The sequence below is a fragment of the Macrotis lagotis genome, chromosome 2 (genome assembly GCF_037893015.1).
Source record: "Macrotis lagotis isolate mMagLag1 chromosome 2, bilby.v1.9.chrom.fasta, whole genome shotgun sequence".
NCBI classification, from domain to species: Eukaryota; Metazoa; Chordata; class Mammalia; order Peramelemorphia; family Peramelidae; genus Macrotis; species Macrotis lagotis.
The window spans coordinates 191,567,216-191,636,079 of NC_133659.1; the positions used below are offsets into that span (position 1 = coordinate 191,567,216).

A 68,864-nucleotide genomic window follows, 5' to 3' on the forward strand; every position below is an offset into this window, starting at 1 on the left:
TGTTGGGTTTTGGGAATACAAAGAAAAAAAATGATACATTATGTGCCTCTCAAGAAACTTACATTCTAATAGGAAGAAGCAACAAAATACAGAGGTATATTGGTCAGAGAACTTATGCCCTCCATTTTTCTACCTGCCATGTTTTATGAACTCCAACAGTAAGTGGTCCACTGTTCTGTCATGATGCTTCACAGGAAACAATGGCAAAAGTCCATTTTCACTGAAGCCCAGGAAGAGGGAAGGCTTTGAGAGGAACTCTAGGCCTATATCCCATCTTGAGAAAACTAGGAAAATATATGGAGTCCTTTACAGAAAAGCATTTTTCAAAATTCATACTTGAAAGAAGGTCTCGATTTCAGTTAGTGAAAATGTTGTAATTTTGTACCTACCCTAATCTATAGACTCTGAAAGCTGATGAAAATGTATGAACATTAGGTATAAGTAGTCACAGAGAAAAGTTATGGAGGACAGTAGTGGTCAGGAATAAAGATAAGATGACTCGGACTGTTTAAAATAGGCTCCTTTGCTAAAGACTAAGGTCAGAGACCAAAGTTGTCTATGGCCTCTGGAGAGCCATAGATAATAAGTCTAAAAATTAACTCAATTTCTTTACTATGACCTTTAGAGAAAACTAACAGCATGAAGAAAGCTTGAAAAGGTCAATACTTATGGGAACTTGGCTCATATTTTGTGACTCCCTTTTTTTTGTTCAAATGGCTTCTGGCATTCAGCTTTACCTACTACTCTCTTCTACCTTCTCCAAGGACTCTATGTGTTGAAGCTATGAACCAGAAGGGAAAGTGGTTTATTAAAAAAGGCCCCTGTACCTCTGAAATTGGTGAGAGGGAACTATTATCCTGGAGGATCATATTACCTTTAATTATATCTCCCCTCCTCAAGGTAGTAGAATTTAGTGCCAACCAATCCACTGAATGAATTTCTGATGAAGCTAACTATCCTCTTGGATAAAAGAGTTTAGACCAAAGATAAGATGTCCCAGACTCCTTGGTATTTTATTCAAGTCCCCTAATACCCATGGAAAATACCTAGGACTCTACTCATAGCAGCAACACCATCTTGCCCTTTGACCTAGATGGCATCAATCCTAGACTTCTGCCCCTGCTTCTCTACCTGACATGTCTTATGACCCCAGATAGGATGCTGTGGTTTCGTTATAGAAGTGACCCACTGTTTTTTTCATGGAGTTTCAAGGGGAACAATGTGAACCCTATCACTGAAGCCCAGGAAGAGGAAAGGCTTTGAGAGGAACTCTAGACCTATATCTCCAAATCAGATTCTGATGTCTCAGAACTGTTGGAAGTAGACTCTGAATTGTTTGTCTCCCAAGGATTTCAGCAGGCATGACTCCTCACTTGCCCAGGGTCCTTCTGGGAATCCATCTAATATGAGGGAGCAGTCACTTGGAGATGTAATATATTTTTTATTGAGAAAAGGAGCAAAAACTTTGGCTGTCAGTGGAAGGAATGAGAGATAGGGAATAGTGCTGACTTAGAAAAATGGCCATGAGAGTAGATGGGGCTTTTCAAACTAACTCTCCCTTTCCTTAAGGCTGCCTCTCCAAAGCAGAGGAGTTGTCCTAGGAGAAGATGCAGGACAAGACAGAAGAATGTTTTTTTTTAATCCTCATGTCTGCTCTCCCAGACGTCAATAGAAGAAATGGTGTCTATGCCCTTCATACTCCACCCTGACCACAGTCAAGTTTCTCTGGTGCTGCCTCCTAGATTGAACTCTTTTTATTTTGAATATTTATATGTGGATGCTGAGGAAAGTTGGAAGGGGAGGGAGGAAACTCTCATTCATTTCTTAGGTAACTTTCTTCATTATTTAGTAGTTAAATTTTAGGACACATTCTAGGTGTCCTTTAATAGCTTCTGGGTACCTTCCTTCATAGAATGGGCAGCCCAGAGAAGTTAAAATAGGAGATAAAGATAAAAGAGAGGGTTGTCTCACTTCTACTTTTAATAAAAATATGTTCTTATGCAATGGTCAACTATGGTTTATTTAGTTCTTCTCTGCAATTCAATGATCCAAGACAATTCCAGAAGATTTATGATAGAAAATGCTATCCATATCCATAAAAGTCTGAATGGAATCTGAATACAGATTGAAGCATATTATTTTTAATTTGGGGAAGTTTTTTGAGTTTTTTTCCCTTATATTCTTTCCAATAAGACTAATGAGAAAATATGTTTTACACAATTGCACATATATAACCTATATTACAATGCTTTCTGTCTTGGAGAAGGGGAGGAAAGGAAGAGGAGAAAAGTTTGAAACTCAAAATCTTTCAAAAAATGACTGTCAAAAATTGTCTTTAAATGTGATTGGCCACTTAACCCCATTTGCCTTGCAAAATCCTAAAAAAAATTTGATTGGGAAAATATAAAATACTATTAAACTTTTTAAAATAAAAAATATAATTTTAAGAAGCCATTTATTGTTCAGCATATAAACTATCAATATCCTTGCATGAACTGATGTTGAGCAAGATAAGAAGAACCAGAAGAACATTGTACACCCTAACAGCAACATGGAGGTGAGGATCAACCTTTATGGACTTGCTCATTCCATCAATGCAATAACCAGGGACAATTTTAGAGTACCTTCGATGGAAAATACCATCTGTATCTGGAGAAAGAATTGTGGAGTTTAAACAAAGACCGAAGTCTATTACCTTCAATTTTTTTTTTTAGTGTCTTATGTGCTACATAATTTTGCTATCTCTAATATTTTCTTTTCTCCTCAAGGATATGATTTATCTCTCAACACATTCAGTTTCAATCAATGTATCAATGGAAACATTGCATGGAAACAATGCCAAGATTATCATGCTGCCTTCTTTGGGGGTTGGGGGGAGGGAAGGGAGGGAAGGGAGGGTGGGGAAAAATTGTAAAATTCAAAACTTTACAAAAAAACTACTATTGTATATAATTGGAAAACAAATAAAATATTAATAAAATGGAAAAATATCAATATCATTGGTTCATTATATCTTTTAATAAATTTGGGAAAGGCTGTCTGTCTCATTATGAAAGGAATTGAGGGTGAGTTAAATACAGGGAACAGACCATACTATCTGAGCTCTCCTAGGGTCTCATGGAGGGAGCAAAGCCCAAAAAGAAGTAATATGTGATACATAAGAACAGGGAAATCAGGGCTCTGGCTTCCCAGTCCCTGGCCCTCTTTCTCTATGGTTCTTGGTGCCACCTTCTAAGGTATCTCACCTCTGATAAGACACAGAGAACTAAACTAGGCCAACAATCTCCTCTCTACCCTGCCTCCCCTCTTTAGCACTATTGCTTGTATAACTTGGGAGCCAAGGTTAGTAGGAAGCAGAGCTATAGTTTCTGTCTGGGAAGCAGCATGAGTATTAGAAGGAAGGATTGTGCCAAAGCGTTATCCTTTTCTCCCATCCTGCTCTGGCCCTGAGATCCAGGAGGTAGACCTATGGTATAAATGTGTTTAGCTCATGGGTTCTAAAATAGGAAAGTGTCTTTAGAGATCCTATAGCCATGGTCAAATAATAACTGACATTCATATAAAATTCTGAGGTGGGAAAAGTTAGGAGGCATAGAGAATTGAGTTCTGTGCTTGGAGTTGGGAAGACCCAAGTTCAAGTCTGATATCAGAAACTTACAATTGTGTGACCCGACAGGTCACTTGTCTGCCTACAGTTGTTTTGTTATTGTTGGGTTTGTTGATTTGGTGAGGCAATCAGGGTTAAATGACTTGATCAGGGTTACATAGCTAATAAGCGTCAAGGTCTGCGGTCAGATTTGAATGCAAGTCCTCCTAACTCTAGGACTGGTGCTCTGCCTACAATTTCTCAACTGTAAGATGGGGGAAATGATGCACCTGTCTCCCAAGGTTGTGATTAGCATCAAATTAAATAATAATTGTAAAGTCCTTTGCATAGGACCTGGCAAATAGTAGGTGCAAAATAAATGCTCATTTCCTTCCTTTTGCTTTTGAAGGCAAACCCTGCAGTGGCTATTATTTTCCCTATTTTACATATCCAGAAACCAAGCTTTGAAATGGTGAAGTGATTTCCCTAGGGTTATACAATAAGTGAGGCAAGATTCTCACATGCAAATCTTACAGATTGAGATCCAGAAATAAACCTAGGGAGTTGAAATGATTTGCCCAAGGTCACAGGGGAGAGAAAACAGCAGACGAGATTTAAAACAACGTCCAAATGCAGTGAGGTTTTCTTTCTCCTTTGCTCATAGTTTTGGTGCAAAAAAATCAGCTGCAGAGATGGAGAGATTTGCCCAAGTTTCCAATGATAATGATTAGCAGAGCTGAGATTGAATCAAGGTATTCTGTGTACCCCATTATGTCTTAAGCAGGGAAAAGGGTCTCCTCTCTAATGAGACTTCCTATGTATAGTATCCAGAAACTAAGCACCAACATGGGATTGGACTTTAAATCCAAAATCTATGAACCTTAATTATGGAACTGGAGAAGGGTTGAAAAAAAAGACAACAGAAATCTGGGACTTCCTTTATTGGAGCTCAGAAAGTCATGGTAATTCACCTTAAAACAGAGAGGGCCTGAAAAGAAATAGTTACCATGGAGGAGGGACCCAGGATCCCAGAAGCCATTGATGAGGAAGCCGGCTTGCCTGCAAGCAGCTTCTCTATCCCCTTAAAACACACACACACACACACACACACACACACACACACACACCTGCCCTGGCCCCAGCTCTGACTCTCAGGTGCTGCAAAGCTGCTGTTATCTTTGTATGAACACTCACTTCCCATAGAATCCACAACTACCACCAAAGTATTGGTGGTGTGGCTTCCAGAGACAGCAGAAGCAAATTAGTGCAGCTGATATGAGAGAACCAGCAAGTGAGATGGTTGAGGACAAAAGAGTGGGAAGAGGAATTGGTGCAGGTATGTTGGCAACAAAGAGAGGGGCAGCAATGCAGAGGTTAAAACCAAGAATTGTCCCCATCTCAGCCAAATCTGAAAGGATTTTTTGGAAGGATGTGGAGAGGGTCATAAGGACAAGGTTGCAGTCACAGAGTCCTTCATGTCCAAGGCACTGGATGAAACAACAGCAGGTGGGAAGTTTGAAGTCTCCCTCCCATAAGCCAGTGTGGAAAAGCAAAATGGTATGTGAGAGGACAAAGACACATATTACATGCCTGTTGCTGGTGCAACAAGACTGGGGTAGGGGAGACACCACAGGCTTGTGACCCACCCCCCTCAAAAAAAACCCCCACAAGATAGGAACCAGCCTCTGACCTGCAGAGGAAATGAGCAACTGGTTAGCCCATTTGTCTCCAGGGAAAGGAGATGAATGTTCTACCCCATTCCATGCATCCATAGTGTTGCAAGGCAATCGGAGGGAGAAGTAGCCCTTGAGGAGTACTAAAGGTCTCTGTATCCCCCTCCAGGGGCCAAGGTTACCAAAGCACAGCCCCATCCAGGTTCCCATAACCAGGCTCAGCCCTCAGTCTCCAGTAGGTGTTATTGGTGACCCACCATTCCTTTCCATTGCCATCTGTCTGTCTCCTGCAGAGAAGAAAGAGGAGATAATCAATAAAGCAGCCTTGAGGTTTTTCCTTCCCACATCTTCCCTCCCCATTTTGATGTTTTGGAAAGCTCCAGGTGAGTCCAGCTGTCATTGCTGTCTGGTCTAGATGACCCAGAGGATGGAGGGGAAGAGCACCATGACATGAGGAGGGAGGAGGCCCAGGGAGATGTTATTTGGGCACCTGAAGAATCGAGCCTGGTGGATGATATTGTTCTCTTCCATCACTTTGCGGCGGTCTCGTTGAAGCTGTTCAATCCTCCGTTTTTGCGATTCAGCAGCCTGAATATTCCCCTCCTCTAGATACCTGAGCAACCAAAGTTCCATTAGTAACACCTCTCCAACTCAAGACTGAAGTGACCTTCCACCCCCCCACACTCAGGCTCCCTGCGAGAGATCCTGACAGTGCCACTACCCAAGGAAAAAGCAGACAGTCCAGAGATGTCTGACCTCTGATCTGGCCGTAGCCGAGTATCAGTGGAGGGCAGAGAGCGTTTCAGCTCAGTTGTCAACTCATTCAGCTCCAGGGCAAACTGTGTAAAGCCAAAGTTCCGCTCATGATCTTGAGGCATCAGGTCTGGGAATGAGAGGGAGGTTAAGCTGATTAGAGCTAGAGAAAGAATGGCAGATGAAGCAAATACCTCAGCCTACATCCTTATCCTGATCCAAGTGATTCTGACCCAGCAGGCATCAAAAAGTGGAGTGAAGAGAGCCCTGCCTCCCGCATCTCTCCTCTGCCCCACTCCCTGTGGCCACTTCTCTTACTCGGTTTCCAGATGCACTGGCCACCAGGTGGGGGCCCTCGGTATAGCCCCTCATGCCACTTGCCAAAAAGCCGGTGGATGACACGCCCACTTCTGCTGAACACAGCCCCCTGTACCTCATGGACACTGGAGCTCCAATACTTGGCCTGAGAGTGTTAGGAAATGGAAGAAGAAGGTGATCAGCCCAGTGGGTAGACCACTGTTCCAACATGACCTTGATGATGTTTGTCCTTTGTTCTCGAAGACCATGACATCAGGGATGCCATGACAAGCACATGACTTGGATTGGAATGAAGGGGTGCTGTGCTAAGTCATCAGCCTCACTCTCTCCTCCGGAGCCATCTGGGTCCAGTGACCAGATATGGATAAGGCGACTGGAGATGGCCCTGGATGCAAGGCAATAAGGATTAAGTGACTTGCCCAAGATTACACAGCTAGTAAGTGCCAAATGTCAAAGACCAGATTTGAACTCAGGTCCTCCTGACTCCAGGGTTCCAACATGACCTTACAGAAGCAGGAGCAGGACAGGCAAAGGCTTCCTACCTTACAGAAGGTGATCTTGCAGTGGCAGGAACTGTCCTGAGTGTTTCGGATGAGTACCTCCCCATAATGTTCAATCCAGCGCTGGCCACTTAGGATGTTGTGGATACAGGATGTTACCTTGTTCCACTCAAAATGGTCCCCAAACCTGGAGGAAACAGAATGCATAGATAGATGGATAAGGTCATAGTAAACAGTCAGCCTCCTAGCTCAGCTGAAAGGAATGGCCAAAGTTGCTGACACAGAAACTTCCATATGTTCAGGATTCATCAGTGTGGATTGTCCTGTCAATCTCCCACCCACTGACCTGGAATATAGCCCTTCTATGGTTTGGTGAATAACCCTTGACAGCTGCTATAGACGCAAAATTCATACTCCTGTGACCAATACACTGATGAGAACCTCTGAACTTCACTAGCTGGATAATAAACATACAGTTCATTTATAGACCTGGATTTGAAACTTTGCCAGACCCCGTGTTTTACTGGCTTATTGGAGAACCCACTCAGGATGAAACACCAGTGCAGGGGTTTCATATCTTTTTATATAATATTTAGGTGCTTTTCTTACAACATTTCTGGGAGGTGAATATTGCAAGCAAGATAAAGTCATTTTACAGATAAGAAATATGGAAGCTAGAGTCCTTAAAAAGCTGATCCAAAGGAAAGGAGCCAGTAAGCTGGGTACTTGAAACCCAGAACTTCTGACAACTGGTTCTAGAACTCTTGCCACAGCACTGTGTTCTCTGTTTCTCAGAGCAGGTTAGGCATTCTCATCTTGATTTCTACTCTTCCCTCATTTCCCAGCCTTCTCTGTCCCCCTACCCCTCTCCTCCATGTTCCCATGAAACTCAGCCTGCAAAAAATTCATAGTTGGTCTTATTCTGGTTGACAGAATTAGGTAGCAACCACTCACCGGGGAAGTCTGACATTCACAGTCCCCACAGGCACGATCTCTAGAGATTTTCCCCAGAATTTGTTCTTCCACTTCATATCTAGATTGAGTGATATGGAAGAAAGGTAGAAAGGAAGTTGGAGAGAAATTCCTTCTGAAAGAGTTCAAATTCTGTCATATAGCCTACATTCTCATTTCATTCCTAAGGGTTCTCATCCCACCCCTCTCTTCTGTCCCCTTCCTTTCTCACCCATTCACATGCCTCCTCCTACCTTGCCAGAAGATGAAGTTATCTGACTCTGCATGACAAGCAGATATGGGTGGATGGTGGGAAACCTGGAGCAGAAGACAGTGAGATTATTTCTGGGTTGCCCTTCAGGCTCTTCTAGCACCCCTTTTCCACACCCACTCACAACACCTGATGTCTACTTCTTTCCATATTTGACTTCCCTTATTTTATAATGAAACACAATAATATAGATTTATTTGAGAAGCACCTTAGTTTGATGGACAGAGGGTTAGTTTTGGAAACAGGATCACTTGGGGTCAAGACCTGTGTCTTGTGTCAACGACTAGCTGAACAATCACAGAGAGAGATGTTAAACCTCTTAGTGCCTGCATAAAACTTTCTAAGACAACAAATTAGAGATAAATTCTCAATCTTCATTCATAGAATAAGTTTCCTAATAGCAATGAAATCCCAGGTCTTTATATCCATCCTCAATTATGTTTATTTATACACACCCATACCCACACATACCAATGTATATTGAGGAAAGGGAATGCCCCTAATTACTAATGAAACAAAAGACCTGGTTCCTCCCCACAAAAAATTAAATTAAATTATGTCTATAAATCTATACAGGTACATTGGTAGAGAGAGTTCCTCACACCAATGAAATTATACATATATGCATACACAGTATACCAAAAATCTTAATACCAGTTTTAAAATGTTTGAGAAAAGGAATAACATACACACTCAATTGGATATAGAAATCTATCTTATCCTACAGGAAAATAGGAGAGGAAAGGGAAAGGAGAAAGGGGATGTGGGAAGGGGGTGTAGGTGATTGAAAGGAGGGAAGATCCTGGGAGGGGGGCAGTCAGATGCAATGCCCCCTTTTTTGCCAATAAAGTGATTTTCTTCAATATACTTTTGAGGAGGGACAGGGTGAAAGAAGATAGAGAAGGGGCGGCTAGGTGGTGCAGTGGAATAGAGAGCACTGGCGTTGGAGTCAGGAGTACCTGGGTTCAAATCCGGTCTCAGACACTTAATAATTATCTAGCTGTGTGGCCTCGGGCAAGCCACTTAACCTTACTACCTTGCAAAAAAAGAAAAAAGAAAAGGAAGGAAGAAAAAGAGAGAATAAAATAAATGGGGATGGGGGAATACAATGGAGGGAATACAGCTAGCAATAACGACTGTTTGAGAAAGTCTGTACATAACTGTGGATGAATGGATGCATGTGTGTATATGGGTATATCTGTGTGTTTATACCCGTACACAGGTATGTAATTGCTCCAAATTCACCTGCTCTGGCGCATGCCCCCTCCCCACGCCCAGCCCACACACCTGCTCACTAATGAATCGGAAGCCTCGGTCTGGCCGCTCACATTCATAGGTTTCCCCCAGAACAGGGTTGAAAGGTTTGCATCCGGCTCGGTGGTAGGTAGAGGAATAAGCAGAGACGGCAAAGGCTGCAATGTATAACTGGGAATGGTGGCAGATTAGTTAGTCGGGGTGGGGGGAGGGGGTGAGAGAGTCAAAGAGAATCCCTGCCTTCTACCACCCAACCTCCCTTTCCCTCCTCCCCACCCCAGACTGGGATCCCCTAAAAAGTCTGGGCAGGTCCTGAGTGGGATGAGTGTATCTTGGGAAAGTGGACACAGCCCTAGTCTCTAGGCTTCTAAGTCCTGGGGTAGTCCGTCCTGAGCAGGTGTAAGACGTGATGGGCAAATCCTTGACGCTAGCTCTGAGGCTCGGCTTCCTCTAGAAAATGAGGGGGTTGGCCTCGGAACGCTAGTTCAGCCCTGGGGGAGGAAGCCGGGGGCGCCCGGGAGCGGCGGGGGCGCAGAGCCTCGTACCATGCGTTCGCAGGGGTCCGGCGTCCGGCTCGCCTGGTCCAGCAGGTTGCTGTACTCGAGCTCCTCGCAGAGCCGCTGAAGCGTGTTGAGGGGCTCGTTGAGCTGCACGGGCATGGAGACCTTGGACAGGTCCTTGCCGATGTTGTTACGCAGGATGTTCCACAGGCTCACGTCGGTCCCCGGGCCGCTGGCTGCGGGCAGGCAGCGTCGCCGAGGGGCGAGGCCGGTGTCCCCTGGAACACAGCCGCCTGGCTCCCCCCGCCCCACCCCGCGTCAGCGCCACGCTCCACGCCCAGGACCGCCCGCGCAGACCTGCGGTGGGCACTACCCGACTGCGGCACCCTGCGCGGGATGGGGCGGACCGCACCTACTCAGAGAATCCTCCAGCTCCAGCATTCCCTCCCTAGAGGTTCGATCCCCCCCCCACCCCTCACCCTTCCACCCCTGCCCCAGTCCCCAGTCCCTTCTGGTCCTTCCCCAAGGTCTCAGGGCTCCTGGATACAGGAGGCAAAAGGGACAGAAGGATAAACAGTTTGAAACTACCCAGCATCTTTCCTTAAAGAGGAGAGTCAACCTCCTCCAGTCCCCGGACTAAGTGTCTTCCCCATCCTCCCTCCAACTTCCTCTGTCCCATACCCCGCGGCTGGCACCTTTCTGGCAGTGCTCAGAGCTCCCGATGTCCAGCACCTCCTCTGATAGGCTAGTGGTGACTTCACTGGTACAAGACTCTTCCTCTGAGCCCTAGGTGAGAGGAAGGTGGTACTTCTCTGGGGGGCTCTGGAGTCTAGACTCAGGTCTCTGATGGAAGGGGAACTGGAAGGTTTGCCTTTGGGATGGGAAAGGGGAAAGACTTCCCTGAGCCTCGGACATCTGCTCAGTAACTTGGTTGAAGAGGAAAGGATGTCCAACTGACTAGTGGGAGGAAGAAGTAAGGAGGAGGGCTTAAAGAATCCACAGACTCAAAATCCCTAAAACCCACTCTGGCCCTATGGGGTCCCAACTCCTGCCACCCTAGGGCTTCCCTCCCCTCTCACCTCATTCTCTGAAGAGCTGGCAGAGAGAAAAACCTCACAGGCATCAAAGAACTCGGTGTGGGAGTCGGCCAGGGACAGGATACTGCGCTGGGAAAGTTGCGGGGTTAGCTCTCGACCTTTCATATACAGAGCCTCCTGCTGCAGAAGTCAGAGCTGAGTGTTAAGGCTGGGTGTGCTGCATGTAAGCTCAGTTGCACTGCTTCAAAGTCCCCGGTGAAAAAAAAGGAAGAGGATGGAACAGACTGGTTTTAAGTGCCCTGAAACTTCCGTTTAGAAAAGAGACAGGGGGTGGCTAGATGGCGAAGTGGATAGAGCACCCGCCCTGGAGTCAAGAGTACCTGAGTTCAAATCCGACCTCAGACACTTAATAATTACCTAGCTGCGTGGCCTCGGGCAAGCCACTTAACCCCATTGCCTTGCAAAAACTAAAAGAGAGAGACAGACAGACAGACAGAAAGTCTCCCCCTCTTCTCATTCTATGGGTGTACTCTTAAGTGGCATCTTCCAAATAGAAAACAAGTGAGGAGGGGGCAATGAGAGAGGAATGGGGGAGAGGGATCCTGAGAGCTAGGATTGTTGGGTTTTACATGTCCTGGGTTTTAGTTTTTCCTCGGGGAGGGAGTGCAGAAGGGAGTTGGGGGAAATGACTTCCAGGGACATCACCCTTACTTCTCTTACCTCTTCAGGGTTGAGGGAGCTAAAGGAGTCAGCTGTGGTGTCAGAGGAAATGGACAAGGTGTGGGAGCGTCTCTGGCCAGTTGGAACCTCAGACAGCTGTAGGAAGAGGCATTGGGGAACTTCAAGGCTAAGGATGGGGTCTAATTCTCAGACAATATATGGAACTGGATAAAGTTCCAACAGTCCCACCCCACCCTTTTTCCTGGCAACACAAGTTAAAAGTCTCCCTAGATTCATATGGGCTATAACCACCTGTGGTTGTGTACTGTAGCAGTTCAACACACACACACACACACACACACACACACACAGATTCCTTCTAATTTATCTCATCTTCCCAGGTCTTTGAATCTAATGTTTTGGTTCTCAGTCTCAACAGTTCTTCTCTCCTTCCACCCCTTTCCCTTTACCCCCCTCAGCACCTCCCAATTCCTGTGTTCAGGAATACAATTACCCGCCTCACCCCTAGTCTCTGCATTTCTGAACCCTGGTGACTGGCCCGAAGTCGATCCCATTCAGCAGTAAGGACAGCCAGGACACTGCTGAGAGAGCCATGCACTGCAGAGGGATGGTGAGAGTCAGGGTTCCCTCTCCTTCCTGAAGCCCTTTCCTCTTTCTTCTCCTGTCCAGGACTTACCCTTCTGTGCCAGGACCCAGAAATTTCGCTGCAGATGGGCATAGTCCGTAGGGGGCAGCCCTCGAGGAGTAGAGGGTTCCCGGGATTCCAGGTATCTAGACAAGTTGGGAACTGAGCCATGGAGACGGCCCACCTGAAGTCAGGAAGGAAGAGGAAGATCAAAAAAAAGAAAAACCCTAGCCCAGATCCCCTCCAATTTCCAAGGGCCCCATCCCTACCCCACACTCACCCTTCCGATGGTGTCATCCTTGGCGTAACTCTGAGTGCACCACATTCGACTGGTTCTCTTCCCCTTCTTGGGTCTCTCAGTGGTCACTGAGGCCTGGCAGAGTGTTTGGAGGGGTGGGAAGTCAGTTGGGAGGGGAGCTGGACCTGGGGAGTGGGGTGGTAAAAGAACAGCAACATACAAACCCCAGGGAGAGGAGCAGAGAAAGACACACATGGGCAAGAACAGTGTAGATGAGCAAACAGGCAGACTGACCAAGGATAACCAAATAAGGAAACATATTGGTGGACAATGCTATGGAAAAGCAGGAAGAAAAAGCCAGGTACCTATTCAGGGCAGGGTGGGGGAGGGGGGTGAGTGGGAAGAAGTGACCTCCCCAGAAGTGGCACACCCAGTGAGTGCCCTCCCCATCCTTTGCTTCACCTGGTGTGTGGAGATGACAGGAGCAGACGGGATTCGGTGCAAAGATTCCAGACTCTGGAGTAGTTTATGCAGCTCCTGAAGTTTCCCTTGGCATTCAGAGAGCTCTGAGGAGAGAGAAGAGGAGGGGAACTACTGTAAAAGGTTCTTTCTCTCCAACCACATGTCCTTAAGATCTGAACTTCATAAGGTAGCTTTAGGGATCAACCCTCTAAAGTATTCTTGTCTCTTGGGAGCTCTGGCACCCAAACTGAGTCACTCTGCTTTCACCAATGCACCCTTCTGTTTCCTAGGGCTTGGGACTCAGGCTTTATCCCTCCATCACTAGTCTTTATATTACCCCTTCTTCCTTGAAATTGGTCATTTTCCCAGCCTGTAATATTCTTCCCCACCTTAATAATCACTAACATTTATATAGTACCAATCTTTAAACTCAGAGTTTTATAATTATTACATAGTATTTATATATATTACATAATATATATTTATAATATAATTAGTATATCATTTGATCCTCACCAGTCTAGAGAGGTAGAGGCTATTATTCCTACCATTTTATAGATGAGGAACCTGAGGTTAAGTGACTTTCTCAGAGTCACACTGTCAGGCCCAATATGAGCTCATTTCTTCCTGATTTCAAGCCCAGGCACTCTCCACTGTGGTACCTAGCTTCCTCAACTAACCATTTTTCTCTCCCTATTGGCCTTCCCTAGACCCCCCCCCAATTGCTTTTCGATTCCCCAACACTAAAACTTCTCTGTGTTCATCTGACCTTGTCTCTCTCTTTCTAAGTCCTCTTTCCCCAACCATCATGACCACAATTGTCAAACAGTAACTGTGTGTCTCCTATAAGTGGGGAAGGAAATATTAGTGCTGAGCTGTGGGCATCAAACACAAAAAAAAGCCATAAGGCACAGTCCTTGACTTTAAACAGCTTAATCAATCAACCAATTCATAACCATCTAGTTAGGATTTCCTATACATAGGCTCATGTTAGGTTAGGGGGAATGCAAATAAATGAAGGAGCTTACATGATAATACCATACTTATAGGGGAAAGGTGCCTGGAGCATGCCCTATAGTTCCGCCTTCACACAGGGAAGTTCTGTGAGGATAGGAACTCAGGAAAATGTAGCTTATAAAGGGAAGGAGACTGATTCTGGGGGCACCCCTCACCATGGGAACATCGATCTAGTCCCTCACTGTCTTTCAGCCAAGATGACACCTTGTCCCTAGAACCAAGGCCAGGCAGGGCAGAGACATTGTCTGTAGATGCCAGGCGGGTACTGGATGCCTGCAGGAATGAGTCAAGAATCAAACTGAGTGAGTGCAGTCTCAGTCTCAGCCATCCCTCTTCTACTCTAACAACATTCCTTCTCTAGGATTTACCTTCCGGTTGGTGCTACTCACTGGTAGCTTTGGGCATCTGGCCATATCTGGGCGCTGTGCCATTCGGTGGGCACAGAGCTGGGCCACCCAGCTTTGGAACAACTCCTGGGATTTGATCTATGGGAGAAGAGAGTGAGAGATAGAAAGACAGCAGACCTCCAGATCTGCAAAGTGAGGTGACCTGAGGCCCAGATCCTGATAACCAAGTCCATTTTGATTTCTCAGTCTTACAGTAGCTGAGCAACCCTGTTTATTTATCTCCCTGAATTGCTACTTATTCACAAGTGAGAAGAGAATGTTAGTGTCTTTTTTATTTCTATGGCAACCGCCCTCTCCCCCAGCCCCTGCCTCTTCCTTCCCACTGCTTCTGCCTTGTCAAACTGGGTTCCATCTCACCTTGAGGTGGTAAATGTTATCCTCAGTGTCAAGGTCAATTCTCTGTGCCTTCTTGTTAATTGACATGACAGATAATCGAACATCGATGGAGCCATGGAGTTTTCCCTTGGCTATCTGGAGGAATTAGGAACCGGGAGAGTTGGGGGGATGGAACTGGGGTCCTGCCTCAGTCCCATGAAACCATCCTCACCCTGCCACTAACCCTAGCCTCCTCTAAGTTTTTAATTTTCCCACAATTCACCTCTTTTTGAGGAATCAAAGCTTTCCAAAGTGCTCTCTCCACAACAAACTATGTAATTCTCATTTTATGGATAGGAAAATTTAGGCCAAAATTAGTTTTCTGACTTGCTTAAGGTATTTACTGGTATATGCAAGCAGGAATTCTAATTCTGATCTAATTCTATGACCATCATTCTTCCTACCATACCCACACATTTCACAACCTCCACAAGAATGTATAGAATTCCCCTCATTCTCCTACCGCTTTCCCAACCCCCCCCCCCCCCCCCCCCCCCCCGCCCAGTCCCAACACTCCAAATCCTCAAACTCACATCCTGCCTGGTGTTTGCATAACGAAGGATTCCATCCTCGAGAACAAAGTATCTCTGTGGAACAGTCGAGGAGGGGCAGAGACCCATAGAGAGAGAACCAGAAGCAGGAAGGAAAATAATCACAGGTTCATCTTTGTAAATTCTTCTCTCTTTTTTATTTTTTTAAAAGACAAAAGCCTTTTGCTGGGGAGTAGGGAGCTCCTCCCCTTACCTTGTGCCAACCCTTCAGGGGCCACTTCCTCTTTTTGAGCAAATGACCTTCTTGTCTCTCTGGTTGGGTCACTTCTGTCCCCAGTCTTCCCTGAGGTTCTTCTACAACTTCCCATAGTTCCAACCCCTGGAGGCAAAGGAAAGTTTCCTGGGGAGATCTGCTTCTCAGAACATTTTTCATCCCAGATCTTGCCCCAGGTCGGACTCAGGGACCAACTCCCTAGTTCCAATCTCTCCTGGATATCCTCTACTCCCTCCCTTTGGAGTCATTCCCAAACCCTCATTTGGCATGACTGAGTTGAGCATTCTTCATCTACCCCATTCCAATGCTTCCAGCTGATGAACGGACCTGTTTAGAAGGCTGGGTGCTGTCTGAGAGGGAGGGAGCAGCAGCCCGGCGAGGGGAGCCAGGGTCCCTCTCCTGGGTATCCATTTGGGGGATGAGGAAGTGTCCAGTCAGAGTAGGGGAAAGGGGGAAATGTCACCTAATGGTCCTGAGACTGTCCTGGAGTAAGAGAAAGACGATTTTGAACAAGTCATCTTCTTTGTTCACCTTAAGCTAGTTCCAAACCCTCCAGGGAAATAGATTACTGACTCTCAGCCCAGAAGCTCTAAGACCCAGCATCACCTCCAAACTCCCTATCATCTCTGCCCCGTTTTTCCAGCTCCCTGCCAATTTCTGACTCCTGGCTAGAGAAGGGAAGTTGGGAATTTGTGAGCAAGCTGATTCTAAGCAAGTCAAAAGGGATGGGAACACACAATCAGGTTCTGGAAAGTATTCTATTTTGGCAGAGACCCAGGGGTGGGGGTAGGAAAAAAAATTGGCATGGAGAGTAACTGGGGAAAGAGACAGATAAGGTTTAAATAGGCAAAGATCAATCAACTACCATTTATTAATATGTGCCAAATATAAGCTTTTCCTTAAGGATTTCCCTTTCCCCATTTCATTGCCAAGTGACACCTCTGCCATGATTAACTGTGCAGAATCCTTCCCACTTTCTCTACCCCTTCATTCCCTACCCACCATATATAACACCTAATGGAGAAACTGAGGCCTGGGGCAGAGCAGTTGTTTTTTTTCTCCCTCTGCCCACCTGTTCCCCTCCCATTATTCATTAACCATTAACCATAGCATAAGTTCTTCCACACCCCTGTAGCCTTTATAGCCTCCCCCTCCCTTCCTCCTTCTTAACACTCCTGGACCCAAGTCCCCTGGGGCACAAAAATAGAGCTGCTATCCATCTGCTAAAAGAATAAGGATAGAAAGGAAAAGCAACTCAAGTTGGTGGGGAAGCTGTAGGTGGGGACAATGGGTGGGCAAGAACAGTTCAAGGTCTTCCCAGGTCCTGCAGCAGTGCCCACTGGTGCCTTTGGCACCAACACTGGCCATCCTGGCACCACAGCTTGATCAATAATGCATGAGAGTGTGTGTGTGTGTGTGTGTGTGTGTGTGTGTGTGTGTGTGTGTCTGAGGTGAAAGGAAAAGGTGTTAGCCTGAAGCTAGGGTTGTTGCTCAGGTGATCTTTAAGAGACTGAGGCACCAGGCACCTGAGGAACAAGACCAGTGAGGTGAGAACGATATGGAATGTGAGTATTAGAGGAAGGACTGCCCAGCGGCACAAGGTTGGCCAGAAGACTGAGCCATGGGGAAAAGCTCCTGGATCCCACTACTGAAACTTCCTCAAACTCTACCTGTGGTTTAGGGCTATTTGGCCTTAATAGGGGTCCTGACTTCTCACAGAGTCATAGGAGACAGGGCACCTTTATCTACATTGAGCCAAGGGGGAGGGGAAGGTGGGATAAGGAATGAAGTGGACAGCTCCCTCCCTCCCTCCTTGCCTCCCTGCTTGGAAGCAGAGTAGACCCCTTCCCCCCTAGGGATGCCGGGTGATGTCAACGTGGCCCCTTACCGTAGTGCCCATGGACTGCCAGGTCTGCCTGCCTGCTTGATCGCCTGCACTGCCTCTGAGTCACCGTCTCCCTCTCTGAGCTGAGCAGCTACTGCAGGAACCAGGAAGGAAGGAGACGTCGTAGCCTCCACTCGAGCCGGATCTCCCCACCTCCTCGGCCCCCCTCTATCCCCCCCTCCTGCCAGGCCCTGGGCATCCGGGGCTCAGCTCTGCCCCCCCGCTCCTGGGAGGACTCAGGGCCGAACAGGCATCCCCGAAGTGAGGTGGGGGGTGGCAGTGAGTGGACACCACCAGCTCCACTGGAACAACTCCAGAAATGTCAGGAAAGGCGGGGAATCGTTAAAGGAGGGGCCTCCAGCAGAGGAAGCCACTAGCTTATTCAGACTGCTGCTGGGCTGCCTTGACCCGACTTTGACACCTGCTAGTAACCTGACCTAAGCTGGTATCTAGTGCTAATTCAACCTTAATACTTACCACTGCCTCATTTAAGATCTGAAAATGGACCAAAGATTTTGGAGCTAGCGGTGTCAAATTGATAGTTGTAGAGAGAGAGAGATGCCCCCAGGATACCTGGTTCTCTAGGGCAGTGCCAGCTTCCTTGAGACACTTGGCCACTCCCAGGGCAATAGATCAGTCTAATGGTGAGAGTTTACAGCAGGAAGCAGAATATCTAGCCTCCAATATGAAAATGAAACTTGCCCTAAAGGGGCTGATACAGAGGCAGCTTAGATAGAGTCCCAGCCTTGAAGTCAGAAGGATCTGAGTTCAAATTCAGCCTCAGACACTTACTAGCTAAGTGATCCTGGGCACATCACTTAACTACAAATACCTTGGGGGGGGGTAGAATCAATAAGAGGGTAATACTGCTTAGGTCCTGAGGGGAGTGATAAGGTACTGGGAAAGCATTCCCCAGAGACAAAGATTCTCCAACATATAGGGCTGACATGGGTACACATAGAGTTGAACAGTGCCCAGGACAAGTGTACCAGTTAACCCAGCCTTCTTCCTTAATGGTGAGGAGGAAAAAGAGATCCAATGTCCTTCAACCTCTCAATCATTACCAATTTTTAAGCAAGGCACACTAAAATAGAATTCACTCATAGGCAAAGTTAAAGTGACACCCTCCACAGATTTATTTCAGCACTTCAGCTGAAGCAGAGGCCTTTCTGAAATGCAATTGGAGATGAACTTCAGGAGTTGGGCAATGTTTTAGTAGCTGAAGAGTAGGGGTGGTGGTTCTCAAGCTTGTAAAAATAATGTGTTAGATACCTTCAACATTTAGGTCATGGATTTTAAAAAATATTTTGATTTTTTTTAATATTTTGATAGTACTGTTTTCCTTTGAAGTTTTGTTTTATTTTATGCATTTAGAAAGCACTCTGAGGAGGGGTCCACAAGTTTCATCGGACTGCCAAGGGATCTGTGATCCAAAAAACCTGCCCTGGAGGTTAGTTCAACCAGATGCTTGGGAGTTTGGGGAGGCAGTGTTGAGTGACAATGCCAGCTGATGCTCTGAGCACTTGCTGTGTCACTGTGACAGAAAATAAGTCCAAGGACAGGTCAGCCAACTCTTAGGGGACCAAATTCAGACTTTAGTATTTCATTCCCAGACAGTACTACTTAGAACTTTTCTGGCATGAGAGGTCTAGAGGGCATTCCATTAAATCCACTTTCATGTTGACTAAGTGGTCTCGGATGCAATGGTCTTCACTGGATACTGTATAAAGCTGGCTCTAGACCAGCAGTTGTAAAGAACCAAGCTCCTCCCTGGCTATAGAAAACTGGATATAGCTAGAATCAAGTGGTCCTTTGTATACTACTGCTCCCCTGCACAGCCCTACTCCCATTCTGCTTAGTTCTAGCATTACCTCAATGATTTTTATTTGTGGTCTACTTCTTCTCCTCCTTAGATTGAGAACTCTATAGGAATTCTTTTGCCAGGATTCTCCTGGAACCTTCCTTCCCAAACACAAGGTATACAATGTACTCCACACACAGATGATAAATTCATTATTTCCTCCTTAGCTTCAACCTTGTCCCCCAGGCCCTTCTTTTCCCCCCATCTCCTATTTCCAAGAGTTCAGCTACTGTAGAAGTGGAAAATACAATACTTTATCTAGAAATGGTGAAAAGAGTAAACAAGACTCCCAAATATCCACTCTCTCTCTCTCAAGTTTCTCTTCCTCCACCTAGGTCAGGTTTCTTTGGGATCAAGAATGTTTGGCCAGGGGGCAGCTAGGTGGAGCAGTGGTTAAAGCACTGACTCTGGAGTCAGGAGGACCTGAGTTCAAATCCAGCCTCAGACATTTAATAATTAACCTAGCAGTATGACCTTGGGCAAGTCACTTCTAACCCCACTGCCTTGCAAAAAAAAAAAACTTTGCCGTTGGGCACAGTTAGAAGTGTGGTTTACTTGGGGTTAGAAAAACCTAGCTCCCACAATAACTAACTTTTCATTTAATCTGGCTAAATCTAATTCCTCATTTGTAAGTGAAAGACAATATTCTCACAGGGTTGCTGTGAGTGAAGTGATCTGCAATTTCTAGGAGGAGCATTACTAGAAGCAGTAGCTAGGCCCTTGGTTTTTCCAATCTTGTCTTGTACCAAGGGGCTAAGGGATTTGGATCAAAGAAATTCTTCTCCTCCCTGACTTGCTTCATTTTCATCTCCAACCCCAAATTCTTTCCCATTCAAGCACACAAGATCAAAGGCTCTAGAATCAAAGTACATTTATGTTCACTGAGACCCGCCCAGCTGAGTGTCCATTACAGGGTCAGGGGAAGCCAGCTCTTTGGTGCTAGGCACTGTGCTGTCGTCTGTGTGCTGCTGTCTGAGGTACTGATCCAACAGGGCAGTCAGATGAAGGGGCTGGTGCTGGAGGAGGGAGTGGGTCTGAGATGACAGGAAGGTTAAGCCCCCTACCAGCTCCCCCTGTATCAAAGACTGTGAGGGCAGTTTGGAGTAGTTCACAAAACCTTGATAGCTGAGGATGGTGTCATCAATACAACCACCTGGAAGAAAATGGGAGAATGTCCATCAATAGGAATTTGTGAAGTGCTTATGTGCCAAGCCCTGAGCTATACTCTGGAGATTAAGGGGAACATTTAAGGACATATAGCTTGTAAATCACTAGCTACATAAACCAGAAAAGGCCTACCACAGAAAGCAGGCTTTGAGCTGAGATGCAAAGGAAACTAAAAGGTGGCAGAGATGAGGCAGAGCATTCCAGGCCTGGGGGACAGCCAGTGCAAAGGCTCAGAGGTGGGAAATGGAGGGTGGCATTTGAGGAGCTGTCCAAAGGCCACCCTAGAGAGCTAGATTGTAGAATACATGGAAAAACAAGAAGGGGTGACATACTGAAGTACTTTAGATGTCAAACTGAGGGTTTTACACAAGGCAGCCCAAAAGTTTTAAGCTCTGGAAGCTTAGAGGAGATTAAAAAGGAGACCCTGGACACCCAGAAGAGGGCATGATCAGACCCACATGTTAGAAAAATCATCTTGGCAGCTGAAAGCAAGATGAACTGGAATGGGGGGAGACCAGCTAGAAGGCTGCTGCAGTAGGTCAGGGGAAAGAATTAGGGTGGTGGCCTGGGTGAGTGGGGAGATGGGAATGTATACAAGAGATACCATAAAGGAGAGCACCAAGCCTTGTCAGTGAACTTGATATGAGGGTGAATGAGTGAGGACTGAGGATGATACAGGTCTAAGTCTGGAGTAAATAACAGGAGGCTGGTGGGTCTTGGGCCTCTTTATAAACAATCAGCATCAACCCCTCCTGGATCAACAAACATCATCCCTGTAATAGAATTTCTATAGGGCCTTACAGTTTGCAGAGCACCTTACAAATATCTCATCTGATCCTGACAACAAATCTTTAGGGTAGGTATTATCATTCCCATTTTACAGATGAGGAAACTGAGGCAAACGGAGACAAATGACTTGCTCAAGATCATACTATTAGTGTCTGAGGGGGTAGCTAGTGACATGGTGGATGGAGCACCAGTCCTGGAATCAGATTACTAGTTATGTGACCCTAAGCGAGTCACTCAATCCACAAAACAAAAGTGTCTGAGACTACATTTAAACTTTAGCTCCTTGACAAATGGTCAAAAGATATGCAAAGGCAATTTACAGATGAGGAGATCAAAGCAATCTATAGTCATATGAAAAATTGCTCTAAATCATTACTTATTAGAGAAGTGCAAATTAAAGCTTCTCTGAAGTACCACCTCACACCTCTCAGACTGGCCAATATGACCAGAAAGGATAATGATCATTGTTGGAAGGGTTGTGGGAAATCTGGGACACTATTACACTGTTGGTGGAGCTGTGAACTCATCCAACCTTTCTGGAAAGAAATTTGGAACTACGCCCAAAGGGCAACAAAAATGAGCATACCCTTTGATCCAGCAATACCAGTACTGGGTCTATACCCTGAAGAGAGGATGAAAAAGGACAAAAGCATCACTTGTACAAAAATATTCATAGCAGCCCTGTTTGTGGTGGCAAAGAATTAGAAATCAAGTAAATGTCCTTCAATTGGGGAATGGCTTAGCAAACTGTGGTGTATGTATGTCATGGAACACTATTGTTCTATTAGAAACCAGGAGGGATGGGAATTCAGGGAAGCCTGGAGGGATTTGCATGAACTGATGCTGAGTGAGATGAGCAGAAACAGAAAAACACTGTACACCCTGACAGCAACATGGGGGCAATGATCAACCTTGATGGACTCACTCATTCCATCAGTTCAACCATCAGGGACAATTTGGAGCTGTCTGCAATGGAGAATATCATCTGTATCCAGATAAAGAACTGTGGAGTTTGAACAAAGATCAAGGACTATTAACTTTAACTTAGAAAAAAAAACTGCTATCTTATTGTCTGATCTTGCTATCTTCTTATACTTTATGTTTCTTCCTTAAGGATATGATTTCTCTCTCATCACATTCAATTTGGATCAATGTATACCACAAAAACAATGTAAAGATTGACAAATTGTCTTCTATGGGGGGGGGTGGGGGGAGGGAAGTAAGATTGGGGGAAAAATTGTAAAATTCAAAATAAACAAAATCTTTAAACTTTGTCTCCTAACTACAGACTGGTTCTCTGGGCTCCTTCAATTTATATAGAGTTTTAAGGTCAAACATTCTTATTTGACTCAACAATTTGATTCTCCAGTTAAAGCAGTAGGATTACCTTGCTTCTTCTGCCTAGCAGTCTTTGATCAGGCAGTTTTAATGACAAGAGAAGACTGTCTCCTCATTCCTCCCCCTTCCCCAACTACTATTCCATCTAGCTCTGATCAACCTGTCATCTTAGCAATGAAGTTTATGATTTGTCCCAGACTGCTTAGCATCTGTGTATCTATTCATATAAGTATAAACACATATTTCAAATCTTCAATTACACGTGTCACAGTGGCCCCATGAACCAAGATATGTCTCCCCAGTCCTGAGGTGGGGGGGGTGCAGGTATACTAAGGACATCAGATCCAGATATTGATGAAGACTGAGTTGATCTAAATAATTTGACTAGAATATTCTCTACAGTTCTCCCCTAGACCTGATGGACTTTCCCTAGGTGTCCATTCCCTTTCATCATCAGGAATTGGTCATTAACAGATGATAACACCACTTTCCACCCTCTTATCAGTCAGGGTTCTCACCAAGTAGAGGTAAGACAGGCATGCTCCTCAAGACTCGAAGCATCTCCTTGGCCTTGGGTTCTGGGCTTACCAGCAACATATTATGCCCAACGAAGAGAGGCAGCAGATTTTGGTACTTGGATTCTGCCAGGAATGGCCTCAGGATCTGGGGTAGGGAGAGCATAATTGGTTAACAGAAATACATCACCCACTTCTAGCAATCAATACTTTTCAGCATGTGCATGGGAAGTATAAAGGGGACATGGACCCACCATACTTAGTGTCTTTCTAGCTTCCCCAGAGTGTTTAAGCTTAGGGAATGAGGAGAGGGAAGCAGATGCTGATGCTCTAGTCTAGGTATAAGAAATTAAGACAAGACCCAGTCCCTTCCTTACTGAATTGGGAAAGATCTTCACAGAAATGCTGTGTTTGTGAAGCTGGTGCCTGAAAAGGAGCTTGTCCTCAGCACTCAGAGCCACATTTTGACAGACAGCAATCATTCGATTTTTTCTGAAAACTTCTGTCACCTCCCTCCGGAGCAGTCGATTCAAGCCCAACTCCTAAATATTGAAGAGAAAAAAACAACATGAAAAATCTACAAATTCTCAGAAGCAACAAATCCCCCAAGTGCATTTTTCATTTTAGAGTCCTGGAGGCTTGCCCAGAGTAGAGAAAACTGAAGCAATAGTGAGTGGAGTCCTGGTCTTGGCCTCTGCTTTGGTCAAAGAAACAGATAACTTAAACTCACACATTCCTCCAGTGGTCTTATATCTCTTACCTCGGAAGGTGGCTTGGGAGGCGGAGGCAGGCAACATGGGGGAATGGCAGGTTTGGGGGGAATATACTGGGTCAGTGCCATCAACTTCTGTCGTTCAAAGTGCATAACTCGAAAATGTCGGGTGACAGCCTTGGAACCATGGCGAACGGTCTGGATGGTGGGTAGCTGGCCTGACAAGATAGAGGGTAAAATAGGTAAGATAAGGTCTACCATGAATTAAAGGTATCGAGTTAAAATATGTACTCTCTCCCTATCACAACTGCAAAGCCCTGAACATGGCTAAAACCTACCTCTTGTTACTCTTATATGACCTTGAAGCAGTCACTTACTAAAACTCTAGAGCTTTTCCTTCTGGCAAGGACAAAGGATAAAGTATTTTGAACTTTTCTAGAAATATATCACAGTAATTATTACTATTCCAGAGTTTGAGACAATTGTAAGAGGAAATATGATATAGTACAAAGAGAACTAGAATTGAAGTGGCCAATTTCAGGAGAACCAGAGAAGGCAAACTGAACAAGAACTAGGAGAACAACTTTATACAATGATACATTAACTTTGAAAAACTTTAGAACACTAATCAATGCAATACCACTCGTCTGCTGACAGAACACGAAGAACAAACCATATTTTTGGATACAGGCAATCTGGGTTTTTTTTTCTTTGCCAGATTATGCAGATATGTATTGAGAGCATCATTTGTCCATTTGTTTTATTTGCTCGATAAGGAAAGGAGGGTAATAGAATGGGTTAAATTTTTAAATACTTGTTAAGTGAAAAGCTAAAAATTTCAAATTAAGAATTCTGGAATGAACCTGAAGACTAGTTCAAATCCACTGTAGGATTCTGGGCAATTAATTCACTTAAACTTTCTTAGCTACTTCATCTGTAAAAGGAGATAATGCCCACACCAAGTAAATTAAAGGACTTGATATGAGGCTCAAATAAATTCAGGTAAGAGGAGTAGTGTTCATCCCCTTAAGATCTGGGAGTAAATAACATCTATTATAAAAGAAGAAGACCAAAGAACCAGCACATTTCAAGCTAGAAGGGGTTTAAGAAAAAAACGACCTAAGAGTAAACTGAAGACCAGAGAGAAAAAGTGATTTCCCCAAGACAGTAAGTAGATGAGTCAAGACATTAATGTCAAATTCCATGCTTTTTCCACTATATAAGTTTCTAAGTTCCTGTCAAACCTAAAATACTAAAGAAAAACCCTGTTCTTCTACTATCAGTTACTTTCAATAGTGGCTTTTCCAAAAGACTCAGAGGATATTTTAAGGACAAAATCTCCACACCCAAACATTCATTTAACAAGTATTTATTAAGTACCAAAACTTGTGCTAGGAAAAAGAAATGCAAAAGACAAAATAAAAAAGCAGTCCCTGCTTTCATAAAGCTGTCATTCTGCTAGGGAGAAACAAGACCAGGAGATAGTGGATTCGATTTGAGGGCTGGAGGGTGGTGATCAGGAAAAGTCCTGATTAAGAGGTTGTGGGGGGGGGGGTGGCTAGGTGGTACAGTGGATAAAGCACCGGCCCTGGAGTCAGGAGTACCTGGGTTCAAATCTGGCCTCAGACACTTAATGATTACCTAGCTGTGTGGACTTGGGCAAGTCACTTGACCCAGTTTGCCTTACAAAAACCTTAAAAAAAACCAAAAAGAGGTTATTCGGAAGCGCAGCTGCGGAGTCTACGCCTGCGGTAACGGGGTGCACAGGTGAAAGGTCCCGACCCCCGACCTGAGCGGTGGCGGAATGTGGCCCCGGCCGGAGGAGACGGGACGGGGCCGGGCCGTGAAGGGTTTTTAATTCCGCACAAGGATGTTTATCTTTGGCGCTAAGAGCCAGGCAGCTCGCCTGGAGTTTCCGTCCCAGTCTCTGAGGCTGAGGCCGGCCCGGACTTGGGTTCACAGTTGTGGCCGCTCGAGGAAGATGCTGCCCTGGGCGGGGGGCCTGCTGGGGTCAAGGGTCACTGAGGCCTGAGAGGAGTATAGAGGTGGCTGAGGCGCGGGAGGGGCCAAAGGTCGGCAGGGGCGCCAGGTTTCCGGGCGTCTATCAGGCTGCTCCGAAATGCCACTCCCCGCTCCTTACCGGGCCGGAGCCGGAGGCGGCAGCTCAGGATTCCAACCGCGGCCATCGCCGCGTTCGCCACAAGTCCCCTACGGGTCCCGGTTGGAGGTGGAAGGAACAGAGGATCATGGGAGTCCGAGGTCAGAACCGGAAGCTTTCCCTCCCGCCCCACTTCCTAGAGATCACGCTGGCGCATGCGCACATCAAAGCGTCCTCGTCTCTTAGCAACTTGGTCCGGGTGCTACAAACAGACCCTACTACAGGCAATCCTCCCCGCAGCGCCTCCCCGTGGCGGGCCCTCAGATCGCTGCTCCCTCTTTCAATCCTCCCTGCCCGGCGCTTCTCATCTCTTGGCATCCTTTCTCCTCCCCATTGCACCTGCGGTGACCCCTCTCCCCCTCCCTCTCTCTTCACCCCAAGGGCTCCAGAGCTGCTCTTCCTCTGATCTCTCCCGCGACCCCAGGACTTGAGGCCCCTCCTCAAAGGAAGCCATGCTTGAAGGTAACTAAAATGGCAATGACCTTTGAGGACCACCACCCGATTCACTTCTAGGAAGGGTGTGAATGAGCCCTCTTTTCTTTCTAGTTGTTCCTGCTCCCAGCCCTGTGGGTGTCTGCATCTCTGATGCCCTCATTGCCAAGAGGAACTTGGATTTCACTGGAGAAGAGGATCCTTCAGAGATCATGTGGGTATCTAGTGAGTTAGAAGGTGAATCCAAGGATTCATTTGTCCTGAAACTCCTAAATACTATTCTTTACTATCCCCTTTCTTCATCACTCCTTTCTATATTCCTCTCCACAAAAACTGCTGAGGGGCACCTAGGTTGCGCAGTGGATAGAGCACCCACCATGGAGTCAGGAGTACCTGAGTTCAAATCCAGCCTCCAACATTTAATAATTACCTAGCTGTGTGGCCTTGGGCAAGCTACTTAACCCCATTTGCCTTGCAAAAACCTTAAAAAAACTGCTGAAAAGGGGACAGTCAAATTCTTTGGGACATTTGAAAAGCAATTACGGGGCAACTAGGTAGGAGGGCACTGGAAGACTTGCATTCAAATTCTGCCTCATTACTTAGCAAGTCACAACTCCATTGCCTTGCAAAAACCTAAATAAATAAACATGTAAAGAAAAAGCAATTGGAAAAAATAGGTATGGCATTTTGCCTGCAAAAATAATATTATCTATGTCCCTACCTGCTGATATCTTGGGTAGTTTGAGGTCTTATTGGTTTCTTCATTAAAAAAAATAATCAAAGAAAATTTCAGACTCAATCTTCATCTATTACTCTTTTCATCAGCTTCACAGTCCTACTTGAGGTCTCACTGGAATCCTGCCCAATGCAATTTCTGCTACATGGGAGACCCTTGCCAGTCTGACAACCCTTAATACAGCAGTGAGGATGTTATTGCTGAGATCTAATCAAAATCTTTTAGCATTGGGAAATGCTATTTCTGGCTCTGAGAAACTAAAAATGTGGGTCTCTCACTCACTATGACTGCCTCTCTTTCCAGGCCTCAAGCTCTTGCTGCACTGCAGACTGTCCATCTAGACCGAGAGGGCATTGGCTATATTGGAAATCTGGAGGGCCTCCAAGCTCTTCACAGTCTCTATCTTCAAGAGGTAAGTTTTCTCAATCATCCTAAGTGACTCTGGCACCTCAGAAGGATCTGAAAAAAAAGCCCCATTTGTAGTCCCTGATCCCCACATCTGAAGTTTATACAATAATTCTCCAAAGAACTGTGTGTGTATTTCATGGAAAAAAAAAAAAAAGATTTAGTGGTACTTATGATATCCATCTTTAGAGTGACCCTGAGAACAAAGTAGGGTGCCACAGTGGAAAGTATATAGATTAGGAGTTAGAGAATCTGAGTTCAAATCCTATACCTGCCATTACTAATCTGTATAACTCTATTTAAATCACTATTCTCTCTGGGCTTCAGTTTCCCTATCTGTAATAGGAGATTGTACTTGGATGATCTTTATGGTACCAATCTTATGAAAATGGAAGTTAGAGACATAATTTAGTTAGAAGGAAAAAATTTCCTGATATTTAGTACCATGTCTTGCTAGAGGAGCAGCCAAGAAACAGGCTGACTCATGATATAGTGAATTCTCTGTCACTGGAATTCTGCAAGTAAAAGCCATTTGTCAGGACTGTTGTGATTATATAGATTGGACTAAGTAATTGAAAAGGTCTCTCTCTAGTTCTGAGAAATCTGTGATTCTGTAAAACCATTTTGTCCAATGCTCTACCTTGAGGAATGCCTTCATTCAGATAATTTTACCCGGTTGAAATGAAGACCTAAAAAGGAGACCCTGTACTCCCACTTGATAGGCCATGCCCTCCTCATCAGATAGTTCTTTTTGATATCTAGCCGAAATATCTCATGTTGTTGCAGCCTGAGCCTCTTATGGAAACCAGCAACTATCCTTCTAAGACTTAAGGACTGCTTTCTTTGTCCCTTCCATCTTCTCTCCTATATGTTCAGTAATACCAGTTCCTTTCCCTTTCCTTCATTGTTCTCAAAAAAAATAATTGAGCCACATATGTGGGAGATAGCAGTGCTTTTCCTTTTTTCCCTGTCTCTCATTGGTCTGATCTCTGTTCCATACATTGTGACTGTGTAACTAGAACAGATGAATTGGAGGTTTGCTGGAGGAATCAGATCTGACCAGCCCTGATTATAACAGCTATAGCAGGTAGGATGGCTATAGGTAAATAGGAATGTCCCAGAACTAAGGGCTGAAAGGGGGAAGATGATGCTTCAGAGACTTGTAAAAAAAAAGTGCTTTACTAACATCAAGGTGCTTCCCCAGAATGGGAAGACATCCTCCAGGTCTTGGATTAGAGAAGAGGAGAGAACACTTTTGGGTTTTATTTCTTTTTTAAATTTTCCCTACCTTCACATTTTGTTACAGAACAAGATCCAGCGAATTGAGAACTTAGATTGCCTCCCTCGCTTACGGTAGGTGATACAGTCTGGTCTTCTGTCTCATTCAGAATACCCACAAAAAAGTAATAAGGCTGTTCTTTTCCAACATCCATGCCTCTGTGTTCCACTTCCCCATCTGTATCTTATGCCTTTCTTGTCTTTTCCCCCTTTCCCCCAGCTTCCTAACTCTGGCAGGAAACAAAATCCAACAGGTAGAAAACCTTCATGGTCTCCAGCAGCTGCAACTCCTAGACTTGTCCCATAACCAGATTGCAACATTGCAACTAGGTAGGAGATCCTTTGGGGCCTGAGCCTCCAATCACTGTTAACTGCTCTCCCAATTCCCCCCCACAGAAGTTTGAGTAGGGTTGAGGGGCATATCATAAGTGATTGCAAAAAACTTGGGTTTCTTAATTGGCTTCATTGTCTTCCCTTCTGCCTGTATAGGTGAGCTTCCCCAGAACCTCCTAGTCCTTAACCTTTCTGGAAATGATTGTACCAAGCAGGATGGCTATAGGTAAGTAAATGGAAGACAGCTAGACCTAACAACTGGAAAGAACCAAGCTATCTCAAAGGTAGATGGAACTTATTCCCTTTTCTCTCACCACATCTCAAGGATCTATGAATCCTGTCCTTTCTTGCTTACTCTCCTTCATTTCTATAGCCCCCAGCCTAGTTCACAGCTCATGTGATGATGACTGAACAACTGCAAGATCCTACAAGCTCACTTCCTTACAGCAGATAGTTTGTCTTGAGGTGCAGAGCAAAAGACTATTTCTTCCCTATTTTTTCTGTGCTTCCTTGATAACTTGGATAAGAGCCCTTGCACAGACAGGATGCACCTCTCTAATACAATCCTGCCTTTTCCTCCCTGTAGAGAAATAGTGACAGAGTCCTTACCTCAGCTTCTAGAGCTAGATGGTGAGACAATGTCTGGTTGGGAGGACCCAAAAGAAGACTCCAAAGCGACAGATACCCAGGATGAGTTCCCTGAATTGAACGGCCCCTTCTGTGCAGAACGAGGTGATTATTCTCTCCCACATCCATATCTCTCTTAATCTATATAGACTGCTGGGTTGAGAAGGGAATGAGGAATGTCACTTCAATAGCACACTCAAAGAAGAGAGAAGGGGCAGAGCAAATCTGAGCTGGTTTAGGAATGAGAATCCATGACCATATTGTGGGCTTTAGTCAGGAATGTATTTCACCAAAACTCCATGTTCTCTGATTTGTATCCCCCTCAGTCTCATGGGGGGAGAAGTAGATAGGAAGCTTAAAATGTTTTTCCAAACACTCTACCTCAGAGCAGTAAACTAGGGGCACAGGCAGTTGCCAGACCTCATTCAACCCCGGAATGCCAAATTCAAAGGATATTGTCAGGGTTGATCTCCTGGATGCATCTCAAGCTGTTTACCTGGAGATGGATTTGTGCTACTTGTTCCATTTGCAATAAAAGCTAGGCAGCTCTGGATCCAGCCTCATCTTTCTGAATTCAAGGACCTAGGTATGTAATTCCTTCTCCCACAGGCTTCTTTGAGGAACTGGAACAGGAGCTGGCCAGTCATAGGGAAAGGAGACTGAGGGAAGCCCAGATGGAGCATGAAATGAGGATGTCAATGAAACCTGTGATCACCGACCTCTCAATGCTTCCTGGGGGCCCTCCACCCTCCAGGGACCCCTCTACCCTCCAGGAGCCCCTCTACCCTTCAGGGGCCCCTCCACCTTCTAGGGGCCCCTCCACCTCTTCCAAGAGCCCCGTGGCTACTTCTGCAGGGCAATCGTCTGCTGTCAGGAAGCCCCAGGGCATAGACAGCCAGTGGCAGAGCAACAAAGTCCAAATGGAGAAAAGGGGAAAGCTGATCACAGGCCCCCAAGCCAAGGCTCAAGTCGGTACCAGCACAGCAACCAACAGAGCCAAGAAATGAAAGACTGCAAAGCCTTGGGGGGAATAAAGGGGTCAGGCCATGCCTTTAAATTCCCATTCCTTGACAGAACTCATTCCTAATAAATAGTTTCTGGTTCCAATGTTCCTTTCACGTTACTGGGTAGACTCCTCCCATATCAGACCAAGGGTTCAAAGTCAGTGAACAGGGAAAAGAAAAACAATTTATTGAGTTAGAACTGTTAGGTCAGGGCAAGGTCCAGAGTGAATGAAGAAAATGCAACCTCCCACAACTTGATGAACAGGGGAATCTGGATGGAGAGGTTCCATTGGAGAGGCTACAGCTGTTGGCCATAAGCCTGGCTCTCTTTTTCTACAAAGGCCTGGAAGAGGCTGGCCAGCTGCTGAGGAGACATGGCCCCTTCCCCAGCCAGTAGCTTTCTCAGAGCCTCCTGTCCTTCCTGCTCCAGATCCTGTTGTTTCTTCTGGAGCTGCAGTCCTTGTTCCTACCCAAAAGAGACAGAGATTAACTCCCAGAATAAAACTTAGAGGGCAAGGAGGGACCTGTACTTTCATGCCCTTTGGATTATGGCACAGGGTAGGGGTGGGGGGGGTGGAGAGAGAAAAACAGTGGTCTGAGATGCTATATAGCATCAGGCATCACAGGAGCAAAGCCAGCCAGCTTGGAGTCTCATTCTGTTTCCTCACCTGGTCACTCTCCATCCGCCCCAGGGCTGCTTGGTGCTCACAGTAGAGTGGGTGTCGACGATCCACCTGGATCTGAAAGCGTGGGTGAGTCCGGACAGGATCTTTATCCCCAAAAGTAGGAGACAACACCTGAGGGGTCTGAGTCACCCCAGCCTCAAACACAAAGGGCTTGAACACTGACCTACAGGGATAAGGCAGACATGAATAAGTGGATGGGTTTCATCTGGCTCTTTTCCCCAAATTCTATTGGCCTCCCACCCCGTCTCTTCCTTTTTTCAAATTCCTTAGATCTGTCTGCTGCCTTCCCCAGCCTCCCACCTCCCTTTCCTTGGCACCTGGAGGGGTCTGGTGTGGCAGTGAGGAAATGGACACAGGGCTGGGAGGGATCCTGGGGCAGGACAGACACCATACTGGCTGTAGTTCGGAAGCCTCCAGAATCCATACAAATGCCACTCTCCTTATTTCTAAGGATGTCCATCATTGTCGTAGCTGTGATGCCACCTGCAAAGACCATGAATAAGGTTGTCAGTCAAATCCTCCAGCTCCACTAACAGACACCAGGACAGGTGTCACAATTGGGAACATAAGGCAAAGATGCTTGGATCTCAAAAGTGTGATCCTGCATGTGCCTTCCCATAACCCCAAGTTAACCACCATGTCTTCTGACCCTACCTTGAAACTGCTTCAGAAGTTCTCGGCCAGCTTGGAATCGGGCCTTGGCAGCCTCCATGCGGACAGGTTGATGGACCAGTGAGAAGACATGGGCAAAGTCAAAGGTAGTTTGCCCGTCCCACCAGCCCTGTTTCTGGGCATGGGCCCGCAGCTCTGGGTGTTCAGCGGTGATATCTGTGCCAATGCTCAGTTGGTTGGAGATGTTCCGGGCACCCTCTATGGGGTTGGAGAAAAGGAGAGAAGACCAGAGTCTTGGGCTTAAGGATCTTCTCCTAGGAGCAAGAGAGCTCTGAGCTTTCCACCTCTTCCTGTGGGCTCACTCAATGATCTCTCCTCCTGGCTTCCTCCTTACCTCCCTAACCCCGACCCCAGCAATTCTTTCATATTTTTCTGTTTGCACTATCTGGAGGAACTTAAAGCTAGACAAGGAAGAGTCCCTCAAGAGAGCTGGGTGGGATCTCTCACCTTGGATCCTCTGTGCAGCCCATAGCTTCCCAGCTGTTTCCAGTACCCAGGCCTCTTTTCGGTCAGCCAGCAGAAAGGTGTTGTGGTAACAGAAAGGGGTGGGATCCTCTCGGCAGCTGCCCCCCTGCCCATATTGCTCCAGCAAGTTGGTAATGACCTTCAAGGCCTCCTGGGCTGAGCTGCCCCGTTCTAATCCTAGCCTAATAAAGAAAGTAGCTCAAGGAACAGGTATTGGGGGCATCTCACAGACACACTGGCTTTTGTCAGGACCAGAAGACTGGAGCAATTTGCCCCAGTTTAGACAACCTAACAGCTATAATTAGTCAATCTAACAGGCCAGCACACAGTGTATATGCTGAACACCAGGCTAACCAGAGAAACAACACACTTCCTGCCCTCAGGGAGTTACAAGTCAACTGGGGTCCTCCTTGTAACTATGATGGAAGTAGAGACATGTATCAATTCCTGGGGAATGGGGAAGAAGTATAGAAAGTCAAGATATACTTTTTATATTTACTCATATCAATACTTATGAAGTGGCCAGAACTGAAGTATTGATAGGGATAAGGGAGCTGCTTTGTTTCTATCTCTACTCATTCCTGGGAAGTGACAAGAGTTGCCATCTATACATTAGTTTATGATTTCAAAATGTTTTACATATATTTTCTTAAATCAACCCTGTGAGGTAAAACTTTTCTGCAGTTGGTTATGAATTCAAATTCTGCCTCAGATACCAGATGTGTGACTGTGAGCAAGTCACAACCTCTATTTGCCTCAGTTTCCTCCTATGTAAAATAGGGATAATTTTCCAACATGGTTGTAGACTCAAATAATATTTGTAAAATTTGTAAATTTAAGACATTAAATTTGACATTAAATTAAAGATTTGATGATACTAGCTAAGTGCTAGCTATTATTTTTATACAGATTTGGAAGCTGATGGCTTTCCCATGATTGATCACCCACCTAGTATCCAAGGCAGACTATGAAATCAGCCCTCTCTTGACTCTAAGTCAAGAATTGTCTGACTATATAGGGAGGGCAGAGACTTAGTTTCACAAGGTGTCTTGGGGTCCCTCACCTGAGCAAGTCCATGCCAAGAAGAGCCTCTTCCTGACCCACTGGCTCTTGGGTCCATACAGCTTCATTGCCAATGCAAACACCATGTTCATTGGCACCCATCTCAGCCCCCCACAGCCAGGCAGGCCGGCTCAGGATCACAGCATAGGTTCTCTCTACTTGATCCACCTCGATGTATGTACACTGGGAAGTGAGTAAGTCTAGTCAGTGAGTTTGGGTATGTTTAAATTTCTTCCTTTTCTCTCAGGATCATAGATTCTTAGATCTAGAGCTGAAAGGTATCTTAGGAGGTTAATTAGTCCAATCTCGTTTGCTTTAGTGTTTTTTTTTTTGGCAAGGCAATGGGATTAAGTGGCGTGCCCAATGTCACACAGCTAGGTAATTATTAAGTGTCTGAGGCTGCATTTGAACTCAGGTCCACCTAGTCGCCCCCCTCCTTTTACAGAGAAGGAAAATGAGACCGGGATGTGCTATGAAGTGTCTGGCAAGTCACTAGGACCCGAGGTTCCACAAGTGCCACGGGGAGTGTCAGAGATGAGACCCGACTACAGGGTCTCCCTCCTGGCCCCCCACTCACCTGGAGCCGGCTCCCTGGGGCATGGGTCCCGGAAGGGACGAGCACCACCTCCTGCACCTCATCCCGGGGCCGGTCCGAGTTCTTGGCAAAGATGACCGCAGGGATGGCGGAGGCCGGGGGGAGGGAGACAAAACAGTCGCAAGAGCAGGGGGCATTGGGCGCAGGAAGAGATGCCATCACCTGTGGGGCTGGGAGGCAGGGCCGTGAGCCCCCGTGGAGCTCCCCCACTGACCCCAAAGACCCTTCCCCTCGATCCGCAAACCGAGTCCTCCACCGCAGACCCAGGCCCTCCCCGCCCCCAAGCCCCCCGAGCGGTGGCTCTGTCCATCTGCCCGGCTCGGGCGCACGGGCAGACCCCACTCTGCCCACGGCCTCTTCACACCGGGACCGGCGCGCTGGACACGCGGCTGCCCTCCCCCCACTTCAAGTACATACCCTGGAGAGAACACCCTTCCCCCCAAAAACCCCGAACACCCACACATAAGGCACTGAGCGGCGGCCCCTCCAGTGCCTGCCGGCCCCGCTTCAGCGGTCCCTTCCCCTCAGCACCTGCCAGGATCCCCAGGCCCAGGCAGCTCGTGGTCAGTTGTTCGGCCTGTGGACCCAAGAAGAGCTGGCAACGGGGAGGAGCCGCTGCCCCGCTTCCAGGCTGCAGTTTCCACCTTGTCCACCAGGATGCGCGCCAGCATCACCTCGGTGGGAGGAGCCTCCCGCCCCGCCCGCCCCGCCCGCCCCGCCCGCCCCGCCCTGTCCTGTCCTGTCCTATCCCTAAGCTGGCTTAACACCGAGCCCCGTCAGGTCCGGTCCGGTTCCAAAGCAGGAGGGATGCTCCTCTATCAAGCACATCCAAATAGGGTATCATAGCCTTACCTGCCGGTGCTCCGCCCAAAAGACAGTAACCTCGGATAGCTCAAACTTCACGGGTCAGATTTCTTTCTTAAGGATCATGCCTTAAACCCAAATCACTGTCTATGGTCACTCATTGATTGGTCAGCAAGATCCCAGTCCAAGATCCGTGGCTAGGTGTTGGAAGCCTGATTGTGAATGTAAATAGCAATTGTTTCTGTTTTGGCCCCAAACCCTAAACGTCTTATTCTCCCAGACTGTTTTTTTTAACCAGGTAAAAGAGGCCAATGTGCTTCATTTCATACCTAGCTTTAATAAACTGAATGACCTCAAACTGAGGCCTAAGAAAGACCTTAGGTTAAAAAGGTCAAAATCTCCCACTGCATCTTGGATCTTCTCCATTGTTTCTGATCTATATCTTGCCCCTGGACTCAGATAGCTCTGAAGGAGAGAGTATAGCTGGTGACTAAGTACAGCCCTCCTTTACCTAAATTCACTTGCAAGCTTGGCATCCCCTTCCTAATGCCAAGGTCCTCTTCAAGAATGATGGACAAACACTTCCATGCCTTCTCTCAGGGTAGAAGAAAGTGTTTGACTCAGGGAAGCAGCAAGGTGTTGTAAGAGTTCAGTTTTTAGTTACATTAAAAGCTTACTGAAGAAAGGAAAACATCATTGTAGGTGCCCATGAGTCAGACATTTTACAAAATATTATCTCATTTGATCCTCACAGCAATCCTGGGAGATAGGTACTATTATATCACAGCTGAGGAAACTGAATCAAACCAAGGTTGAGTAATTTGCTCAGGATCGCTCAACTTATAAGAGTACAAGTTTAGATTTGAACTCAAGTCTTCCTGACTCCACACCTCTCACTTTAGTCACTATGTCACCTAGCTCCCTGCAATTCCATGAGGAACTGTTTGAAATACAACTTAATAATAATTTAAAAAAGAAAGAAATGTGTAATTATGACTAAGATTAGCCTCAATATAAAGAAGATAAGTTGCTCCTCCCTCTCTTCTTTGCATTGGTGGAGAACCATGGGTGTGGGACTGGCTTAGTAAATATGTTGACTAATTTTTGCTGAATTGCTTTGTTTTTATTCGTGGCTATATGGGTAGGGTGTAGAAAGGAAATATGGATGGAAATGGTGATGCAGATTTTAAAAATGTCCATAAAAAATGATGTTTGTTGAATTTTTTAAAATGTTTGTTGAATTGCATCCTCCAGCCAACTGGAGTCATTCATTTTAATAATGAAAGTAAAAATAATTCACATTTATAGAAGTCTCAAGGTTACAAAGCACTTTCCTCACCAGGCTATGAGGTAGATATTTTACTATCTCCTTTTTGAAATGTGAAAATCACAGCTCAGAAGGATAAGTCATATAAAGAATTAAATGTTGAAGCCAGGATTTTTAATCTCCTCCCCTGGTATAAATTCATAGCCTCTGAGAGTTTGAAGGAACCTTGGCACAGATCCTGTCCAACTCCATCTTTTACAATTGAGAGAAAAGCACAGGGAAGGGAAGCAATTTGTCCCAGATCATACAGTTAATAGAAAAGCCCATATTAAGCAAATTTCTGATCCCATTATCTGGGTTGTTTCTGTTCCAGTATGCTATCTTTTCAGGATGGAGCTAAGTCATTCCACTACCTGTAGCTGTGCCAGCTGGTGCCCACTCTTTCGCTCAGCCCTGACTGGTGGAGGAATGTCCATTCATGCAGCTGAAGAAAAGATTCCTAGAGAAATATAGATCTAGTCTTCACACTTAGTGCACTGCATCTCCTCTGGTCTCCATGCCTTGCCACTGGCTTTCCCTAGTCCTAGAATGTTCTACCCCTATATCTCCACCTAATGGAATTCTCCTCCTGCAAAAACAGCTCAAACAACACCTTCCAGAAGGGGTCTTTCCTGATTCCCACTACAGCCACCAGCTGCTAATGCCCTCCCTCCTAATTACTTTGGATCTAAAACTAGTTGATATACAACTGTATTTATTAACTATTTATGCTGCAGTTATTTTTATATGTACCTGTCCCCCCTCTTACATGAGAATCTAAATTCATTTTAAATAGGGATTATTTCATTTTTCAGGTATGTATCCATAACACATTGCCTAGCACATAGTAGATATTTAATGCTTATTGGTTGATTGAAGCAACTGGTCTCTGTGCCCCCTAATGAGGGCAATTCAAAAATGTTTCACTGTACCCAAAGAGACTACAAATTAGTTATAAAGAAGAATTTCCAGTTAAGGCAAGTTGGAGGTTTGCCTAAGAGTAATATGGAGTAAAAGAATAAAGAAAAAGCTTAATAGCAAACAAAATGCTTTTTGTGGTTGTTTGAAGATCGTATATATTTAATTGCTATGAGTACATATTGTTTGCCTTCTCAGTGAGTGGGAGAGGGCTGAAGGGATGGAGAGAATCTAAAAGTGCAAATAAAAATTTTAAATTAATTTTTAAAAAATTGGCAATAGGTTGGAACTATAATTCTGGCATTTATATAAAGCTTTAAGATTTAAAAGTACTTTATAAGCTCCTATGATTTCATGTTTTGGAATATTTGTTCTTGTAGAAAGTTAATATGTTTATTTTTTTTAAAAAATAACACTCTTACAAGGATACAGCAGAATCCTTGGTCTGGAAGTCAAGAGACCTAGTTTATAAGTCTCACTCTAATAATAATTTATTATGCCACCCTAGGCAATTCACTCATGTTTAGGATCTCTCATTCTTTTTAAAAAATCTATGAAATCAAAGGTTGGCATAGGTGGTTTCTAAGGTCCTTCCCAACTCTAACATTCAATGATTCTTTTTTTTTAAGGTGTTTTTTTTTGCAAGGCAAATGGGGTTAAGTGGTTTGCCCAAAGGCCACACAGCTAGGTAATTATTAAGTGTCTGAGACCAGATTTGAACCCAGGTACTCCTGACTCCAGGGCCGGTGCTTTATCCACATTGCCACCTAGCTGTCCCCCATTCAATGATTCTTAAGAAAAATGATATATTCTAACCCACCTTCATTTTTTTTTATCATGAGTATTATAAATGTAGAGATAGAAGGGTTCTTAGAAGCTACATAATCCAAACTTCTCATCTTACAAATGAAGAAACTGAGACCCAGGTAGTTTCAGAGGGAAGATTCAAACCTGGATTTTCTGACTACAGAACAAGTGTTTGATTTTTAAATTTGAATTAATTGGAAGAGAACTCCTTTTGGACAAAACATCATCAGTGAGGCTTGATCTAATTTTCAAAAGATGCCACAAATAAGTTTTTAGTTCTTTCCATAAACATTATACATGCTAATACTGGGAGAGACACTCCCTCATCTCCCTTGATCTTCGGACCACTTTATAAGCACTGTTTGAAGGAACTACTGGTTCTCTTCCTGTACTTCCTTTGCCGCCCTCTGAGAGGCAGTAAAAAGCAAAACATCCTTAACAAGAACTATAGACCAGTCAAATGACAGATGTAATTTCTGAGTTTTCTTTCTTTCACTTTCTCATCTTTAAGATTTCATTGACCCTTCTCCCTGGAAGGGATTCCTTCTTCTTATTCCAGAAGGGGCAATGCAAGCCTGTAGTGTCTGCCGGCTAACACCAAATTGTGACAAGAAATCAGGTGTCATTATCCTTCCCCTCCCCCACCCTTTCTCCAGGAATGTGGAGCAGGATCTGTGGGGTCAGAGGTGGCCCAAGGCTTTGGTAGGGGGTGCCAAGCCAGCTGAGCCACATTGCTGAGGTCCCAGTGTCACCAGCCCCACCAAAGGCCCCCACTAAGAATGAAGGTCAGAGGGAGGAGCCACAGAGGGCCAGCCTCAGCCCTGCCCCAACAGGCCCAGCCGGCCTCACAGCTGCCCTCCTGCCTGTAGGGAAGGGGAACCACAGGGAGGGGCCAGTTTCCTAAGGCCTCTTCCCCCCCCCCCCGCACCCCAGTTCTTCAAATGAGGTTGGCCACTTAGGAGTTGGGTGAGTGGGTATCCTTGCATATATTCCCACCCTCTGCTTCCACCAGTATGCCTCTTGGGAAGATGACTATCTGGTCTGGTGAAGGGGGTTAGGGTCAGTTTCCCAATACTCTCAGAAGGCCCTTCCCTTAGGCCCTATATGCCCTACCCATTCCCAAGATAGCGATAGAACCTGGCAAACTCAGATCACATACAAATGCCTGAGGAGGAATACTACTAGATCTGGAGACCAGGATCTAAATTTAGAGGAAAGGGGGGGAGGGGAAGATGACCTGGGGCCCCATAGGGAACATCTCTTCATTTTGGAAAAAGAGAAGAGGGAAGATTTCCCCATGAGAACCAGAAAGATGAGCTTCACCTCAGGACAAGACTCTTCCAACAACTGAGTGCTTTTGGCAGGGCAGGGAAGAAAAGAAGGGAAGAGAAGAAAAAATCTTCAAGGAATCCTAGGGAATGAATAAATGTGTTCATCTGTGTTACCTGTTTCTGTGAATGTATCTATGCAGCCCTTATTGTGTAACTGTGTCTCCCTTGGTTTCCAGCTGGGTGGGGGCCCATCAGATATTTTTGCCTGCCTTTCATCAGGCTTGTCCATGATAGGGATCAGGCGAGGTGCAGTCAGGGTGAGGAAATCACTGTCAGTCACTCCCACCTCATATACAGATGGACACACATTCTCTCTCTCTCTCTCTCTCTCTCTCTCTCTCCCTCCTGACAGGAAGAGGGGCCACAAGGCATCCAAGGAGCTGGGTTCTTTTCTAGAGCATAGGGAATGGGGGACCTCTTGCTTCCCTCCCATCAGGTCCTCCAAACCTAAAGTGTAAGGGAAAAGACTCCAATTCTGCCCTTGCCCCACCACATATCCCCAAACCAGAGGCAGGATCAGAGTCAGGGGCCCCTTCACACAGGTCTGTTCAAAGGTGAATGGAATCAAACTGTCCAAGGAGCCCTGGGCCAAGAAAACCCCCCTAGAGGACTCCCATAGCCTCCCATAGTCCATAGCCTCACTAGGCTGCTCAGATTTCACCAAGCATTCTGAATCAAAACAAAAAAAAAAAAGAAAAGAAAAGAAAAGAAAAACAACGATGATCTGGAGAACAAGAGAGGACCAAGGGGTCAATGATTTTATTATGGCATAAATACACACAGAGACCATTTCCTCTCTTTCCTCCTATCCTCTTCATTTGGGGAAAATGTGGGTTCACAGCAGTTAAAGAAAAAAATCCTACATATCTCCTCTAGGGGTGGGGGTGGGCTACCTTGGGGAGGAAAGTCAGGCAGCCAAGCAACTTGTCTATAGGGGAGAGGGAGCAGGGGAATCCCTCCCAAAGGCTCTCTCACCCTATCCACTGTGGATATCCTGTGGGGGAGGGAGGGGTATGTCTCCCAACCTGGAGCATCCTTCAGGCTTCACCATACTTATCCTACACAAAACAGCCATTCTGGTGGCTGAGAGATGAGGTGGCTGTTTTCAATAGGTACAGAAGGGGGAGCCCACACAGACTGGTGTCTTCTCTTTCTTCCCCCAGTCCCCTTACTCCACATGACTGGCCAGACTAGCTCTCATGACCTTGTCCCCTCTCAGAAAGGGGGAAGGATTAGGGAAGAGAAAGAAGAAAGCATTAAATCTCAAAACTACCCTGTGCCCAGGAACAACCCCCCCCCAAGAAAGGGGATGTCTTGTCCTTCTCAAGGGAGAGGAGTCCCCCCTTTTCTACACAAAAATATACACATACAACCCTCATCTGAATGCCAGTTTCCCTTACCTAGGAGTTATTAGTTCATGAACCGAATTCAACTCCTGGGAGGAAGGGGGGCAGAGGGAGATGCTACTGGAGATCCTAGACCCTTGAAGAACTTGAGGGAGATGGAATTCTCCCTGATTGGAGACTCCAGGCTCAGCAGAGGACTATAATATGCATTCTCTTATGCACACACATCCATACACCCATGCACACACACAATCACATACACCCCTAATATTAAATAAAATACCCTTTACTTATAATTTAAAAATCAAAACACAGCTAAGTCTCACAGAAGATTCAGTTGGGAGGCAGAAGTGGGGGGGGATCTTTGAGGAAGGAGCCTTTGTCAGACTTCTCCTTGTCCCTTTCCCAAGAGACCCTATCCAAATGGATATGCATTTCTGGGTCCTTTCTTTCCATATCACACATTCTGTTTTAATTCTCAGGGTCTGTCTCAATTAGGTCTCTCCCTCTTGCCCCTTTCCAACATCACAATTCATATTCATTTTTAAACATCTAAAGGGGAAGGGAACAGGGACAGCTTTTTGGATGTCTCCCTTAAAGGACACATCTTATACATTATAGAATGACTACTTCATAGGGAGTGAAAGAAAAAAAAACAAAAAACCCTAGAGTTTCTTTCCCCCATAAAAAAGAGAGAAGGGGCCTTTGGATGGAATCTCCATTTCCTCTTTAAGGGAGAACCCAAAGGGGAAAGGGGGAGGGATTCAGACTGAAAAGAAAGGTGAGGGGAATATGATCCTAAAAGTAAAGAGGAAGGTTGGAGGGATGGTTTGGTGAAGGGGTTAACCCAGCCTCTCCACTCTCCAGATTTATTAGTCCCTAGTCACCATCCCCCTACCCCATCTAATGCCTAGCCATACCTCCTACACTCCTACCAAAAGAGGAAGGAGATGTTTGAAGAGGAGGCCAGAGGCAAAAAATGGGACAGGGGAAGGAGTATCAAAGGTCAATAAAACCCATGAAATCGGGCCCTAGGTGTAGAGGATTTGGGATAATATATTTTTCTTTCTCAAAAATCCTACTATATAGTATTCATTCATTGTTTAGGGTCCTGACCCTCTTCTCATGCCCCCAAATCTGCTCTGACAACTTTTACTAGGAAAGCTCTTCTCCTCCCAAAGGCCCCTTCCCCTAATTGGAGAAGCATAAGGGCATCCTCCGACCCCACCCCTCTCAATCCCAACCCCCATCTCACAGTCTCTAGCAGGGTGGTTCTGGAAGGGTTATGGAGATCAAAGGAGAGTTATTTCTCCCGCAACAATCTGGCTTTCCCTTCCTCCAACACCCAGCCAAATGCAGACCCCGCCCCATGGGGACCTCCAGCCTCCCCCTCCGGAAACCCCAAGGACAGGAGGAGCCCTGTAAGCGGGATGAAAGGGGCCTGGGCCGTGGGGAGGCTCCGGAGGCGCTTTCATGTCCCGGTTCCCAGGCACTAGGGACGTGTTCAGGCAGCTACCCCCGCGCCCCGGGGTTCGGCCCCGCTTCTCTCCGCTCCCGGACGCGACGTCTCTCTCCCTCCTTCCTCCCTCCCTCTCCTCTCTCGCTCTCCTGAAGGTACCCAGGCTGGGGGATGGGGTCTGGGGGGTGCCGAGGTGCCCAGGGCCAGAATTTGGGTTGGGGTTGGGGCTGCGCTCACAGGTGTTTCCTCGCTCCTGCGGGGACCCTCAGGGCCCTGGAACTTCGCTCGGCTCTCTAGGCTCGCCAGTTCGCACTCCCTGTGTCTAAACAACCCAAGCTCCCCGTTTCCCAGCCCCCCTCCTCGCCCCCACCACTTACACTCAGACTTTGCCTCCAAATAAATAACCTCCCATCCCCCTCCCTCCAATCCTGAAGGAAAAGGAGTCACGTGTCTGAGACCCCGGAGTAAGGGAGGGGATGCCCACTGGAGTCGGGGGGGGCGTCCAACGAGGGCGGCTCAGTTGGACTGTGCGGCGCCGCCCCCGCCGCCCTCCGCTTCCCGCTTGCCTTTCCCCCCCGGGGGGTCGGCAGCTGCTCCGGATTTCCCTTCGCACTGAGCTGCGGTCCCAGGCGCCTCCTCTTTGGAGCCCTCGTGGGTTTTCATGTGCTTGGCCAGGTGGTCGCTGCGCATGAAGACTCGGCTGCAGACAGCGCAGGGGAATTTCTTGGTGCCCGTGTGGGTCTGGAGATGGCGCTGGAGCTCGTCTGAGCGGGTGAAGCGTTTCCCGCAAAAAAGCCAGTTGCACACGAAGGGGCGGTCTCCGCTGTGCCAGCGCAGGTGCGCCTTGAGGTGCGACGTCTTGGCATAGGCCTTCCCGCAGCCCGGGATGTGGCAGTTATGCAGGTGTTTCTTCTTGGCCCCATCCGGCCCACAGGGAGCTCCCAGTCGCTCTGCCTCCAGGCAGTTTGGACAGCGGCACACAGCCTGGCCGGAACTGCGGGGCACAGACCGTCGGGAGCCCTTGGGTCTTGCCGCCCCATCCAGACTGGCATCCAGCCCGTGGGTCTCGGGAGCCGCGGCTTCTAGAGGCTTAGCGCCGTCCGGTGGCCCTAGCAGGTGCTGTCCGCCAGCGGCGGGGAGGAGATGGTGGGGATGTGTGTGAGGCTGTGGTGCGCAAAGTTGGTGGTCCCCGACGTAGCCCCCCAGGCCAGCTTGCAGCGCTCCCGGGTGACCAGGAGAGGCCAGAGTGCCCTGAGCATGAGGGAGGTCCATCCAGCTGGTACCCGGGTGGATGTCCCACCACGAACCGTCCTCCGAGCCTGGGTGGGATGGCCGGAACCACGATTCATAGTGGTGAGACATGTCTGGCTGCAGGAGCTTAGAGAAAGGGCCTGGGGCCAAAGGACTGTCGCTTTCCAGGTCCTCACAGGTCACCCGTGAGGAGCCCCCCGGCAGCTCATAGCCTTGTGAGAAGTCCACTTCAGGCCCCAGCGGGAGGTTCTGCAGCTCCCCGGCCTGGAGTGGGGAGGGGTAGTCCCCTGCCTCCGGGCTTGTATGACCCTGGTATGTCTGGAGCGGTTGCAGATCGAGGCGCGGCGGGGAGGTACGGGGAGCTTCCGTGTGCTGGCTGCCCAGAGAGCCGCACACAGCGGTTAGCATTGCCGGGTTCCGGGGTGAGGGACAAGGCCTGTCAGGGTCGGCTCAGGTAGGACCTGGAAAAGAAAAGGGAGAGAGAGATGAGGAGAGTTAGAAGCCGGCATAAAGGCCTGTTGCCCTTGCTCTCTGTCTATTTTACCCCATTGGGGGTATATTGCCCTGTTGAGAAAGACTGGGGAAAGGTTAAGAAGATTCAGAAGATTTGTGAGTCATTCCTTCCTCCAGTCAAAGTAAAAATGGGAGGCAAATAGGCTGGAGGTACCTGAAGTCCTAGAGCAATGGTACCAAGGAGTCCAAACCCAGAGTTACTTCCCTCTTCAAAAAATTTCTCCCACAGGACCCAGCACATTCTAGGAGTTAGGTAATTACAGACTCGGAGACCAGGCTGCACAGCCCCAAGGCGAGGGAGAAGTCCTGAGGCAAAACTCACCGCCCGGGGCTCCCCCAACCTCCCTCCACCAGCCAAAGCTGCTGTTCCACGTCACTTGCTTCCTGCCCAAATTGAGGGGCCTGACGCCATCTCTAGATTGCTCTGCCTCACCAGTTTAACTAGGGAGCCTGCAAAGAGCACCCCAGGAGCTCAGAGTAATCAATCCACTGTCTTCTCGAGGCAGTGCAGGTTCATGAGATTTCAGGAGGCAGAGTAAAGCACTGCCTCCCTTTAGTGAGTAGAGGGCATTCCGCCGGCTTAATCACCCCGCTTTCCATCTCCAAGCCTGCCCCATCACACTCCCCTCCCACACCCTGGCCCCCACCTTTTTCCCTGGGGCAGGGACTTCACCCTTCCTGAGGTGCAGATGTGGAGTAGAATTGGGAGGGGCAGAGTTTCTCTCCCCCTCACCCCATACTCCCAAAATCAGGAGAGTCCCCTAGCTTTGGACTATGGGGCACATTTCTTAACCTAGCACCTAGAGTTTCTCCCCTCCCCCAAGGTGATGAAAACCCAGGTTGGAGGGAGGGATGAAAAGTAATCCGTAGAGAAAAGATTGCATTTTACTCCTGGAAAATGCAACTGAGATGAGGGAGGCGTAGAGAAAAGTCTGAGACCCTGAGTCAGAGTCGTTAACGTGGAGTCACCGCTCTGTTGCCAGACTATGGCTTCGGGTACCTGTTCCCCTTTCTCCCACCTCTTCTTGCTTTACCCTCACTAAGTGAGGGGAAGTTTGGTGCCCTAGGGGGTACGTATAAGACTTGGAAGGGGGGTGGGGAGAAGGAAATCTTCCTACCCTAAGTGTGGTCTTGTTGCCTACTAATTCGTTTTTGCAGACTTTAGAGAAACATCGAGGGAAGTGGAGGCAGCGGCGGAGGCGACTGGGGAGGGTCCGGGATGGGGTGGGTCCGTCCGCTGTCTCTTACGCCTTCACCACAAGAAAGGAGAAAGGCGAAGCGGCAGGAACCGAGCTGGGGCTAGGGTGGGGCATCCTTGTGCTGGTGGTGGGCAGGGAAAGCTTAGGGGGCGGGGCAGGTCAAAGACCCCCAGCCACATCCAGGAGCTTGGAAATGCCCCAGGGAACCAAGAGAACCGAAGCTTAGTTTCGCGCCTGGGTCCTCGACTCAGCTCGAAAACGACATCTTTCGGCCTGTGTCCTCAGCTCCCCTATTCAGGAACATTAAGGAGGTGCCGCCGCTCCGTCCTGGTACGCAATAGCTTGCTTGCTCACTCAGGTCGTCCCAGAAAGGAGAACACCCTGAGTTTCCTGGACCGATGCCTTCAAATCTGCTCCCGTGAAGGGAGAAAGACTCTTTCTCTCCCGAGTGGCCCATGATCTTTGCTCTGGAGCAAACCCACCTACTAATCCCCAAAGGCAAACTAACTAGGGAGCTTGCAGAGAGAACCCCAGAGTTCAGAGAAATCCACTGACTTCTCAGAGAAGTGCAGATTCTGAGATTGAAGGAGGCAGAGTAAACACTGCCGCCCTTTAGTGAGTAGAGGGGTTGCTTCCCCTGGAGCCCAGCAGGGCTCCGGAGTCTGGAATCCAGGAATCCACTAATTTTAAAGACGTTTGGATCTCTCAGTCCCTAGGTTTGTGAGGCTTCCCATTTCTAGGCTCTCCATCCTCCGGTCGCCCCAGTCTCTCCAGTTTCCCGACTTTTCAATCTTCTCAGTTTCTCCAGTCTCGCCAGTTTCCCCTGTTTCTCCAGTCCACTCCCACCCCATTCTCTACAGTACCTGACCCTGCCCATCCTGTCCCCATCTCTGTAGCTCCCCTACTCTCTGATTTTCCTGCAGTCCTCTCCCTCCGAGGGCACGTTTCCCCTTTGCCCTCCAACCATTGATCTCCTCCCACCCTCCCCTCCCCTACCTCAGGACCGGGCTCCACGAGCAGCGGCCGACATACACCCAATAGATGGGCGCTCGGTGACTCCCAGGGCCAGTGATCTCTCAAAACGCGAGGAGACAAATCCAGAGAGCAGAACTACATCGGACGGAGCGCAGGCGGAGGAGGAGGCAGGCAGATGGAACGAGGGAAGAAGGTGGCGAAGGAGAGCGAGCGGGGCCAGCTTCTCCTGTGACTCACGCTCTCTGCCTTCATCCTCTTCCCCTTCGCTCCTTTTTCCCCCGGCTTCGGGCCACGCCCAGCTTTACCTGCGACCGCCTTTAACCCTTTCGGGTTCGGCCCCAAGGAAACCACAGCCATTGGGAGGGGGGCGGGGATGGGAATAGCTAATGAGGTAGTGCCCCACCTTTTCTGTCTCCTCCCTTCTTCCTCCCTCCTACCCAAATCCCCTCCCGGCCGCCCCAGTTTTTTGGACTAGGCAGTGGGTTTGTCAGGTTTCTGCGTCACGCCCCCCTCCGGGCTGAACTTGTGGAAACTTTCCCTGAGCTGGAGAGAATTCGCTGGAGATCTCCACACTGTGGCCCCCGAGGAAAGAAGGGTGGGGACCGGGCTCGAATCCCACTCCCAAAAGGGTCATATCTCCAGAGCCCCCAAGGCGTCAAGATGCCTAACTCGCATTATACGCAGGTCTAGGGTGGGACAGGGATGGGGGAGCAGCGCCCCCCCTTCCCTTGAGGACTTGGACAAGAGAAGAAAACTTGCTGAGTGTTAAGTATGTCTTTGGTCCCGGGTCGGGAGGCCTAGTCCGCTGGAAGTTTCCGGATTTTTTTCTCCCTTATCCTCCCTGGTTTTCTCTAGCTATTTTCCCCTTCCTTTTCTTTCTTTCCCACGTTTATTTTTTCTTATGTCTGATTTCCTTTTCACTTTTTCTTCTCCTTTTTTCTCTTCCCTTTTCTTTTTTCTTCTATTCTTTTTTCTACCTCTTTCTTCTCTCCCTTTTCTATTTCTGCTTTCCTTTTTCATCTTTTTGTTTACTTGCATCGTTCTTTCAACTTTTCTTCTTTTTCCTTCATTTTTCATTACAGCAGTTTTACTTTCCCTTTCCTTCCCAAACGTGTCCATTCCTCCCTAATTGTGATTAGCCTCCCTCTCCTCCCATGTCTCCTGGCTTGACCATCTCTATGGTTCTGGTCCTCTCTTCTCTTCCCCGTCCCTTTCTTGTGTCGTGGGCCCTTTCTTGGGTCGTGTATCTAGCTAGAAGTCAGTCACAGACTTTTGGTGCCTTGAAGCACTGTCCACTTGAAGCTATCATTGATGCTTTCCCCTCCCCAGTATATCCAATCTGGCAAGAGGTGATAGATAAAACAGTGACCCGCTTTGGACTGACTGGAGTGGCAGTTTGGAGTAGCAATCCAACTCGAGGACCCGGAGATAGTGTACTTTTTAATGGGTCTCTATTTCCCTCCCGACCATTCAGTGAAAGTTGAACCCGAATGCAGAATAAATACATATTTATACAATCATCCCATGGCAATCAGTCCTAACTTGCCATCATAAACCTGATTTTTCTTTCAATAATCAAGCATTCAGTCTTTACTCCTAACAATTCAGGAACTCCCGCTGTGGGATCCACTTCCAGAATCCGTTAAACTCAATTCTTGGGGGCCCGAGTTTCCCAACAGAGTGCCAAGGGCAGATTGCCAGCCACACGAGCATTGTATGCTACACGCCCCGACTGGGTGCGAGTGTTATCTTTCTCACTATCAACAGCTGTTCCCATGCTTAAATTTTAACAGATTTATGGAAGAAACTGATCAACAGCCGGATTCTAGTGCCGGAGCACTCTAGATTCCTATATTTCCAGTCTCTGTTTACACCAGCCACTAACCTTTACATAGAATTTCCGTGATATTTGAAATTCCGTGAGGAAATAGTTTGTTGATGACTGCATCAAGATTTATTTATCATTCTGCATTTGAATTCAAGAAACTTTCCTAGATCGTTCAGAGAGGGTATTGTGTTAGGTACTCATGTTCATAGACTTGGTGAATGGTGCTCCAGAAAAATTATACTGATCTCCACCAGTCCCATATGAAAACCAGTCCTGTTATATAGTTTTCCTCGAGGTTTGTGTTCATCTTTAAGACATATTCAAGACAGAGCCAAGACTGAGTAGAGTCGGGAGATCTGAGTTCAAAGTCTGGGCTTTTAACCTTTTACCTGTAAATTTGAGCGAATCACTGACATTTTCTGAGTCTGTTTCGTCCTCCGCGAAAAAGTATTAGTAACTAGCCTGTCCTATCAAGCATGGAAAGCTCCTCGAAAATGCAAAGCTTTGGTTGTTTTGGCTAAATGGTTTTTTGATTGCAAAGGGTATCTCGCTTTTGTCTCTGCATCCTCAGTGTATATAACAACGAGCGATCGTTGTAGGCTATGCGCTCGTTGAGCCATTAATTGCCGCAGCTGGATAGGGCGTTGAGGATTTCAAAGCACTTTCTTATACTAGGTTTTACTATTGTTACATTCGCAGTGATATGACATTATTCCTGCCTCTATCCATAAATTTTAGATCCATATTCCTCTGGATGTCTGCCCCTCTGAGGCTTTTCGAAATTAAGGCTATTATTCTATGTCCACCGATGGCGAGATCGACATCAGTTGTTGGCCCTCTACGCCTGTGCCCATCTCCTGCGCATTTCTATGTACACCGCCGTTCAAAACCATAAAACATTCGCAGCGGCAGGTGCGTGGTCGCGTGCCTCGGATTCCAGTTTTTTTGTCCCGCGGGAAGCCTGCACTTTAAGAGTGGTAGAAGCGGAGTATTCTTTCTCTACTTCATCCCCCGCCCCCATCCTCCATTCGGGAATTCTCTTCCAGACCCCGGGAATCGAGGAGGCAGGGCAGGAGCTGCTCAGAGGGCTTCGAGCGCGCGCTCCCAGAGAGACTGATTTCTTGCTATCCAGGTCAGGATCCTTCCCACTCCAACCACCGCAATCCTTCCTGCTCGGAACTCCATAAAGTATAATAGACCCGCAAGAGCGGGTGTCTGGGGGAGGCGGACGCGGAGGCCCGAGGCCTGGGTGCAGCTATTCTGCTCCTGGTTCCCCCACTCATACTCCTAGATCTCCAATCCCTTAATCCCCGCTGAAACTCTTCAGCTTCCTCCCGGAGCAGATTTTTCTCTGCCCTTTTCATCTTCCTACCCCATATTAATACTTTTGTAACTAAGCTCGAGTCTCTGACACAGATACAGGATGCGTGACCGTGGGCAAGTCATTTAACTTTTCAGTGCTTTAAGTGACTCTGTGGCGCAGAGAAGGACCATTGGTAGAGGAAGCGCTACCAGTCCCTAGTCCATAGTCCTTATCACTACGGTTTTAGGAATAACCATCATTTCCTCAGGTCCTGTGACCTCACCGTGCAGATCTTAAAACTCCTGATATTCTTCTCAGCTCCCAACACCATTAAAATCTCCGAACTTGATAATGGTTCTTATCCCTGGATATTGTAAGATGCCTCTAAAGTTTTGGTTATTCAGAATATTTTATAAGTGACAGGTAACTTCCTGTGAAGAAACTCCTTCCATTGATGCAAGTCCTGTAATTTATAGTCTTAGTGATTTGTGAGGGGTGTGGGGGAGAAGGTATTAAGAGGTTAAATTACTTCCCCAGGGTAACACAAGCAGAATGGCATCAAAGGTGAGTCTTGGATCTTTCTGAGTCCAGACCAGCACTCCTTCGGCTCTGCTACCCAGCTACAAAAATCGATAGGTACATTCATCTGTAAGACTCGATTCTTCTTGCCGTGTTATCACAGGGATTTATGCCCTCAAATTTAATTCAGTACTCATAGATTGAGTTCCAAAGCACAAGATTAAAGGAAAGGACTCAGTTGAGGAAGATGCAAAGATAAAGAGGAAACAATCTATTCTCCTCTAGGAGTTTCCAACTCATACATGGGAGATGAGAGGCTGACACAGAAAGCTATATGGTGATTGAAATTGAAACACAGTACGAAGGACAAAATGTTACAGGCAATGTTTCTAAGTCTCTTACTTTCTAAACTATTAACCAGAGCCACTCTCTAAACCATCCCTTTGCCTAGTCTCTTTTAAAGTAAAACTAAAGGATTTATAACATTCACAACATTTCTTTCTACCTATCATAGTAGTGACTCATGTTACCTGTTCTCTCTAGTAAGCACCACCATCTTGAAGTCCTCACCATGCCAGATATTGGGTAAAAGTATCCAGGATCTTGGTTCTCTCTGTTTCTGTCTATCAGGTCTTCACCCCCCCCACCTCTCTCTCTCTCTCTCTCTCTCTCTCTCTCTCTCTCTCTCTCTCTCACACACACACACACACACACACACACACACACACAAACACACAAAGAGAACACACTTCCAAGCAGATTCCTCAAAACAGCTTAAGGTAATTCCCTACTGTAGTAAAAAAAAGGTACTGTCTATATATTCCCTCTTCATTTCCTTTTTCTTCAGGTAATCATAGCATTCATTACCATGGACCAATGTAAAAATAGTTCCCCATTCTCCAAAGGCAAGGAAAGAGAAGGTCAAAAACCATATCTACCTATATTCAGTAGATTTCAGTACCGGCTTCTCTTGAGGGTAAAGTCTGGTCAGTCATTACTCCCAGGTATGTAAGCTCCCTCTGAGCCAAAAAAACCCAAAAGTGAATTGGCCAACAGTATGGAAGTGCTTTATGAAGTTTTCCCTCTCTGTTCCCCCCCCCCAACAATCATACAGTATTTTATTAATTACTTTCTATATTCTAGGCACTACTTTAGTCACTGAGGTTACAAGTAAAAAAGCACAAAACAAGTCCTACTCTTGATGGACTTACATTCTGATTACTGCAGGAGACATGATCAGAGCCCCAGAACAAGGGAAATCTCTCACTTATGTCTACTTCCTTTCTGTCCCTTCTATCTAACCCTGTGATCATTGGGCCATACAGCTGACTTTTTAAGACCATCCCAATTCCAAATTCAGGGCTCTCTCTACTGTATTCTCTGACTCCCTAACATAGTTGAATATAAAAGGTCTGTAAATCTATATGAATGTGTGAAGGTACTGATTATGCATATACAAAATGCTTCATATATGTGTAAGGTGTATATTAGTCTCTCCTCTTTCAGATTGCAACTTTCCCAAATACTGTGAACTATCTTAACTTTAGAGTATCTCATATTTAGAAATGAAAAGGGGCATTCAGTCAAAGGCTTCTCAATCTAGGTCCAATGGATAGATATTCAGATGAGAAAAACCACTATTTTATTTTCACCAAACTCTTAACTTTAGCATTTTCTTCAATTATTAACATAGAAAACAAAGTATTATTCTGAAAATACATTCATAGACTGCCAAAAGATACTTTTATGTATCTAACTCCCTTATTTTAGAGATGAGACCAGAAAGTGCTCAAAGTCACACACATGGGGGTGAAAACGGCAAAGATAGGATTTGACCTGATTCCTCTAATTACAAATCCAGGCTCTTTCCCAATATAATCCATATTTCCCCTACTTTTCCATCTCTCCCCACCAACCTTTGGCACCATATTCAAGACTCTGGACCAAAGATGAGTTTATTCAATATGATATTGTCTGATTTCATGTTGTATGTGTAGTATGTGTATCCTTGCCTCTGTGTTATATGTACATCTCTATGTGTATCCTTGTCTTTTAAAGATAGATGTATATATCTATTGATGTCAGCAAATGATCATTGAGATTAGTTCTTCAGAACTGTCTATTAATCATAACCTACTTTTCCAGTTTTATCTATTTCTTCTTAGTATTCCTTATCAATCCCTGAAAGCATGTTTTACAATCAATCTGGAAATCTCTATCCCTTGAACAAGTCCTGCATTTTTCCTCTCTCCAAACCATTTCTCATGGTGTCCCCTATTCTTGAAATGTCCTCTGCCCTTACCTCCTTCTTTGCCTTTTAAATTCCTACATAGCTCATATTTTATTTTTATCTCATCTTCATTGATAGTTTTTGTTTTTACAATCATTTAAATGTCCAAATAGGGACCTCCCTGCCTTCCCTCCATCCCTGATGACAAAGGTTAATAAGAAAAACAAAAAAGGAAGTTCCTCAAAACTGATCATTTATGTCTAACAGTAAAAACCACATTCTATGTCCATAGTCTTTGCACAATGAATCTTATTTTTTCACCTTTTTCTGAGACCAAACTTTTCTATTTATCCTTTAAAGTCATATTAAAACACCAATCCTTCCCTCCAAGAAGACTTTCCTGATGTCTCTGGTCAGAAATAATCACCCCTCCCCTCCCCACAAATCCTCCTAAGGTACTTTGGTTCTTAACTCTCTGGTGGACTTATTACGTATTATTGTATAATATATAGTTATCTGGTTGGTTTTTTTTTCCTTATCAGAAAGATAGACTGTGAGTTCCCCAAGAATTGAGACCTTAGTGTTAGCTAAATCTTGCATTTCCCCTAGTGCCTAATACCATTCTCTGTACACAGCAGGAGTTTAATAATTGTCTGCTCAATTGAATTAACTTCTTGTCCCCTGTGGTCAAGACCCCTCCTCAACTCTAAGCCACACACAAATACACACACCTCTAATACTTAGGCTGACTCCAGGGACTCCTGAAATCTTCCCTTACACCTTGCTTACCCAAGAAAATCCCCTTTTAGAAATAGCCCTTCTGATTCGAGGGGAGTCCAGCCCTTCTAGATCCTTCTTTATAATTAAAATAAGGAGCCAGATACTGTCAGTCTTGGTGTGTGGGCTGGGGAAGCTTCTCTTCTCACCTCCCCCATCCCCCATGTCTTCTATGTCCCTCTTCACCTTGGATAGGGCATAATCTTCTCCTTACCCATCCATGGGGTTCCAAACTGGCAATAGCAGTGGCAGTGGCAGTGGCAATGGCAGAAGGGGGATGAACCTGGGGGGATCCTGGCTTTATATGGGGAGGTGACAGATGGATAGAAGGGGGAGGTGGGAGATGCAGGTGTGCTGCCAAGTCCCCACGGCCTCGGAAGCTTTTAGGATAATCCAGGAAACAGTGGCCCCCTGGCTCCTCTGGAGGAGTGGTGGGGTTGAGATCAGAGTCTCTAAGGTCTGGCAGGAAAGGAGGATTTCAGCTGGAAGAACCAGCTGGGGGAGGGGGGAACTTCCTCTAAAGGAGATGGAGATGGGGGGTGCACTGAGGCTAGGGGACAGGCAGTGAAGAAAGGGATAATAAATGGCTTTGTGGGGTTAGTGGGATGGGAAAGGGCTGCTACTGTGCATTAATTGCCTGTTTGAAGAGTTTGGGTTGATTTCCCCAGACCCTATTTTTCTGTTTTGGGTGTTTTTAAGCAAGAATAAGAGGGAAGGAAATTTTAAATAATCATTTAAGGATCCAAAATTGAATATAGTGGACTATCCAAACACAACTTCCTCTCTTACCTTAGGACTTCAGATTAGTCTGTGTGATGGAAAATTAGCTTTCTGTTAGGGAGACAGATTCTCCCCAATTCCACTGATTTTCATCTTTTTTCCCCCTTTTTTCACAGTTTCTTTTTTTTAGCCAAGTGGTTCTCAACCTTCAGGCTCCAGATCCTTAGGGAGCTACACAGAGTTATTACAAGAAATCCTTGAATCCAAACTAGGAGACAAACAGTATCATTTTATTAAATACTTTCTCTATCTCTAACCTCTGTATCTTTGGACAGCTGATTCCCCATATCCATAATATACTTCTCATCTACATCATATAGAATTTCTTTAAAGCACAAATCAAGTGTCACATAAGGACTTTCTTGATCCCCTCCCCAACCACTCACAACTCCTGCCATTAACACTCTCTACCTCATGAAATTACCTTGTACATAAAGGGTGTTTCAAAATTCTTAGTGCAGTTTTAAGTTTTAAGAATTTAAAACTGACCAATATGGTAGAGAAAAAGCAGGACTTGCCTGAACTCTTCCCCCAGACCCCTCCAAAGATCTTCAAATAATGCCCTATAAAAATTTTAGAGTGGCAGAACCCACAAAATGACAGGGTGAAACAATTTTCCATCCCAAGACAACTTAGAAGGTCAGCAAGAAAGGTCTGTTGCACCAGGATGAGAGTGGAGCACAGTCCAGTGTCAGCAAGGACCTGGTTCCAGCTAACCAGAAACCAGCCTTGGAGATGATTGAATCAGTAGCAGCAGTAACTGCTTCTAGTTCGCTCAGTCCACAGACAGTAAAAACAGTTGAATAACTAATCAGAGGGAGATTACAGGGGTTTCTTTGCTGGCACTGAAGCAGGAATCTGCTGCTTTGCCCATACTCAGTCCTGGTCTCAGGCTTGGATAACTGGCGGTCCCAAGGGAAAAGGAACACTAAATGCTTAGCAGAGTTTGTGGCCACAGTGGAGGGAGGACCCTCATCACAGTTTCATGGCAGAAAAGACTGCTTGTGTTTGCTCACAAGACTAGAGCACAGACTAGGGGAATAGTAAACAAGCCTCTCCCTAGATCATACCACGTTGGAAGAATTGAAAATTTACCAGTCTCAAGTAGTATCTCTGTCAACAAATGTATAAAACTCCTAAAGCTTAACTTTTTGTCCCCTGTGGTCAAGACTTGTAAGAGTATGCCCTCCACCCTGGAAGTAGAGTCCTACTTTAGCAAAGAGTTAAAAATCAAGAAATGAATTGGAAAAATGAGCAAACAACAAAAATTTCTGACTATAGAAAGTTACCATGGTGACACATACTCAGGAGACAATAAAGTCAAAATTCCTCCATCCAAAGCCTACAAGAAAAATATGAATTGGTCTTATGCCATTGAAGAACTCACAAAGGATTTTAAAAATCGGTAAGAGAGATAGAGGAAAAATTGTGAAGAAAAAGAATAATGCATGAAAACATGAAAAAGTCAACAAGGTAAAGAAGGCATAAAAAATGCTTAAGAAAATAATACTTTAGGGGCAGCTAGGTGGTGCAGTGGATAGAGCACTGGCCTTGGAGTCAGGAGTACCTGAGTTCAAATCCAGCCTCAGACACTTAATAATTACCTAGCTGTGTGGCCTTGAGCAAGCCACTTAACCCCATTGCCTTACCAAAAAAAAAAAAGTAAAATTGAGCAAATGAAAAATGATGTCTGTGAGATATCTAGAAACAATCATATAAAACCAAAAGAATGAAAAAAATAAAAGTGATGTGAAATATCTCATTAAAAAAACAATTGATGTGGAAAATAGATTTAGGTGGGAATTTAGAAACTACTGGACTTCCAGAAAGCCATGATAAGAAAAAAAAGAGCCTAGACATCATCTTTCAAGAAATAATCAAGGAGGGGCAGCTGGGTGATACAGTAGATAGAGCACTGGAGTTGGAATCAGGAGTACCTGAGTTCAAATCCAGCCTCAAACATTTAATAACAAGCTAGCTGTGTGACCTTGGGCAAGTCACTTAACCCCACTGCCTTGCAAAAAAAAAAAGAAGTAATTATCAAGGAGAATACCTTGATATTCTATAACAGGAAGGTAAAATAGAAATTCAAAGAATCCACAGATCACCTCCTGCAATAGATCCCCAGAGGAAAACTCCACAGAATATTATAGTCAAATTATGGAACTCCCAGATGAAGGAAAAACATATTGCAAGTAGCTAGAAAGAGACAATTCAAATACTGTGGAACCACAGTCAGGATAACGCAAGATTTAGCAGCTTGTACTGGAGGACTGGAGAGCTTGGAATATGATATTCCAGAGAGCAAAAGAGTTAGGATTACAACCAAGAATCACTTACCCAGCAAAATTGAATATAATCCTTCAGGGGAAAATGGATATTCAATGAAATAGAGGACTTTCAAGAATTCCTGATGAAAAGACCAAAGCTAAATAGAAAAATTTGTTTTTTAAATATAGAACTCAAAAAAAGGTAAACAGGAAAGGGAAATCAAAAGGGACTTACTTTCCTTCATAGGAAGATGATTCTTGTAACTCCTAAGAACTTTCTCATTATCAGGGTTGTTAGAAGGAGGATATATAGACAGAGGGCACAGGTGTGAGTTGAAAATGATGAGATGATATCTAAAAAAATAAAACTACAGAGCAAGAAAGAAGAATGCACCAAGAGAAGGGGAAACAGAGAGGTGAATGGGGTAAATTATCTCACATAAAAAGAGATAAGAAAAAGCTTCAACAGTGGAGGGGCAAATGAGGGAGGTAGTGGGAAATGATTGAACCTTACTCTCTTTGTAGTTGACTCAAAAAGAGAATAATGTACTCGCTTAATTGGGTATACAAATCTATCTTAGTCTACAAAAAAGTAGGAGAGGAGGGGATAAGAGAAGTGAGGGGGTGATTATAGAAGGGTGGGTGGATTAGATAAAGCAGTAGTCAGAAGCAAAACACTTTTAAAGAGAGATAGAATGAAAGAAGACAGAATAAAAGGAAAGAGGATGGAAAGAAATACAGTTAGCAATACTAATTGTGAAAAAATTTGGAAGCAAATTTCTCTGATAAGGGCCTCATCTCTCAAGTATATAGAGAAATGAGTAAAAGTTATTAAAATAGGATGGCTAAGGTGGCACAGTGGATAGAACATTGGCCTTGGAGTCAGGAGTACCTGAGTTCAAAATCCAGCCTCAGATATTTAATAATTACCTAGCTGTGTGGCCTTGGGCAAGCCACTTAACCCCAATGCCTTGCAAAAACCTTAAAAAAAATTATTAAAATAAAAGCCAATTCCCAAATGATAATGATAAAAAAATATGAACAGTTTTTAGATGAGGTAGGTAATCAAAACTATAGAATATGAAAAAATGCTTTAAGTCTATGTTGATTGAAGAAATGCAAATTTAAGCAATTCTGAGATACTTCCTCATACCTTTTATATTGTTAATAAGACAGAAAAGGAAAAAGACATGTTAGAGGGTTAGAGGGATGTGGAAAAATTGAGATTCTAATACACTGTTGATGGAGTTGTGAACTGATTCAACCATTGTATAGAGCAATCTGGAACTATGCCCAAATATTTATAGCAGCTCTGTTCTGGTGGCAAAAAATGGAAATTGAGAGCGTGTCCATCAATTGGAACAATTTAGGACACATGATTGAGATGGAATATTATTATTCTATAAGTAATGATTGGCTAGATGCTCTCAGAAAAATCTGGAAAGACTTACATAAACTGATGCAAAGTGAAATCAGTAGAACCAGGAGAATATTGTACATAGTAACAGCTATGTTGTGAGATGATCAACTGTGAATGACTTAGCTATTTCTCAGCTATTCTACAGTGATCCAAAAAAACTCAGAAGGATTTCTGATGAAAAATTCTGTCCCTCCCCCGAGAGAGAGAACTGATGGAGTTTGAATTCAAATTAAAACTTACTTTTTTTTTTGCTTTCTTTATTTTTCTTTGGTTTTTATTTTAGTCTATATTTTCTTTTACAATATGACTAATTTGGAACTATGCCTTGCATTACTACCAGTTATAATCTATATTAAGTTGTTTGACTTCTCAATGGGGGAGAGCTAGGGAGGGAGAGAATTTGGAATTTGATTTTTAAAATGAATGTTGAAAATTGCTTTCCCATGTAATTGGGGAAAATACTAAATTAAAAAAAAAGAATCTACCACTGCACTAAGACTTTGGAACAGCTTGTATTTTATATTTGTAGAGAAGCAGCATGGTCTTTAATAATGAATAGAGATTTAGATACAAAGATCTGAGTTCAAGTACTATCTCTAACATTTACTGGCTTTGTGACCCTAGCCAAGTCACTGAATTACTAGACCTTAATCTCTAGAGTAATGGCTCTAAGTTTATTCAATTTTTCAGGTCTGGTCCCCATCAGCTAGTTGATCTCATGGCCTGGAGTCAGAAAGATCTGAGTTCAAACAATTTTTAGCTGTGTTACCCTGGGCAAGTCACTTTTTTTGTACAACTGCTATTTTATTTTATTTTTCCAATTGTATAATATGAAAGTTTTTCAACATTCATCCACATGCATATGCATATTTTTAAGTTACATAATTTTCTTCTACCTTCCCTTCTCATCCCCCTTCCCTCAGTGGTGAATAGTCTGGTGAACATTGTACATACACATTTTTGTTTAACATATTTACAATTTAGTCATTTTCTATATGAGAAATTAGGATTAAGGGAAAAGGAAGAAAAACATGAGTTAGGAAAGAAAAATGTGAGAGAAATTTCTAAAAAGTAAATGTAGTGTTCATTCAGATGATAAAGGGCTTTTTGGTTTTGATTTGTTTTTCTTTCTTTGGATGTGGATAGCATTGTCCATAGCAGGTCTCCTAGGGTTGTCCTAGCTCTCTGAACTGCTGAAAGGAGCTGCATCCATCAAAGTTGATCAATTCACAATGTTGCTGTTTATGTGTATGATATTCTCTTGGTTCTGCTCCCTTTGTTTAGCATCAGTTCTGTAATTCATTCCAAGTTTCTTTAGAGTCCAACCACTCATGGTTTCTTATTGAACAGTATTATTCCATAAACATTCATATACCATAACTTTTTCAGCCATTCCCCATTTGATGTGTATCCCCTCAATTTTTAATTTTTTGCTAGGTAAGTCACTTAACCTTCATTTATCTCAGTTTCCTCAAATCTAAAATAAAGATTATAGTAGTACCTAGCTCTCATGACTGTTGCAACAATTAAAACAATGATACTTATAAACCTTAGTGTAGTGCCTAGCAGATTTTTTGTTGTTGATCCAACTCCTGACCCCATTTGGGATTTTCTTGGTCAAGATGTTGAAATGATTTCTCTAGCAAATGGTACACCCTCAATAAATGTTTGTTCCCTCTTTATCCCTTTACTTTATATTCACCAAATTGGTACATGTTGACTTCTCCCAATAGAGTAAAAGTCTCCTGAGAGCAGCTGTTTCATCTTTAATTCAGTAATAGAAATACTTAGCTTAGAGCCTGGAGAAGCCAGAGTACAAACAGAATGGCAGACTGCTCTCATTTAATAAATCAGACAGGCCACTATCCTTGGAATCTTGAAGCCCGAGGTTCAAATTCTACCTTGGCACTTAGTTATATGACCTTGAACAAATCAACTTCCTTCTCTGGGTCCAAGATTCTTCATTTGTATAATGAAAGGATATGACTGGCCATTATGATCCCTAATGGCTTTAAATCCATGACCTTATGAAATATAAATGTGTGCTAAATTCTTGGTAAAAGAATACTAGCACTAATACTAATAGCTAAATTTGTATCTTCACAACTACAACTGTGGACTGGACTATAGCTAACAATTCTAAGACAAAACAAAAGGGTATCAGAGACCTGAAGCAGAGCCAGCCTGAAGAGGACACACAGCTACATAGCACCCCTTTGCCACCCTCTCTAGTGGTCACCCTTAGTTGTGAAAGAGTTTTCCCCTTTCCAGGGACTGTTCCCTGCTGGATTTCAATGACATAGGCTCATGGGTTTCCCTCCTTACAGATCTCCAGTCAAATGACTCAGGAAGGCTTCATTCATTTCCCCTTCCCCCATACTCCTTCCAACAACCTCAATCCCTGGGGATTCCCCTTCCCTTCATTAATGTTTCACTAATTAACCCCAAAAGGCCCTAACAAGTCCCTCCTCTCCCCAATTCAGAGATGGGAACATTAAGGCCTCTGAGAGGGCAAACGGCTCTATTTACTGAGAGCCACCCAGTGAGTGAGGGTGGGGGAGAGCAGAGGACTAGGGTCCAGCAGTACAAGCTGAATTTTAAGCTCTCTTTTAATCTCCTTGATGCCCAACCATACCCCTTGCCAAGGTGGAAGGAAGAAGGAACTGAGCTGTCAGTGCCTCTTCCCTGGGGAAACGGGGTATCCAGAATTGAGGCAGGCTTTGGCAAGGGGGCTTCCCCATCCCTCCCCCATCTGAAAGCCAGAAAGCCCAAGAGAGAGGGGGGGAAATTCCGGGGGGAGACCACACAGGTGGAGTAAATAATGTTAATACAGAAGCATTATCACCAGGGCATTTCCTCATGGATAAATGTCTCAAATACCAAAGGATGCCTTCAAATTACAGTTAATTACAGAGTTGATTTGCATAAATTATAAGGTGAGCGTACAAATTCTTTCAATGTGTTCCATATGTTTAGGTAGCAGGTCCGGTCCCAGAGTTGAGGGGAATGGTGCTTAGTGGGACAGTACTCTGAGTTCTTTTTTAGAGGCAGGAGAAGTTGAAGAATATTCCCCAATCTTGACCTATCCACTTCTAACCCTCCTCCCCACAACTTCATTTCACTTCTCTCCTAGCAAAGAAGACTCTCCCTTGGACTTAGAATAGGGAAACACTTGACTTTTATGCTCAGTTTCTACTAAGCCCTATTCTTTAATGGGGTGCTGACTTGTCCTCCCCCTACCTCCATCTTGGGTTCCCAATTACTTAAAAAAATAAAAAAGGAAGGGCTTTGAGGCTGGGAGGTGGCAACAGTAGGTCTGGGACAGTTAAACAAAAAATAAGCATTTACTAAATAAATGCTTACTATGTTCTTGTAGCTGGGCAGCATCTGGGAAACCAGGACCTCTGACTCTCCACTGTCTCAAGGCTCAAAGTAGTTAAAAGGAGCGACTAGGTGAGGTCACAGTCTTAGTGGGGTGACGGGTCAATTCTACTTCAACTTGTCCCCTTGTCCCCTTCTCACCCACCTCCTTTCTCCAGCCCCCCTCTCTCAGAGCTGGTCCTGCCCTCTCAAGTTTGATGTTGCCGCTGCTGCCTGCCTGCTTCTTCCAGGTGGCTCCTCAGAGGCTCAGACGCCCAGACTTTTGTCTCCATCGCCTGGGCCGCTTTCCCTTTCCCTTCCTCTCCAACCCCCCTTTTCCCTCCTCCCTTCTCCCTGGCTGCTAAGACTCCATTTCCTCCTGCAGCTCTCTAATTTGTTTCTCTTCCCTCCCCTTCAGCCCCCCCCCATCTCAACATTGTCTGCTTTAGAGGAATCTGGCTCTCCTTTTCACTATCCGCTGCCAGTCCAGAGGCCCTATTTGCCCTATTTGTGGATCCTCACTTTTACTCCCCTGCCCTTTCTTTCTAAGCTCCCTCTCAGCTAAACTTTAACCCAACTCTTTTGGTTTTTCCCTAATGTCTCTCTTTCTGATAGACTGACCTCTTGCCAAATAGCCATTCCTAACCTCAACCCCACTTAACTTTCCCCTCATTTTGATTTGCTCCTGTTACTAGGGCAGTAGTGACTGAGCATAAATAAACTTGAAGGATTCAGAGACCACAACTTATTGATGTCCCTGGAATTCTGTCTATGTTTAATGATGCACAAATATGTGCATCTGTGTTTGGGGTGGGAGAAGCAGAATAGAGAGATAGAGAGATTATGGTGGGGGGAGGGGCCATGAACTCATAGGGTCATTCAATCTGGGAGGCCAGTGAGCCTGAAAACAGCTGGATGAGAGGAGGACGGCTTTAAATTCGAGATCCAAACAAGTGATTCCATTCTACCAAACCTTTCATTAACTCTGGGACCAAGAGGGACTGATTCAAGGTCAAGAAGGGAGGGCTTGGGCCAAGGATGGTAGCGGGGAGAGAGGCTGAAGTAGGTGGAGGAACCATTGAACAGCAGCAGCCCAGCTGGGAGATAGTCCTGATCTGGCTGGTTGAATCCCTGAAAAAGGGCTTGGAAAGAATGGAAAGTCTGGGTACTTGGAGAGAAAATGATTGAAATGGGAATAAGCATCTGCCCCCATTGGATTTGTGATGCTATGACTTGGTGACAGACATTAACTCTCATTGGAAAACTGCAACATTTTCCTAGTTTATTGCCTACCCCCCCATTTTCATCCCTCTTCAAACTTACTGCCAGATTAATCTTCATAATGCACAACTCCTTTTCCCCAAAATCTTTGGTAGCTTCCCATCATCTATTGATTAAAGTTCAAACTCCTAAGCAGGTATTCATGGCTTCTACAATCTGGCCACACCTATTTTAAATTCTAAAACTGTATTAAAAATAAATTTACTTTTAAAAAATTATTATATACTTAGTACCCATCAATAAATTCCCAAATACAAAATGAGAATTTGAACCTTCTATCATCCTTCTTTTTATTAGGGGGGGGAAACCTTTGTATACTATATTTAGTATGATAATATCAAAATTGTCTTGTTCTATGTCTGTTCTTGACCTCAAGGCAGCTAGGTATTCAAGCATTCACTTGGAGATATGGGCTTATAGTCAGGAAACTGTTGTTGCTGAACCATTTTGGAATGTTCATGATGTCATTTGTGGTTTTCTTGTGGAAGACACTGGAGTGGTTGGCCATCTCCTCCAACTCATTTTACAGATAAGGAAACTGAGGCAAACAAAGTAATTTACTCAGAATCATATAGCTAGTAAGTGTCAGAGACTGGATTTGAATTCAGGAAGACTCTTCTTTCTGAGTCCAGGCCTAGCACTCTAGTCATTGCATTATCTAACTGCCCCAAAGTCAGGAAGACCCTGGGTTCAAATTCAGCCTCAGATACTCGCCAACTTTATGATCCTATGTAGATCACTTAATCTCCATTTCCTCAACTATAAAATGGGGATAATGACAGTACCAACCTCCCAGCATTGTGTGACGATCAAGTGAGATAATATTTTTTAAAAGTGAGTATATTAAGTTGCCTAGCTATGTGACCCTGGGCAAGTCACTCTTAACCCCATTGTCTTAAATAAAAATAAAAAAATAAACAAAAAAGGGGAGTATATTAAAGTACTGTTATTGACTCATTTATAGGTATTTGATAAATGTTTATTCCCTGGTCCATTATTCTAGATTTTCTTGCTTTTCTGGCTGTCATTTATAAATTTATAGGAAAGAAATAAGCATTTATCAGGCCCCTATGCTATGTCAAGCATTTAAAAAATATTATCTCATTTGCCTCCTCAACAACACTGGGTGATTGCTGCTATTTTTATTCCCATTTTTACAAATGAGGAAACCAAGATTACATGATTTGCCCAGGATCACAGAACTAGTAATTGTCTGAGGCCAGATTCAAATTCAGGAAGAGGAATCTTCTTGACTCCAGGTCCAGCACTGAGATACCTAGCTGCTTGGAATCCAATTGCAATGAAATACTATTGCCAAAATCTTTAATTAAAAAAAAATACAAAGATGCAAGTTTATGGACTTCCAGTGGAGACTCCCTGGTCTAGATAGATTTGAATTTGAATCCTATCTGTGATACTTCCTTGTATAACTGGGCTATTCATTTAACTTCAATATGCTTCAAGTTCTTCATCTGCAAAATATCCTCATACCCTCTTCTAAATTCACTATACTTCCTCATAGAATTGTTGCGATTAATGACAACTTTTTGGGGGGTACAGCTATGTAGTTCAATGTAGACAATGTGGTTACCTGGAGTCAGGAAAACTTGAGTTCATAATCCAATCTCAGACATGTGCTAGTTGTGACCCTGGGCAAGTCTCTTGACCTCTGTTTGCCTCAGCTTTCTCAACTGAAAAATGGGAACAATAATAACATCTTTCTCCTAGGATTGTTGGAAGAACCCAATGAGATAATAACTGTATAGTTCCTGGCACATGGTAAACCCTGTATAAATGATAGCAATTATTAATTAGCAAATGAGATAATGTAGGGTGCTTTGTAAACCTTAAGATGATATTGAAATATTAGTTATTATTATAATTTCCTATTATATTCATTCACCACAAATTGTCCCAACACCCCTTTTCCTCATCTCCCACTGCTCTGCAGCATGAATCCAGAAAAATTGTGATTTTTTTCCCATCCTTTGCTTTACACACACACACACACACACACACACACACACACATACACACATACAAATACAAACCACAAATCCCTTCATTGCCATTTATTTTTCTTCTATCCACCTAACTTCACTTCACTTTTTAAAACCTCACCTTCTCTCTGTAATCTTTCCCAATGTCCCCAATCCAGAAGTAAGCACTGTAACATTTTTGCCTATACCATCTCACTAGCATATATCTTATACTACCTTAAAATTTAGATATTTACTTCTCATCTCCCTTCCTTTGCACCTTCACCTACAAAACTAGAAGCTTCCTGAGAGCAGGAAGCATATCTTAGATAGCCATATAATTTTCACTATGCTTAGCTCATAGCAAGGACTTCATTTGTATTTGTTGAAAGGGGGTTGTATTTGTTTGTTTGTATTTGTATTTGATGAAGTTTTGAATCTCAGAAGTAATAATGGTCCTAAGCAGGAATAGGAAAAGACAAGCAGCCTAGAAGAGTAAGATGGCCTCTGAAAGTCCTAAAAACTCAAAGGCTTAAGGCTGCTAGGGTGTGAACTGGATAGAGTGGCACACCCGAAGTCAGAAAACGCTTTTTCAAATCCAATCTCAGATCCTTACTTGTTGTGTGACCCTGGGCAAATCACTTGCTCTCTGTTTGCCTTAGCCACTGGAGAAGATAATGGCAAACCATACCAGTATCTTCACTAAGAAAACTCAGATAGGATCACAAAGAGTTGGACACGACTGAAAGAGACTGAACATGCAGCTCCAGAGATTAGCCTGGAACAAAGAAGATGTTCAATAAAATACTTGTTGATGGATTGACTGGTTTGGAAGAAATGGGAGGCTTAGAGAGGATAACCTTTTCTGCATTCCCATCCTAGGCTCCCCTTTCATCCAGGGATCTCAAAGCATCAGATATGAATAGCCAATACTACTCTGCATGGAGATTACTCCAGAGGAAAAAAAATTATATCCAGAGGATATATAGATATATATCTAGCCAATCTAACATAGATCTACATAGATGTACACATCACATGTATATATGTACATATATATAATACATGTATTATATGGATGCACACATATGCCATAATTTTATGGATATTATTATTCACACAAATATATGTAAAGCAGTATAATAGCCTAAATATATGTATATCTGTAAAGATAAAAGCTAAATGAAGATTATATACAAGTATATATATAGATTCAAGATGAAGAAAGCAGAAATAGAACCATATAAAATATCATATGAGGATTGTTGTTTGTCCTTCGTTCTGGAAGAGGACCAATGACATCTGGAGGGTATTGTCAACTTGCAAGTGAATTGAATTTAAATGAGGCAGAACTGTTGCAAAGTTTTCAGCCTCACTCATTCTTTCAGAGTCATCAGAGTTCAGTGATAAGACATAATAAGTCAAAGATGACTGGCAATGGTCTTGACATTTTAAAGCAAGGCCTTCCCCAGGTCTCAAATCAGATAAGGAAAATAAGATTCAGAGGGTTTTTAAGTAGTTTTTCTAAGATTGTATAGCTAGTAAATAGCAAAGATTTAAAATCCTGATTCTTGAATTCCAAATCCAATGATCCTGCTATTCTACCTCAGAATCTGTTAGATTTGGACAAAGTCTCTATAGCCCACCTCCTTCCCTAACACAGTCTGAATAAGGACTGGACTCTGAACTTTTGCCTCATTCCTCTTCCCCTGGCCTCTTATTCACTGTGCTCATACCCTCTTCTAGTATTTCCAGAGGTTCAGGGAGTGAAAGAATTGAGAGTTGGCTAGATCAACCATATTGGCATCCTGAAACCCAGTCAACTAGATTCTGTCAGACTGAATTCTACAGATAGGAAGGGAAGAGATGCCAGGTCACCCAACAGTAAAAGAGAGAAAGAATCTTGTGTTCCTCCCCTTCCCCCACACCAAAGTGGGCACCCATTTTAGGGCACCTAAGGGAAGCCTGGGGAGGGTTGGGGCCTGAGAGAATGGAGTAAGTTAGGAAAAGGAGCAAGGCTCATGGTTGTGGTGTGTCTGGAAGCTTCCTCCCTTTTTAATTTACTTCCTGATTGAGGGGTTGACTCTGCCTGCCCAGATTCCCCATCATTATCTGCTGCCGGGGGCTCAGGTGCTGGAGAGTCTGGCAGAGCCCCCTAGGTTATTACCTGGGTCTTTGGGGGTGGCAGAGGCTGTCCCTTGGTTTGGGCTGTGGCATAGAGAGAAAGGGAGAAGCACCAGGATTGGGAGGAATTGGGGAGGGGAAGTGTTGTCTGGTATCTGCCAGTTTGTACCACCCAGAGGGTAGATGCCACCTTGATGCTAGGTGATGGGGAAGCTGGTTTTACAGGGAGGGAGCTGCTTATTGAAACAGATTCCAGAGGGTCTTGGAGATCATAAAAGGGTGGCCAGAGATGACTCTCCTGCAGATGAGAGAGGTCTCCAGTGATCTTGCCACTGGAACCCCAAATCTCTGAGGAAGACAGAGTTAGAATAAGGGAGAGCAGCTAATAGCTTTCCTAAATGCTGTTAGACCTCCAGGAGGACTTCCTGACAATGTAATGTAGAGTGAAAGCTCCTACCCTGGGATCCTCCCTGTTTGTTGTTGTTGGTTTTGGAGAATACTGGAAGAGAGGGAGTGACCGTGACCAAGCCTAAAAGTAACTTAATATAACTGGGACTCAGTTTTTTCAGATGACGTGGAGTCCTTGATGTCTGAGAAAGGGGAAGATCATAAAACTTTTTGACTGGGTCTTTTCAAGGGAATAGTTCTGAAAGCCAGTGACAATACTAACATCCACTTCTCTGAACTTCAATTTCCTAATCTGTAAAATAAGGGAATTGAACTAAATGAGACCTTTCGAACTCTGTTGGTAGTTTTTACAACACTGATTTTTCAGATTTACAGTGGATCTTCTCCAGAAGTGGCACTATTCCCAAAGGAGGGCACTCTGACCTTCTTTTTCCCCTTCCACCCCCACCTTCTGCCTTCCCTGCCCCTTTACCCCCTCCCTGCCTGGATTCTGGCTGCTTGGAGGAAAATGAGATAACATCAAGATAAACAGGAAGTGTGGAATTAGAGGCATGAGAGTTGTTGTTTTAGAGGATGCCCATCGCCAAGCAGCGGTGCCAGGCTGGCAGCCCTAGAGCATGGCGCCCGCCTGCCCTCCCTAAAGCAAGCATTATAGAGACAGCTGCACCCCTCCCCCATCCTCCCCCTGGCCCTCAGGCATGGCAAGCATGGAGAGGTGTCAAAGAGGGCAGAAGCATATGGCAGGTGTTTTCTCCCTACCCCTTCCCCATCTGAAGAGAAATTTTGGAAGGTCTCTCCAGAACCCACAGAAAGCACAGAACTCAATGGCATCCCTCACTTAACCCCTGAGAACAAACTATTTAACTCCTTTATGAGAGCGATAGGTAGTAGACATTGATTTCCTCATCCTCCTAAATTCAGTCCTTTCACACTCCCAATGTCCCTCTACCCTGTCCTTCAAAGTAGCGCTGAGCCATGCATGGCTTTCTGGTCTGCTGGCATTCTAGCCCTCTGTCTTGGCTCTTTGACTTTCTGGTCCTAGAGCTGAGCTTTGGGACTGATTTTGAAAGAAATAAAGAAATAGAATGATCCTTGAAAAGAGGAGTATTTATATGCTTACAGATTTGTAGCTGGAAGAAATCTAAAAGACCATCAAATAGAGACTTGGAAAATTAGGAAAATCTTCTCTACAGGGCACACACCCTCACTCTGGTTAGGCATCAAGAAGGACTAACTGCCTTGTAGGCTCGTAGGTTAATCCCCTTCCCCACCCATCACCCTAGGATGCCCCATTCTATTTGCCTTTCTTTCTTTCTGGTTGACACTGCCAGGAGAGGTGGTGAGCAGATCAGAGGATGCAAGGAGAAGACACCCCATCTCCCTCCTTCAACTCCACCTTTCCTTCCACACCCAAGAGGTGAGCTCCCCAGGCAGTTGGCATCTGACAGACTGGCATAGCCTTTGCCAATGGCTTGGAAGCTACTGTAATTAGAAGGAGAGGAGAGAGGGAGAGAGAAGACCAGGGCCAGGGAGAAACCTTCTCTTCCTGCCTCAGGGCAAACTACTTCAAACGAATTCGTTTCGCTCTTGTGAAACTGAAGACAATTTCCTTTTCTGTCATAAAACAAATTATCACTCATCAGGAGCACCAGGCTGCTGTTCTTTCTCTCTCTCTCTCTCTCTCTCTCTCTCTCTCTCTCTCTCTCTCTCTCTCTCTCCCCCCCCCCCCTCCCTCTCTTCTTTGTTTCCTCTGTCTCATTTGTCTCTACCTCTCTTTATCCCCCATTGCTCTTCTTTATTTCCTCTCTCTCTCTCCCTCTTTCTTTCTGTTGCCTCTCCTCTTCTCTCTCCCCTCTATTTTTCTCTCTTTCTTTCCTTTGTCTGTCTCTCTTTATCCCCCTTTCTCTCCTTTCCCTCTCTTTCTTTTCTCCATCTTCTCTCTCTTTCTCTCTTTCCCTTTCTCTGTCTTTTCCTGTTTCCTCTGTCTTTCTTTTGTCTCTGCCTCTCTCTCTTTATCCCCTCTATCTTCTCTCTCATTCTACTTTCCCTTCTCTCTCTTCTCTATTTTCTCTTTCTCTTTCCTTTGTCCCTCTTTCCTCTCTTTCTTCTCTCTTCCTCCTCTTCTCCTTCTCTCTGCCTCTTTCTCTCTCTCTGTCTCTGTCTCTGTCTCTGTCTCTCTCTCTCTCTCTCTCTCTCTCTCTCTCTCTCTCTGTCTGTCTCTCTGTCTCTCTCTCTCTCCCCTCCCCTCTCTCCCATCCCTCCCTCCCTCTCTCCCTTACCCCACAAGTTCATTCTTGTTTTCCTGGGCTAGTTGAATGAAGGGGAAGAGGTGAAGAAGAGTGCCATGTTAGCCTAGTTTAGGGCATCACAGATGATGGAATAGGAGAAAAGAAATTCAATTCAACCCAAATATTTGTCTACTACAAATGAGACCCCAGGTTATATGCTAAGAAAACAGTGACAAATGAGAAAGCCTCTGCTTCCAAAGAGCTAACACACTAGGCTCTAAATCTATCATCCTGACCTAGTCAATCACCAGCAAT

General features: G+C 45.2%; 5 protein-coding genes across 14 annotated transcripts; 1 reads left to right on the forward strand and 4 right to left on the reverse strand.

The window, feature by feature from the left end:
- Positions 1–4,010: 4,010 nt before the first annotated feature.
- On the reverse strand, positions 4,011–17,951 carry OSBPL7 (oxysterol binding protein like 7). Of its 2 annotated transcripts, XM_074224130.1 has the most exons (24): positions 17,776–17,948; positions 17,302–17,392; positions 15,741–15,896; positions 15,393–15,518; positions 15,182–15,235; positions 14,631–14,744; positions 14,235–14,351; positions 14,022–14,139; positions 12,850–12,953; positions 12,430–12,522; positions 12,201–12,333; positions 12,027–12,121; positions 11,564–11,659; positions 10,886–11,023; positions 10,502–10,592; positions 9,852–10,099; positions 9,340–9,477; positions 8,036–8,099; positions 7,785–7,863; positions 6,873–7,017; positions 6,331–6,475; positions 6,016–6,142; positions 5,750–5,872; positions 4,012–5,546 (listed from the first exon to the last, which is right to left on the reverse strand). In XM_074224130.1, exons 3-24 carry the CDS (start codon positions 15,822–15,824, stop codon positions 5,438–5,440), a joined length of 2,541 nt encoding a protein of 846 aa, XP_074080231.1. In that variant the 5' UTR covers positions 15,825–15,896; positions 17,302–17,392; positions 17,776–17,948; the 3' UTR covers positions 4,012–5,437. The 2 variants fall into 2 exon arrangements, with proteins under 2 accessions (XP_074080232.1, XP_074080231.1); XM_074224131.1 differs by lacking the exon at positions 15,741–15,896 and having other exon boundaries at positions 4,011–5,546; positions 17,776–17,951.
- A 2,062-nt stretch (positions 17,952–20,013) lies between these two features.
- Positions 20,014–25,927, reverse strand: MRPL10 (mitochondrial ribosomal protein L10). The gene is made up of 5 exons (XM_074224141.1): positions 25,821–25,927; positions 23,729–23,898; positions 23,346–23,510; positions 22,972–23,116; positions 20,014–20,312 (listed from the first exon to the last, which is right to left on the reverse strand). The coding sequence occupies exons 1-5, from the start codon at positions 25,864–25,866 to the stop codon at positions 20,038–20,040; spliced, it is 801 nt and encodes a 266-aa protein (XP_074080242.1). The 5' UTR covers positions 25,867–25,927; the 3' UTR covers positions 20,014–20,037.
- A 64-nt stretch (positions 25,928–25,991) lies between these two features.
- On the forward strand, positions 25,992–30,756 carry LRRC46 (leucine rich repeat containing 46). The gene is made up of 8 exons (XM_074224140.1): positions 25,992–26,300; positions 26,385–26,484; positions 27,310–27,418; positions 28,718–28,764; positions 28,910–29,019; positions 29,179–29,248; positions 29,609–29,754; positions 30,259–30,756. Exons 1-8 carry the CDS (start codon positions 26,291–26,293, stop codon positions 30,654–30,656), a joined length of 990 nt encoding a protein of 329 aa, XP_074080241.1. The 5' UTR covers positions 25,992–26,290; the 3' UTR covers positions 30,657–30,756.
- Positions 30,757–30,817: 61 nt separating this feature from the next.
- Positions 30,818–34,769, reverse strand: SCRN2 (secernin 2). 8 transcript variants are annotated; one of them, XM_074224133.1, is made up of 8 exons: positions 34,665–34,769; positions 34,116–34,303; positions 33,540–33,721; positions 32,459–32,658; positions 31,994–32,209; positions 31,657–31,822; positions 31,322–31,502; positions 30,818–31,119 (listed from the first exon to the last, which is right to left on the reverse strand). In XM_074224133.1, the coding sequence occupies exons 2-8, from the start codon at positions 34,290–34,292 to the stop codon at positions 30,952–30,954; spliced, it is 1,290 nt and encodes a 429-aa protein (XP_074080234.1). In that variant the 5' UTR covers positions 34,293–34,303; positions 34,665–34,769; the 3' UTR covers positions 30,818–30,951. The 8 variants fall into 8 exon arrangements, with proteins under 8 accessions (XP_074080234.1, XP_074080235.1, XP_074080233.1 ...); XM_074224134.1 differs by having other exon boundaries at positions 34,116–34,295; positions 34,665–34,758; XM_074224132.1 differs by having other exon boundaries at positions 34,594–34,699.
- A 7,766-nt stretch (positions 34,770–42,535) lies between these two features.
- SP6 (Sp6 transcription factor) lies at positions 42,536–46,281 on the reverse strand. 2 transcript variants are annotated; one of them, XM_074220582.1, is made up of 2 exons: positions 46,064–46,281; positions 42,536–43,816 (listed from the first exon to the last, which is right to left on the reverse strand). In XM_074220582.1, the coding sequence occupies exon 2, from the start codon at positions 43,761–43,763 to the stop codon at positions 42,621–42,623; it is 1,143 nt and encodes a 380-aa protein (XP_074076683.1). In that variant the 5' UTR covers positions 43,764–43,816; positions 46,064–46,281; the 3' UTR covers positions 42,536–42,620. The 2 variants fall into 2 exon arrangements, with proteins under 2 accessions (XP_074076683.1, XP_074076684.1); XM_074220583.1 differs by lacking the exon at positions 46,064–46,281 and adding an exon at positions 44,023–44,184.
- Between the last annotated feature and the right edge of the window lie 22,583 nt (positions 46,282–68,864).

What these genes read in the sequence shown, in the direction of transcription:
- OSBPL7 (XM_074224130.1), bottom strand. Translation starts at nt 15,824, where the DNA reads ATGGATACCCAGGAGAGGGACCCTGGCTCCCCTCGCCGGGCTGCTGCT. An exon ending in GCACCCAGCCTTCTAAACAG is followed by an intron (nt 15,519 to 15,740) that starts GTCCGTTCATCA and finishes CTTTGCCTCCAG; the next exon opens with GGGTTGGAACTATGGGAAGT. An exon ending in CGGCTACGGCCAGATCAGAG is followed by an intron (nt 5,873 to 6,015) that starts GTCAGACATCTC and finishes TTGGTTGCTCAG; the next exon opens with GTATCTAGAGGAGGGGAATA.
- MRPL10 (XM_074224141.1), bottom strand. Translation starts at nt 25,866, where the DNA reads ATGGCCGCGGTTGGAATCCTGAGCTGCCGCCTCCGGCTCCGGCCCG. An exon ending in CTCCCAAGCCACCTTCCGAG is followed by an intron (nt 23,511 to 23,728) that starts GTAAGAGATATA and finishes TTCAATATTTAG; the next exon opens with GAGTTGGGCTTGAATCGACT. An exon ending in GCCTGTCTTACCTCTACTTG is followed by an intron (nt 20,313 to 22,971) that starts GTGAGAACCCTG and finishes ATTTTCTTCCAG; the next exon opens with GTGGTTGTATTGATGACACC.
- LRRC46 (XM_074224140.1), top strand. An exon ending in ACCAAGCAGGATGGCTATAG is followed by an intron (nt 29,249 to 29,608) that starts GTAAGTAAATGG and finishes TCCTCCCTGTAG; the next exon opens with AGAAATAGTGACAGAGTCCT. An exon ending in CCCCTTCTGTGCAGAACGAG is followed by an intron (nt 29,755 to 30,258) that starts GTGATTATTCTC and finishes CTTCTCCCACAG; the next exon opens with GCTTCTTTGAGGAACTGGAA.
- SCRN2 (XM_074224132.1), bottom strand. An exon ending in CCCCAGGGAGCCGGCTCCAG is followed by an intron (nt 33,722 to 34,115) that starts GTGAGTGGGGGG and finishes CTCACTTCCCAG; the next exon opens with TGTACATACATCGAGGTGGA. An exon ending in CTTGGCATGGACTTGCTCAG is followed by an intron (nt 32,659 to 33,539) that starts GTGAGGGACCCC and finishes TTTCTTTATTAG; the next exon opens with GCTAGGATTAGAACGGGGCA.
- SP6 (XM_074220582.1), bottom strand. Translation starts at nt 43,763, where the DNA reads ATGCTAACCGCTGTGTGCGGCTCTCTGGGCAGCCAGCACACGGAAGCT.